This window comes from Dasypus novemcinctus, chromosome 9 (assembly GCF_030445035.2).
Source record: "Dasypus novemcinctus isolate mDasNov1 chromosome 9, mDasNov1.1.hap2, whole genome shotgun sequence".
NCBI classification, from domain to species: Eukaryota; Metazoa; Chordata; class Mammalia; order Cingulata; family Dasypodidae; genus Dasypus; species Dasypus novemcinctus.
In genome coordinates this window covers 102557228-102629316 of record NC_080681.1, presented here as the reverse complement: position 1 = coordinate 102629316, position 72089 = coordinate 102557228, and the positions used below count along the sequence as shown (strand labels likewise).

The 72089-nt window shown below is 42.6% G+C and overlaps 1 protein-coding gene and 1 pseudogene across 1 annotated transcript; both read left to right on the top strand.

Annotated features, from left to right (window-relative positions):
* Positions 1–28084: 28084 nt before the first annotated feature.
* On the top strand, positions 28085–52976 carry ZBTB8B (zinc finger and BTB domain containing 8B). The gene is made up of 4 exons (XM_004471357.4): positions 28085–28191; positions 36188–37209; positions 43654–43832; positions 46784–52976. The coding sequence occupies exons 2-4, from the start codon at positions 36228–36230 to the stop codon at positions 47096–47098; spliced, it is 1476 nt and encodes a 491-aa protein (XP_004471414.2). The 5' UTR covers positions 28085–28191; positions 36188–36227; the 3' UTR covers positions 47099–52976.
* LOC111767327 (U6 spliceosomal RNA) lies at positions 48133–48193 on the top strand (annotated as a pseudogene).
* Positions 52977–72089: the final 19113 nt, after the last annotated feature.

The window sequence follows — 72089 nt, the reverse complement described above, 5'->3', positions numbered from 1 at the left end:
TATAGATTATGAGATAATATCCTCAGATTATTAACAGGTCCACAGTGTATATTTGGCACACTTTTTCCATATTCCCCCATTATCAACATAGTTCATCTTTGACATAGATGCATGAATATTACATTATTACTGTTAACCACAGTCCATAGGTCACTCCAGTTGTATTTTTCCCATGCTTCTCCACATTCCCACCACCCTGCAATAGTGATGTACATCTGCTCTAGTTCACAAAGGACACTCTTGTATCTGTGTCATCAACCACAATTCTCATTCACCTCTGGGTTTACCATGCTATCCAGTCCCTAGATTATTCTCTAGCTTTCTGTCAATTGGTATTTACATCACTAGACTACCATTTTCAGTCACATTTCCATTTATAAGCCAGCTGTTACTCACTATAACGTGTTATCATCAACTCTGTACATTTTCATACTTTTAGAGTAGTTAAAACTTCTACATACATTAAAAACCAGTAGTCCATCTCAGTCTTCCTCTTATCTTCTTTAAGAATCCACCACCTAACACCAGGTCTTTTTTTTTTAAAGATTTATTGATTTATTTATTTCTCTCCCCTTCCCCCCTCCACCCCAGTTGTCTGTTCTCTATGTCTATTTGCTGTGTGTTCTTCTTTGTCCGCTTCTGTTGTTGTCAGTGGCACAGGAATCTGTGTTTCTTTTTGTTGCGTCATCTTGTTGTGTCAGCTCTCCATGTGGGCGGTGCCATTTTTAGGCAGGCTGCACTTTCTTTCGCACTGGGCGGTTATTCCTTATGGGGTGCACTCCTTGCACATGGGGCTCCCCAATGCGGGGACACCCCTGCGTGGCGTGGCACTCCTTGTGTGCATCAACACTGCACATGGGCCAGCTCCACACAGGTCAAAGAGGCCCGGGGTTTGAACCGCGGACCTCCCATGTGGTAGACGGGCGCCCTAACCACTGGGCCAAGTCCGCTTCCCAACACCAGGTCTTGAAGATATTTTCCTACATTTTCTTCTAGAAACTTTATGATGCTTGCTTTTATATTTAGGTTTTGGATACATTTTTAGTTAATTTTTTTATACGGTATGAGATAGGGGTACTTTTTCCTTCTTTTGACTATGGATATCCAGTTCTCAGCAACTTTTGTTGAATGAACTGTTCTGCCCAAGCTGGTTGGGTTTGACAGGCTAGTCAAAAATCACTTGACAAGGGAAGTGAATTTGGCCCACCTGATAGGGCATCCACCTACCACATGGGAGGTCCAAAGTTCAAACCCAGGGCTTGCTGACCCATGTGATGAGCTGGCCCAAGCGCAGTGCTGATGCACTCAAGGAGTGCCATGCCATGCAGGGGTGTCCCCTGCATAGGGGAGCCCCATGTGCAAGGAGAGCACCCTGAAAGGACAGCCACCCTGTGCGAGAAAAGTGCAGCCTGCCCAGGAATGGCATAGCACACATGGAGAGCTGATGCAGCAAGATGACGCAACAAAACGAGACACAGATTCCAGGTGCTGCTGACAAGAATACAAGTGGACACAGAAGAACACACAACTAATGGATACAGAGAGCAGACAACCAGGGGGGTGGCGGGGAAGGGGATAGAAATTTAAAAAAAAAATCACTTGACCATAGATGTGAGAGTCTGTTTCTGAACCATCATTTCAATTCCATTGGCCTATATGTCTGTCTTTATGCCAGTACCCTGCTGTTTTTACCACTGTAGCTAGGTAATATGATTTAAAGCCTGGAAATGAAAGTCCTCCAACTTTGCTTTTCCTTTTTAAGATGTTTCTGGCTATTCAGGACCCCTTATCCTTCCAATAAGTTTAATAATCATGTTTTCCATTTATTTAAAAAATACTGGTAGAATTTTTATTGGAATTGTATTGAATCTATATATCAATATGAATAGAATTGACATCTTATCAATGATATTTAGTCTTCCAACCCATGGGCATGAAATGTTCTTCCAATTATTTAGGGCATTTTAAAATTTCTTTTAACAATGAGCTGTAGTTTTCTGAATACAAGTGCTTTACATTGTTGGTTAAGTTTATTCCTTCAAGTGATTTTTTTTTATATGCCCTTCTGGTCTCAAGATTATGGCCACAGGGATATCAAAGTCACCAAGAATAATTTGGAGGATGCCAAGGACTTGTTTTAAAATGTTTTCAAGTCTGACTGAGAACTCTGACATTTAGAAATTAAAAAAAAAAAGTTTATTCCTGAACATTTGGGTTTTATCTGTCATATTTTCTTTTCATCACTCTTCTGACACTTTTAGTTACTTTTATTGATATAATCTTCATTTCTAGACTCTCTTCCAGGCCTCTTTCTCTTATCTTTCTTTCCCCCTACACGGGGGACACCCCTGTGTGGCACGACACTCCTTGTGCGCATCCGGCAAAGCCAGTCTCTTGATTACAAACTCTCTCAGTTTCTGCTTATCTGTGAATATTCGAAACTTGCCCTCATTTTTTAAAAAAGATTTATTTTTAAAAAAAATTTCTCTTCCCCGGCCCCCAGTTGTTTGCTCTCTGTGTCCATTTGCTGCGTGTTCCTCTGTGACTGCTTCTATCCTTATCAGTGGCACTGGGAATCTGTGTCTCTTTTTGTTGTGTCATCTTGTTGTGTCAGCTCTCCGCATGTGCGGCACCATTCTTGGGCAGGCTGCACTTTCTTTTGCGCTGGGTGGCTCTCCTCACAGGGTGCACTCCTTGCACTTGGGGCTCCCCTATGTGGGGGACAGCCCTGTGTGGCGCGGCACTCCTTGAGCGCATCAGCACTGTGCATGGGCCAGCTCCACATGGGTCAAGGAGGCCCGGGGTTTGAACCGCAGACCTCCCATGTGGTAGGTGGACGCCCTATCCATTGGGCCAAGCCCACTTCACTACCCTCATTTTTGAAAGACGATCTTGCTGGATATAAGATTCTTGGCTGGAAGTTTTTCTCTTGCAGTATCTTAAATATATCATACCACTGTCTTCTTACCTCCATGGTTTCTGATGAGAAGTTGGCACTTGATCTTATTGGGTATCCCTTTTATCTATTGCTTGTCTCTTGCTGCTCTCAGAATTCTCTCTTTGTCTTTGGCATTTGATATTCTGATTAGTGTGTGTCTCAGACTTGGTCTATTTGGATTTATTTGGGTGGGAGTACATTGTGCTCCTTGGACATGGATATCTGTGTCCTTCAATAGGGTTAGGAAATTTTCTACCATTATTTCTTCAAATATTCCTTCTGTCCCTTTTCCCTTCTCTTCTCCTTCTGGGACACCCATGACATGTATGTGTGCATATTTCTTGCTGTGGTTTGGTTCCCTGAGGTCCGGTTCAATTTTTTGCTTTCTTTTCTGAATCTGTTCTTTTGTTTGTCCACTTTCAGAGGCCATTTCTTTAAGTTCACCAATCCTTTCTTCTGCCTCCTCAAATCTGCTATTATATGATTCCAGTGTATTTTTAATTTATTTATTGTGCCTTTCATTCCCATAAGATCTGCTATTTTTCTATGTATGCTTTTAAATTCTTCTTTGTGCTCATCCAATGTCTTCTTTTGTTTTAAAAGATTTATTTTTTTATTTACCACCTCCTCCCCCATTGTCTGCTCTCTGTGTCCATTATGTATCTGCTTATATTATTATTAGGTGGCTCCGGAAACCAATCCTGGGACCTTCCAGAGTGGGAGAGAGGTGATCATTCTCTTGCACCACCTCAGCTCCCTGATCTGTTGCATTTCTTATGATCTCTTTCTTATTTCTCTTTTTGTTGTGTCATCTTGCTGCACCAGCTCTCTGCGTGGGGCAGCACTCCTGTGCAGGCCAGCACCCCGCATAGGCCAGCACTCCACGTGGGCCATCTTGACACGTGGGCCAGCTTGCCTTCACCAGTAGTCCCTGGGCATCAAACAATGGACCTCATATATGGCAGACGGGAGCCCAATTGCTTAAGCTACATCCACTTCCCTTGATGTCTTTTTATTTTAAGATTTATATTTTATTTATTTCGCTCCTCTTCCCCCACCCCTGTTGTCTGCTCTCTGTGTCCATTTGCTGTGTGTTCGCTGTGTGTTCTTCTGTGTCCGCTTGTATTTTTGTCAGCAGCACCTGGAATCTGTGTCCTTTTTTGTTGTGTCATCTTGCTGTGTCAGCTGTCCTTGTATGCGGTGTCACTCCTGGGCAGGCTGCACTTTTCTTGTGCAGGGTGGCTCTCCTTTCAGGGTGCTCTCCTTGTGCGTGGGGTCCCCCTATGTGGGGTACACCCCTGTGTGGCACGGCACTTCTTTTACGCATCAGCACTGAGCACTCACCAGCTCACCACACAGGCCAGGAGGCCCTGGGTTTGAACCCTGGACCTCCCATGTGGTAGGTGGATGCTCTATAAATTGAGACAAATCCGCTTTCCCAATGTCTTCTTAATATCCTTAATCTCTTTAGCCATCTCATTGAATTTATTAAGGAGATTTGTTTGAACATCTATGATTAGTTGTCTCAACTTCTTATGTAATCTAGAGACTTACTGGGCCATATCTTCCTATTTCTTGGTGTGGATTGTAATTTTTTGTTGGTGTCTTGGCATCACCTTACGAGATTATTTATTCTGGGTGCAGTTTCTTTAGTTTAGGGATTTCTTGCCCTTTCTCCCTTGCTATTTGTTTAGTAGGAGTCAAAGATGTAGTTGTAAGTTGTAAGCTGTGGAGGCTCAAGATGCCCTCATTGCCCCAGGGACTGATTAAGCTTCTCCCAACTTTCTCCTTTGCCAGGGGTTGGGACAGAGTCACAGCTGTGTGTAATATTCCAAGTCATGTAGGCCTAGACCGTAGTTGCCCAGAGAGACTGATGAAGCTTCATGCCCCTTTCTCCCCTGCCTGGGCCAGGGATGGAGCTGCAGGTGTGACCAGCAATCTACGCCATGTGGGCCCAAAATGACCACAGTTGCCCCTGTAGACTTCCGATTATTCACTCTGTGCCAGTTGAATGTATCTGCAATTATCCAGAGAGGCTGGTGCAGAGCCTGCCATTGTCCTTCCTGTTAGAGGTGGGGCTGGAGCCTAGGCTAGGGCTGCAGGCTGATCTGGGTGAAAGAAACCAGTGTCTACCGTCACTGTGATTTTCAGTCAACTTGGCTTCCCTTCATGCTGGGGGCAGAGTCAAAATGGTGGCTACCGGCCTCTTTCTGACTTGGACAGGTTCAAACTTCATCTGTTCTTAGGATTATGTTTTAGCTAGCCGAATTTGCTAATCAGTAGCTCAAATCTGTGGCCAACCGTCTCTTCCTTCCCTGTTTTTGGGAGATGGAGCTTTCAACTCCAGCCACAAAATAGCTCGAGGTGGCTTGTGTTGCCAGAATAAGATGATCACCAGTCTCCACAGTGTGGCCTGTATTTTCCCAGAGAGGCTAGTGCAGGTCTCCCCAGCTTCCTCCCTGCCAGAGGTGGGGCTTGGGTTTAGGCTAAAGGTGCAATCTGATCTGGATGGAAAGAAGCTGGTCCCTACCAGCACTGTGATTTTCAGCCACCCTGCTTCCCCTCGTGCCAGGGGCAGTGTTAAAATGGCGGCTACCTGACTCTTTTTGACTAAGAACTTTAGCTGTTCTTAGGATTATACTTTAGCCTGCTAAATTTACTAATCAGTAGCTAAAGTTGATGCTCAACCGTCTCTTCCTCCCCGTTTTTGGGAAGTGCCACTTCCAATTCCAGCTGCGGAATAGCTCTTGAGGTGGCTCATGTCTCTAGTGGAGATGTGGAGAAGTAGGAGCCTGTGACCACCCCCACCAGAGAGGAAAATTCCACAGCCCCCTAACCGCATATATCTCGCTCCTGTTACAAACTTGCTCGACTGTAAAACCTTATCTCAAAGCCTCCTCCTGTAGAAAGTCTCATCAGGCCCTGCCGAGAGACCAACCTGACCCAGACCCTTGTAAATAACAAGAACTCCCCAGTCGCTTGTCTCCCCTGATAGAATCCCCAGCACTTAATTAACGGCAAACATCTGCTTCTGTACGTGCTTGCTTGCTGAGCTATTGCTCCCCCCCAACCTAAAGGCCTATATAAGCAAACTCCGCCCCGCCCCCCTCCCCCAACGACCAGGGCTGCTCTCTCCTCTGCGTAGGATGGGGCAGTCCCAGTGCAGCTAATAAAGCTCCCAATTGGAACTCTATTCAAAGTCTGAGTCTGGTCGATACATATCCTTGATCAATAACAGAGAATGGGCACCAGCCTCCGGGGGGTGGAGTGCTCTACTTATGAATATTCTATGCAGATGGGCAGTCTCCTCCTTCCATTCTTCCAAGGATGTTTCGGGTTGCTCTTCTGGTCTCCTGGAGCCCCCAAACAGGTGCTGTAGTTAGCTCTGGGTGATTACTAACCGCCCTGTATCAGGAGCTGACTCTAGGGGATCCTTACTCAGCAGCCATCTTGCTGGTTGTCCCCACCTAGTTTATTTTACATTTTAATTATTGTACTTTGCAACTCCCACATGTCTGTCTGGTTCTTTTTTAAAAATTAATTTTATCTATTTATTTTGTTCAGTAACAATTTCCTAATTTCCTTTAGTTCTTTGTATATGGATTCCTTTAGCTCATTGAATATTTTTAAGATAGTTGATCTTTGACTAATAATTCCAATGTAGGCGGTGGACTTGGCCCAGTGGTTAGGGCATCCACGGTTCAAACCCCGGGCCTCCTTGACCCATGTGGAGCTGGCCCATGCGCAGTGCTGATGCGCGCAAGGAGTACCCTGCCACACAGGGGTGTCCCCCGTGTAGGGGAACCCCATGCACAAGGAGTGTGCCCTGTAAGGAGAGCCGCCCAGCACAAAAGAAAATGTAGCCTGCCCAGGAATGGCACTGCACACACGGAGAGCTGACACAAAAAGATGACGCAATAAGAAACACAGATTCCTGTGCCGCTGACAACAACAGAAGTGGACAAAGAATATGCAGCAAATAGACACAGAACACAGACAACCAGGGTGGGGAAGGAGAGAGAAATAAATAAATAAAATCTTAAAAAAAATTCCAATGTATGCGCTTCCTCAGGGATGTTTTCTGGAAAATTCTTTTCTATAAATAGTCCATACTTTACTGTTTCCTTGTGTGTCTTGTGATTTTTTTTGAGAACTGGACATTCTAAGTATTATGTTGTTACAACTCTGGAAATCCAGCTTTTCCACTCCTCTGTGATAGTTAGGTTTTCTTGTTTTTTGGCTGGAGTCATCAATATGTGACTTTTCCAATCCATTTCTTGTTCCCAAATGGGTAATGGAAAGAGAATAGAGACAAAAATAGTCACTTCCTCTTAAGATTTCTCTCCCATTTTTTGCCTGAGGGGTTTTGGAACAATGGCCCTCCTCAGAGCTGGCTCCAGAGTGATCTGAAGTAGCTAATGAAAAGTAGTGATCTATCTCTCTCTTTCTTTCTCTGTTTCTGCCTGGACCAGCCCACAAGTATACCTGGGACTCATAACCTGTTATTTTTTCCCATTTTATTCTCTTCTCTCATTTCCTTAATAAACTACTGGCCTAACTGAAAAAAAAAAAAAAAAAAAAAAAAAGCTGTGATCAGCAGTCTGACCACACTTCCCAGGATTTTGGAGGCCCAGGTCCTCATAGCCCATTCTGGCACCAGGGATCCTCTCTCCCCATCAGGGATCTGCACCCGGAGCATGGGCTGCTGTCCCTTCTGTTTGCTTTCATACGATTGGGGATTGGGGAATGGCAGTGTCAACTCAGAGGCTGAAATTCCACCAGTATTTACCATAATTTACCAGACTTTTCATCCAGCTCTTCTCTGGAACTGCACAGTTTTCCACTAGACTCCAGAGTTGCAAAATTGTTGATTCAGACAGTTCATGCCAGTTCAATAGTTATTTTTGTGGAGGAAATGATTCCTGGAGCTTCCTGCTCCACCATCTTCCCACAATCCTCCCCCAGAGTTAAAAGTTCTTGGTCAACCAGCCAATCTGCCAGCCTCTGGATTTCTTCTCTGGAAGGCTCTTCCTAGCCCTTTGTTCTCTGTGTCTGCATTTGAAGTGGCATTGAGGGAATGTTCTTTTTGGCAGCTGCCCAGCTCTGCTGGCTATTGGGCCACTGTCTCTCAGTCTCAAACCCACTGTTTTAATTTGCTAAGGTGCTCAAAGCAGGTACCATAAAATGGGTTGGCTTTTTAAAAAATCAATTTTACGGAAACATTTTCACATACCATACAATCCACCTAAAATGTACATTCATGTGGGAGGGGAAGGGAGAGGGGCATATGGTAATCCCCTATATTTTTTGTGTAACATTTATGTAATCTAAAGTTTCTTTAAAATAAAAAAAGACAAAAAAATAAATAAAATGTACATACAGTGACTTTTGGTATAATCAAAGAGTTGTGCATTTATCACTGCAGTCAATAGTAGAGAATTTCCATTACTCAAAAGAAAACAAAAACCTACCCCTTAGCAATTACCTTTCAATTCCTTTTTCCTTCCCTTGCAATACATATTTGCCAATCTAATTCTGACTCCATAAGTGTATTTATATTTACAATTTATATAAATGGAGTCAAACAATATGCAGACACCATATACTTTGTGTCTGGTTTCTTTTTCTTAGCTGAATTCTTTTTTTACAAATGATGAAAAATATTGATATACTACTGAAGATGGGTAAGTGTTGGATTCCTTTAGGTTCTTGTCTATGTTGCATTAAAGAATTTAAGGGGAAGTGGACTTGGCCCAATGGATAGGGCGTCCACTGCCCACATGCGAGGACCAAGGTTCAAATCCCGGGCCTCCTTGATCCGTGTGGAGCTGGCCCATGTGCAGTGCTGATGTGCGCAAGGAGTGCCCTGCCATGCAGGGGTGTCCCCCACATAGGGGAGCCCCACGTGCAAGCAGTGCGCCCCATAAGGAGAGCCGCCCAGCGCAAAAGAACATGCAGCCTGCCCAGGAATGGCGCCATACACACGGAGAGCAGACACAACGACACAACAGAAAGAAACACAGATTCCCAGTGCCACTGATAAGGATAGAAGCGGTCACAGGAAAGCACGCAGCAAATGGACACAGAGATCAGACAACTGGCGGGGGGGGGGGGTGTGGGGGGAAGGGAGAGATATAAATAAAACATAAATATTTTAAAAAAATAAAAATAAACAAAATAAAAGAATTTAAGAACACTTCAGTTTAGTTAGGCCAGTAAAAAGAATTTATTGGGAAATAGGGGAAAAGAACAGAGCTTACTGAGAAATGGGATAAAAGTCTGGAAATACACACCAAGATTTGGTGTTGGACTCCTTCAGGCAGAGAAAGTGAGCTCTGCCTTGTGTGGTTACCTTTCAAGTGTTAATTATTCCTCCCTCTTGCTAATGCTAAGTGGATGGGCCTCAACTGTTACTGGTTACCCCACCAATGGTGGGGGTCAATGGTGAGGCCTGTTTGGAATATCTGGGGAGAGAGAACCTGGGACCTCAAGGTTAAATTCAAGGTCTTAGTGAGGTCTTGCAGCCATGTTGTCTGTTGGCCATGTGGTGGTGTGGCTCATCTCCTTGTTTCCCTGGCTAAACTGACTCCCTACTATTCACTACAGTCAATAGTTTTCTTTAGGTGTATTTTTGCCCCAATACCACCCTATTAATAATATCTTGTAATATTAACATATATTTATTTTTACCATGGAAGAACATTCTTATATTCTTACTATTCATCACAGCCATTGTCCATAACAAGGTTCATTATGCTATACAGTCACATGTTTCATCCTTCTGGTGACATACATGACCTTAAATTTTCCCTTTCAACCATAATCATACTCATACATATTGGCAGGCTAGCTACATTCACTCTAATGCACTATTTTTTTTTTTAAAGATTTATTTATTTACACCTACCCCCCTCCTTCCTCTGTGGGCACTTGCGCAGGCACTGGCTTGTGCACGGTCATGCTTTCTTTTCTTTTTCACCAGGAAGCCCCAGGTATCGAACCCAGGTCCTCCCATGCAGTAGGCGGAAGCCTACTACGGGATTTTGTCTCGGTTCTTGACCATGCTGCAGAAATGAATTTGAAGAGCATGTTGGGTTAGTTAGGCCAGTAATTTGTTAAGGTAGGGAGGGAAGAGAAATGGGAGAAAATAACAGATCACGGGTCCCAGATAGAGAGGAAGGGGCTGAAGATTGATAAAGCTGGCTGATCTACAGAGTACAGTTCCCCATTATAGATTACAAATGCCCAGGTTTTACTTGTGTGGTGACCACGGCAGGGTAAAAACGGTGAGAGCAGGGTGCAGAAGGCAAGAACAGGCTCATGAACTGGCACTGGGACAGGTAGCGGGACAGGGCGAAGACAAGAGAACAAGAGAGCAAGAAGTCTTCGTGCTTGCTTTTTAAACCATTAATTATTCTGCCCCTTTCCTAGTGGCAGGGGAAGAGCTCCAGCTGTTTGCTGTTTTGATTGATTACCCCACCCATCACTCCCCCAGGAGGCCCAATAATAAGGCCCCTGGAGAATATCCAGAGCTTCTCCCCATTTCTGGAGGAAATCTTGTTCTGAATTGGATTTTTCACCGGTGTCTTCCAGCAGCCATCTTGGGTGGTTACCAAATGACACATGGACTTCTTGCCAGGTTCCAGATCCATCTATTGATTCCCTACCTTACTAGATGGCTTCACTATCATCACCACTATCCAATTCCAATCACATACAATTAACCTTATTACAAATTCTGCACAAATTTACCCTCAGCTCCTCATTCTCTATTCTCATTCTATATTCTGGTGACAAATCTTCCAGCTATTAACTCCATGAGTTTGCTCATTAAATTGTTCAAATTAGTGAGATCATTTGTCCTCTTGTGTCTGACTTGTGTCACTCAACATAATATCCTCAAGGCTTGTCCATGTTGTTATGCATCATTTTATTTTATTTCTTCTTACAGCTGAATAATATTCCACTGTATGTGTATACAACATTTTGTTTATTCCCTCATCAATTGATGGACACATGGGTTGTTTCCATCTTTCAGCAATTGCAAATAATGCAGAATACACTATGTGTATGTATGTATACTATGAACATCAGTGTACAAATGCCTGTTCGTATCCCTGTTTTCAGTTCTTCTGTGTATATACTTAGTATTGATATTGCTGGATCATATGGCATACCTATATTTAAATTCCTGAGGAACTGCCAGTCTTCCACAGGGTCTGCACCATTCTACCTTCCCACCAACAGTGAACAGGCATTCCTATTTCTTTACATTCTTTCCAACACTTGCAGTTTTTTTTTTTTAAAGATTTATTTTATTTTTATTTAATTCCCCCCCTCCCCCGGTTGTCTGTTCTCTGTGTCTATTTGCTGCGTCTTATTTCTTTGTCTGCTTCTGTTTTCAGCTGCACGGAAAGTGTGGGCGGCGCCATTCCTGGGCAGGCTGCACTCTCTTTTGCGCTGGGCGGCTCTCCTTATGGGGCGCACTCCTTGCGCGTGGGGCTCCCCTACAGGCGGACACCCCTGTGTGGCAGGGCACTCCCTGCGCACATCAGCACTGCGCATGGGCCAGCTCCACACGGGTCAAGGAGGCCTGGGGTTTGAACCGCGGACCTCCCATGTGGTAGACGGACGCCCTAACCACTGGGTCAAGTCCGTTTCCCCCACTTGCAGTTTTTAATGGTGGCCATTCTAGTAGGTATAAAATGAAATCTCGTTGCCTAACATCTTTTCATGTGCTTTTTTTTGTTGTTGCTGTTTGTATTTCCTCTTTGGAAAAATGTTTATTCAAGTCTTTTGACCATTTTTTAATTGGGTTGTTTGTCTTTTTATCATTGAGTTGTAGGATCTTGTTATCTATCATGTATATTAAACCCTTATTAGTTATGTGGTTTCCAAATATTTTCTCATATTAAGTAGGCTGCCTTTTCACCTTCTTGACAAATCCTTTGAAACACACATTATTTAATTGCGAGAAGACTCCGTTTATCTATTTTTCTCTTGTTGCTTGTACTTTGGGTATAAGGTCTAAGAAACCAACTCCTATCACAAGATGTTGAAGATGCTTTCCTACATTTTCATCTAGGAGTTTTATGGTCCTGCCTTTTATATTTAGTTCTTTGTTCCGTTTTCAGTTAATGTTTGTGTAAGGTGTGAGATAGGGGTCCTTTTCCATTCTTTTTTGGGGGGGAGGTTGTTTACTGGGGACCAGGGATTGAATCTGAGACCTCATAGGTGGGAAGGTGATGCTCAACCAGTGAGCCACATTGGCTCCCCTGAGTAGGTTTTTTGTTTGCCTTGCTTGTTGTTTGTTTTTGTTGGGAGGCATCAGGAACCAAACCGGGTACCTCCCATGTGGGAAACAGGCACTTAACCACTTGAGCCACATCCGCTCTGATATTGTTATTTTATTTTATTTTTTATTTTTTATGAGGAATCAGGGATTGAAACCTGGGACCTTGTATATGGGAGGCAGGTTTTGACCACTGAGCCACATCCACTTCCCCATTCATTGTTTTACGTTTGCTGTCTATTCTCTGTGTCTGTTCATCTTTTTTATGAGGCAGTGAGAATTGAACTTGGGCCCTCCCATGTGGGAGGGAGGCACCCAATCACTTGAGCCACCTCTGCTCCCTGTGGTTGTGTCTCTCATTGTTTCCTCGCTATGTCTCTTCATTGCATCATCTTGTTGTGTCATGTTGTGTCTAGTCACTGCGCCAGCCTGTCATGTAAGCATGTCTTCTTTAGGAGGCACCAGGAACTGAACCTGGGAGCTCCCATGTGGTAGGTGGCCGCCCAGCTGCTTGGGCCACATCAACTTTCCTTCCCCATTCTTTCTTATATGGATATCAAGTTCTCCCAGCACTATTTGTTGAAGAGACTGTTCTGTCCCAGCTGAGTGGGCTTGGTAGTCTTGTCAAAAATCAATTGAGGAAATGGATGTGGCTCAAGGGATAGGGCTTCTGCCTACCATATATATATATATATGTATTTTTTAAGATTTATTTTTTATTTATTTCTCTCCCCTTCCCCCCAACCCCCAGTTGTCTGTTCTCTGTGTCCATTCGCTGTGTGTTCTTCCGTGACCGCTTCTATCCTTATCAGCAGCACTGGGAATCTGTGTTTCTTTTGTTTGTGTCATTTTGTTGTGTCAGCTCTCCGTGTGTGCGGCGCCATTCTTGGGCAGGTTGCACTTTTTTTCACACTGGGCGACTCTCCTTATGGGGCGCACTCCTTGTGTGTGAGGCTCCCCTATGCGGGGGGCACTCCTTGTGTGCATCAGCACTGCACATGGGCCAGCTCCACACAGGTAAAGGAGGCCCAGGTTTTGAACCGCGGACCTCCCATGTGGTAGGCAGATGCCCTATCCATTGGGCCAAGTCCGCTTCTCCCGCCTACCATATTGGGAGGACCTGAGTTCAAGCCCTGGGGCCTCCCGGTGAAAAATAAGAGAAAGCATGCCTGCACTGTGAGCCAGTGCCCGCATGGTGAGCCAGTGCCCATGTGGCAATCCAGTGCCCACATGGTGAGCCAAGTGCCCACGCAGTGAGAGTGGCCGTGTGGTGAGCCAGTGCCTATGCAAGTGAGTCACGCAGCAAGATGATGACACAACAAAAGAGAGATGAAGGGGAGAGTCAAGATGAAGCACAGGGAAGCAGTTGTGGTTCACCTGATAGAGCGTCCGCCTACCATATAGGAGGTCCAGGGTTCGAACCCAGGGCCTCCTGGTCACTTGTGGTAAGCTGACCCTTGCACAGTGCTGCCACGCGCAAGGAGTGCCATGTCATGCAGGGGTCCCCGCATAGGGGTGCCCCATGCACAAGGAGTGTGCCTTACAAGGAGAGTGAAAAAAGCACAGCCTGCCCAGGAGTGGTGCTGCACACACAGAGAGCTGATGCAGCAAGATGATGCAACAAAAAAAGTGACACAGTTTCCCAGTGCCACATGACAAGTATGCAAGTGGACACAGAGAATGGACACAGAGAGCAGACAACGGGGGAAAGGGGAGAGAAATAAATAAAATAAATCTTTTAAAAAAGAAAAAAAAAAGATGAAGCACAGCAGAAACCAGGAACCGAGGTGGCACAGCTAACAGGAAACCTCTCTCCACATCAGAGGTCCCCAGGATAGAATTCCAGTGAATCCTAGAGGAGAAAAAAATGAGAAGAGAAGAACAAAAAGAGAAATAGATACAGAAGATTACACAGTGAATGGATATAGACAGCAGAAAACAGCAGGGCGGGGGGAGGGAGATGGGAAGGGGGAAATTAAATAAATAAATCTTTTTAAAAAATGGTTAAAAAAAATCAGTTGACCATGGGTGTGTGTGTCTATTTTTGATCTCTTAGTTTTATTCCATTGATCAATATGTCTGTCTTCATGCCAATACCATGCTGTTTTGAACACTTTAGCTTTGTAATATGCTTTAAAGTCAGGAAGTGTGAGTCCACCAACTTCACTTTTCTTGTTAAATATATTTTTGGCTAACTTGGGTCCCTTTCTCTTCCAAGTAAATTTGGTAATTGACTAGGAATTTTGATTGGAATTGAGTTGATTCTGTAAATCACTTTGGGTAGAATTGACATATTAATGGAAGTTAGTTTTCCAATCTATGAACATGAAAAGTCCTTCCATTGTTTAGGTCTTCTTTAATCTCTTTTAAGAAGCAATGTTTTGTAGTTTTCTGAGTACAGGTCCTTTACATCCTTGGTTAAATTTATTCCTCGATATTTGATTCTTTTAGTTGCTATCATAAATGCAATTTGTTTCCTGACTTCCTCCTTAGGTTGCTGATTACTGGTATATGAAACACTACCAATGTTTTTGTGTTGATCTTGCATATTGTCACTTTGCTGAATTTGTTTTTTAGCTCTAGTACCTTCATTGTAGATTTTTTTTGGATTTTCTAAATATAGGATCATGTCACCTACACATCATCTTGCTTTCTGATTTGGATTCCTTTTATTTCTTTTTCTTGTGTAATTGCTCTACTAGAATTTTCAGTACAATGTTGAATAACAGTGGTGTCAGTGGGCATCCTTGTCTTGTTCCCAATCTTAGATGGAAAGCTTTCAGCACTTACCTTTGAGTTTGATGTTGTCTGATGTTTTTCATGTATGACCTGTATCTTGTTGAGGAATTTTCCTTCTATTTCTGTCTTTCAAAATGTTTTTATCAAGAAAAGATAATGGGGTTTTTCAAATACCTTTTCTGTATCAATAGGGACTATCATGTGATTTTTCTCCTTTGATTTGTTAATTTGATGCATTACCTTAATTGATTTTTCTTATGTTTAACCACCCTTGCATACCTGGGATAAAATCCACTTGATCATGGTGTTTAACTCTTTTAATGTGCTATTGGATTTGATTTGCAGGTATTTTGTTGAGGATTTTAGTATCTGTGTTCTTTAGAGAGAGTGATCTGTAATTTTCTTTTCTTGTAGTATCTTTATCTGACTTTAGTATTAAGGTGATGTTGGCTTCACAGAATGTGTTAGGTAGTATTTCCTTCCATTCAATTTTTTTGGAAGAGTTTGAACAGGATTTGTTTAACTCTTCTTGAAATGAAATTCACCTGTGAAGTTATCTGGTTCTAAGCTTTTCTTTCTTGGGAGGTTTTTAAAAAGATTTATTTATTTACTTTATTTTTCTTTCTTTATCTCCTCCACACCCCACATGGTTCTGTCGTCTCTCTGCTCATTGTTTGCTTGCTTTCTTCAGGAGGCACTGGGAACTGAACCTGGGACCTTCTGCAGGAGAGGTGAGTGCCCAACGGCCTGAGCTGCATCCGCTCCCCATGGGCTGCAGTGTCTACTGGCTTGTGGCATCTGGTCATTGTGGCAGGGGTGGTGTCTAGCTTGTTGTGGTAGGGGCAGTGTCTGCTCTTCTTCTTTTAGGAGGCACCAGGACCCAAACCTGGGACCTCCCACGTGGTACGTAGGCACCCAACTGGTTGAGCCACATTGCCTTCCCTTAGGAGGTTTTTAATGACTGATTCAATTTCCTTACTTATAATTCATTTGCTGAGTTCTTCTATTTCTTCTAGAGTCACTGTAGCTAGTTTGTTTCTAGGAAGTTGTTCATTTCATCTAAGTTGTCTAATTTGTTAGCATACAATTGTTCATAGTATCTCTTTTTTTTTTTAAGATTTATTTATTTATTTATTTATTTTTACTTCTCTCAACCCCCCCCCCCCCCCAATTTGTCTGCTCTCTGTGCCCATTTGCTGTGAGTTCTTCTATGTCCACTTGTATTCTTTTCAGCGGCACTGGAACTTCATCTCTTTTTGTTGCGTCCTCTTGCTGCGTCAACTCTCTGTGTGTACTGTGCCACCCCTGGGCAGGCTGCACTTTTTCCACATGGGGTGGCTCTCCTTACGAGGCACACTCCTTGCACGTTGGGCTCCCCTGCACGGGGGACACCCCTGTGTGTCACAGCACTCCTTGAGCGCATCAGCACTGCATGTGGGTCAGCTCACCACATGGATCAGGAGGCCCTGGGAGTAAACCCTGGATCTCCCATGTGGTAGGCAGATGCTCTATAAATTGAGCCAAATCCGCTTCCCCATAGCATCTCTTATAATCGCTATTATTTCTGTGGGACCAGTATACTGTTTCTCTCTCATTTTTTATTTTTTTTATTTGCATCTTCTCTCATTTTTTCTTTGTCAGTCCAGCTAAGGGTTTCTTGATTTTGTTGATCTTTTTAAAAAAAGATTTATTCTATTTATTTATTTATCCCCACCCCCTTGTTCTTTTTCATTTGCTGTGTCTGTTCATCTTCCTTGTTTCTTTAGGAGGCACTGGGAGCCGAACCTGGGACCTCTGATGTGGGAAGGAGGTGCCTAATTGCTTGAGCCACCTCTGCTCCACTTCTTGATCTTCTTGAAGAACCAACCTTTGGTTTTGTTGATTCTCTTTTTTTTCCCCTCAATTTTATTTATTTCTGCTCTATGTTACTTCTTTCCTTCTGCTTGCTTAGGAATTCGTTTGCTGTTCCTTTTCTAGTTCCTCCGGGTCTTTGATTTTAGTTCTTTCTTCTTTTAAATGTAAGCATTTAATGCTATAATTCCTCCCTCAGCACTGCTTTCACTACATTCCATAAGTTTTGATATATTGTGTTCTCATTTTCATTTAACTAAAGATTTGTACTGATTTCCCTTGCTTGCTTTTGACCTGCTGATTTTATAAGAGTGTCCGGCTTAACTTTCATATATTTGTAAATTTTCTTCTTCCCTAAGTGTTATTGATTTCTAGCTTTATTCTGTTATTATCAAAGAAAGTGCTTTATATAAATTTAATCTTTTAAAACTTACTGAGACCTGCCTTTTGACCCAATATATGGTCTATTCTGGGGAAGGATCCATGTGCTCTTGAGAAGAATGTATATCCTGCTGATTTGGGGTACAGTGTTCTGTATATATCTGTTAGGTCTAGTTCATTGATCATATTATCCAGGTTCTCCATTTCCTTTTTTTTTTTTTTAAAGATTTATTTATTTATTTATTTATTTATTTATTTATTTATTTATTTATTTATTTATTTCTCTCCCCTCCCCCCCAACCCGGTTGTCTGTTCTCTGTGTCCATTTGCTGTGTCCTCCTCCCCGTCCACTTCTGTTGTTGTCAGCGGCACTGGAACCTGCATCTCCCTTTGTTGCATCATCTTGTGTCACTCTCTGTGTGTGCAGCGCCACTCCTGGGCAGGCTGCACTTTCTTTTGCACTGGGCGGCTCTCCTTACGGGGCACACTCCCTGCACGTGGGGCTCCCCCACGTGGGGGGCACCCCTGTGTGGCACGGCACCAACGGCGTGCATCAGCACTGTGCATGGGCCAGCTGCATACTGGTCAAGGAGGCCCGGGACTTGAACTGTGGACTTCCCATGTGGTAGACGGATGCCCCAACCACCGGGCCAAGTCCACCACCCTCCATTTCCTATTGACCTTCATTCTAGGATGTTCTATTCATTGATTAGAGTGATGTATTGAAGTCTCCAAGTGTTATTGTAGAGATGTCTATTTCTCCCTTCAGTCCCCACCCCTCCCCCCCGCGGCTTTTTGCATGCTGTCTGCTCTGTGTCCATTCACCGTGTATTCTTCTGTGTTCGTATTTATTTATTTTTTTATTTCCCCCCTGCCCTAGTGACTGGTTTTGCTGTCTGTTCTCTGTGTCTGTTCGCTATGCGCTCCTCTGTGTTTTTTGCTTGTCTCCCTTTTTGTTGTGTCACATTGCTGAGTCAGCTCTCCGCAGCACTTATGGGGCGGGCTGCACTCCCTGGTGCCTGTGGGCCGGGTAGCTCTCCGTGGCGTGCAGGTGAGCCTGTCTTCACAAGGAGGCCCTGGGACCCGAGATCAGGGCCTCCCATATGGTAGACGGGAGCCCAACTGATTGAGCCACAGCTGCTTCCCTCTCCCTTCAGTTTTGACAGTGTTTGCCTCATGTATTTTGGGGTACCCTGGTTAGGTGCATAAATATTTATGATTGTTATTTCTTAATTGCCCCTTTTATTAATATATTGTCGTTCTTTTTCTTATAACAGTTTTGCATTTAAAATCTATTTTGTCTGATATTAGTATAGCTACCTCAGCTCTTTTTGGTTACTGTTTGTGTAGAATATCTTTTCAAATTTTTCACTTTCAGCCTATTTGTATCCTTGCATCTAAGGTGAGTATCTTGTAGACAACAATAGATGGCTCTTTGAAAAAAATCTATTCTGCCAAACTGTGTCTTTTGATTGGGAGTTCAATCTATTAATATTCAATGTTATTACTGTAAAGGCATTACTTACTTTGACCATTTTATACTTTAGCTTTCATATGTCATATCTTACTTTTGTCTTTCCTTTTAGTCATCCTTGCTAATAATTTTCATTTCTATACTCTCCTCCAAGCCTCTCTCCCTTGTCGTTTTCTTTCAGGCTGTAGCATTCTTCTTCTTTTTAAAATCTATTTTATTTAACTCAATATATCCAGGATAATAGCATTTCAACATGTAATAATATAAAATATTAATGAGATGTTTACTTTTTTGTGTAAGTCTTGTAGTTTTTTATTGAAGTATATCATTCATACACGAACATACATAAACAATAAGTGTATAGTAGAAGTTGTGAACTTACAAAAAAAACATGCCTATCATCCTACAGGGCTCCTATAGATAACCTCACCATCAACACCTTGCATTGTTGTTAAACATTTGTTATAAACTATGAAAGAGGCGGTGGACTTGGCCCAGTGGTTAGGGCGTCCATCTACCATATGGGAGGTCCGCGGTTCAAACCCCAGGCCTCCTTGAACCGTGTGGAGCTGGCTCATGCGCAGTGCTGATGCGCGCAAGGAGTGCTGTGCCACGCAGGGGTGTCTGTCGTGTAGGGGAGCCCCACGCACAAGGAGTGCGCCCCGAAAGGAGAGCAGCCCAGCACGAAAGAAAGTGCAGCCTGCCCAGGAATGTGCCGCACACACGGAGAGCTGACACCGCAAGATGACGCAACAAAAAGAGACACAGATTCCCATGCCACTGACAACAACAGAAGCGGACAAAGAAGATGCAGCAAATAGACACAGAGAACAGACAACCGGGGTGGGGGGGAAGGGGAGATATATAAATAAATAAATAAATAAATAAATAAATAAATCTTAAAAAAAAAACTATGAAAGAGCATTGTCAAAATATTACTGCAACTATAGCCCATATCTTACATTTGGTATATTTTCCCCCAAACCCACCCAATTATTAACACCATGTATTAGTGTTATGTGTTTGTTACGTTCTTGAGAGAATGTTCTCATATTTGTTCTGTTCATCAAGTTCATCTTCCACCATAGGCTTCACTGCATTGTACAGTCCCATGCCTTGTACATTCCATTCAAAGTGCAGCACTCTTTTTAGTATTTCTTGAGGGGTTGTTCTCTTGGTGACAAACTCTCTCAGTTTCCATTTATCTGTGAATACTTTAAACTCACCCTCATTTTTGAGGGACCGTTTTTCCAGTTAAAGAATTTTGGGCTGGCAGTTTTTCTCTTTCAGTATCTTAAATATATCATGCCACTGCCTTGCCTTCATGGTTTTTCTGAGGAGATATCTGCACTAAGTGTTGTTGAGGATCCTTGTACATGATGGATCATTTTTCTCTTGCTGCTTTTAGAATTCTCTCTTTGTCTTTGGCATTTTACATTCTTAATAGTATGTGTCTTGGAGTAAGTCTATTAAGATTTATTCTGGGGGAAGCGGAGTTGGCCCAGTGGTTAGGGCATCTGTCTACCACATGGGAGGTCCACGGTTCAAACCCTGGGCCTCCTTGACCTGTGTAGAGCTGGCCCATGTGCAGTGCTGATGTGTGCAAGGGCCCTGACACGCAGGGGTGTCCCCGCATAAGGGAGCCCCACGCACAAGAAGTGTGCCCTGTAAGGAGAGCTGCCCAGTGCGAAAGAAAATGCAGCCTGCCCAGGAATGGCGCTGCACATATGGAGAGCTGACACAACAAGATGATGCAACAAAAAGAAACACAGATTCCCATGCTGCTGACAACAACAGAAGCGGACAAAGAAAGAACATGCAGCAAAATGGACACAGAGAACAGACAACTGGGGGTGGGAGAAGGGGAGAGAAATAAATAAATAAAATCTTTAAAAAAAAAGATTTATTCTGTTTGGAGCATGTTGACATTCTTGTATATAGATATTTACGTCTTTCTTAAGAGTTAGGAAATTTGGGGTCATTATTTCCTCAAATGAGTTTTCTGCCCCTTTCCATTCTCTTCTCCTTCTAGGATACTCATGATGCATATATTTGTGTGCTTCATGCTGTCATTAAATTCCCTGAAACCCTGTTCAGTTTTTTCTATTTTTTCTCTCTCTCTGTTCTGTGTTTTAAAGTTCAGATGCCCTGTTTTCTAATTTTCTGATCCTTTCTTCTGCCAGTTCAAATCTGTTTTTGTTTGCCTCTAATGTATTTTTAAAAATCTCATCCATTGTGTCATTCATTCTCATAAATTCTACTACTTTTCTTTATAAGTTTTCAAATTCTTCTTTATGATCATCCAGTGACTTCTTAATATCCTTTATCTCTTTAGCCATATTTTCCTTGAATTGATTTAGATTTGTTTGAGAATCATTGATTAGTTGTTTCAAATTCTGTGTCTTGTCTGGATTTTTAATTTATTCCTTTAACTGGGCCATATCTTCCTGTTTCTTGGTATTGCTTGTAATTTTTTGTTGATGTCTAGGCATTTGATTATGTTGTGAGTTTACTCTGATGGTCAATTTCTCTCTCTTGCCTAGGGTATTATTGTTGATTGGCTCTGTGTCTTGGCTCTTCTTTGATTCTTGGTTCAACTTATTCTAGATCTTTGAAATTGTCCTTTTTTAAGTGATCACAACAAGCCTTAAAAGGATCCACAAATAGGGCACAGACCAGGTCCAAAGTGTCTTGGGGATAGGGACAGGAAAGATGCCAAAGACCTTTTTTTTTTTCCTTTTTCTCTTCACTTTGCTGTGACTGTGCTTCCAGAAGATGGCTTTCTTCAGCAAACCTTTGCCTGCAGTTCTAGGTGATGGGGAGTGTTATCTCTTCCAGCCTCCACAGATGGTATTGAGACAATGGGATCTTTTCTGGGCCAGCTAGAGCTATGATTCTGTCGAAACTCACTGAGCAGAAGCCACACTCAGCCCTCTGCCATGCCCTCCCTCTTCCCAGGGAGGAAAACGTCCACTCCTGTCTCGGTTGGCAGCAGTCAGCCATGGGTTGTACCGAGGCTGCTTGCCTTGAGGGTATGCGCTAGATGGCATTCCCTTCCATGGGGGCAATTAACTCACAGTTTTTGCTTCAGCTTCTTCATCTCCCCATCCTGTTCCCTCCTGGATGATGTGTAACACTCCTCTGGTCTACAGATCCCCCAAACAGTTGTTTTGGACAGTCTCTGCTGTTCCTCTTGCTGTTTTTATAAGAGAAGTGTGATGATTTCAAATTATTTTATGAATCTCCAAAAGAGAAAGATTATGTTCTTAAACTAATCAATTCCTGTGGGTGTGGGGTCCTTTGATTGCATTAAATTTAGTGAAGAAGCTATTGATTAGATTACTTAATAAGATCACTTTAAGGCTTTTGATTGGATAAGGTCAGTGAGGTGTGAACCAGTTTGGGTCTCCACCCTCTTCCTGGGACTGATATAAATGGATATAGAGAGAGAAAGGAAGCTGCCATTTTGACCCTGCTATGTGAGAGAGGACTTGAAGATTGCTATTAGCCAAAGCCTAAGCATGAAGCCCTAAGAGGCTGGGCCCACAGAGCAGCTCAAGAGCAGATGAGCCCATAGGCATATGTCTAATTGCCATGTGGCAGGACACCAAGATTACCAGCAGACAGCTTTTGGTGAGAAGGCATCTTTGCTGATTCCTTGATTTGGACATTTCACAGCCCCAGAACTGTAAGTTTTTACCCCTAATAAATTTCCCATTATAAAATCCAACCCATTTCTAGTACTTTGAACTGGCAGCCCTTTGGCAAACTAAGATAAGAGGTGAGCCCTGCTGATCCTTATTCTGCCACCATCTTCCCAGAACTCCCCCTGGCTTGACTTTTAACAATGAAATTTATGAGGTTACAAGTTACAGTTTTGTGGCTGAGTAAAAGATCCAAATCAAGGTATCCTCAAGGCAGTGCTTTCTTCCCAAAGACTGGCTGCCAGTGACCCTGGCCTCCTCTGCCACATGGCAAGGCACATGGTGGTGTCTACTGGTCTCTCCCTTCTTTCTGTGTTCTGTTGCTTTCAGCTTCTTGCTTCCATGGCTTTCTCTTTTTGTCTGAATTTCATTCTCTTATAAAGGACTCTAGTAAGTGGATTAAGACCCACCCTGGGCCATACCTTAACTGAAATAACCTCAGCAAAAAGTCTTACTAACAGAAAGCGGTTGTGGTTCAACTGATAGAGCATCTGCCTATCATATAGGAGGTCCAGGGTTTGGTACCCAGGGCCTCTTGACCTGTGTAGTGAGCTGGCCCATGTGTAGTGCTGCCATGTGCAAGGAGTACTGTACCATGCTGGGGTGTAGCCTGCATAGGGGTGTCCCACGTGCAAGGAGTGCACCCCGCAAGGAGAGCCGCCCCACGCTAAAAAGCACAGCCTGTTCAGGAGTGGCGCCATACACATGGAGAGCTGATACAGCATGATGGAACAAAAAAAGCGACACAGTATCCTGGTGCTGCATAACAAGTATGCAAGTGGGCACAGAAGAATACACAGTGAATGGACACAGAGAGCAGACAACGGGGGGGGGGGAGAAAGGAAAAATAATAAATCTTAAAAAAAAAGTCTTACTAACAATAGGTTTACACCCACAGAAATGGATTAGCTTTAGGAGAATGATTTTACAGTTTCAAACCCCCCCCCCCCCACCTTTTGTGTTCTTTGTAATACCAGAGCTGAGACTCTGAAAACCGCAACTCTTTTTTTTTTTGGCCATTTGCCAGTAGTGGACACCTGTGACAGTCTGAGATTACTTTTATGAATCCCAAAATGAGAAAGATTACATTTGTAAACTAATCTATTCCTCTGGGAGTGATACACTTTGATTACATTAAATTCAAAGGCAGGGGTCAGACAGATCAGCTTTATGAACATACAACCAATGAGTAGCCCAGGGTTTCATGCTCAGAGGGCCTTATGCTTAGTTTAAGGCTCTTCTATCCCCTCCTGAAATTCATAATCATTTTTTAAAAATAGAAGACTATACATTGTCATTTTACACTGGGTCCTGAAAATTAAGCAGCCATTTCTGGTGACAGGAAATGTGAATGGATAGAGAGGCAGTGGCCAGCTCATGTAAAGATTTGTAGGCCCGTGGGGGCGGTGGGGGTGAATGGGGACCTCATATTTTTTGAATGTAATATTTTTAAAAAAATGAATAAATTGAGTAGAATTTGGAAAAAAAAGAAGATTTGTAGGCCCTATTAAGGAGTTTGGATTTTTTAAAATAAGATTGATGGGAAGCCTTTGAAGGATCTTAAACAGGGAGAGATATGATATAATACTGGTCTAATTGAAAGATGTTGATAGCTGAGGGTAAGGTAGAGGTGGTAGAGATAGAGAGGGCTGGTTTAAGATCTATTTTAGAGCTTGTCAGAGACTAAACTGCAGCTTACTCTAAATGTAACTTAATAATTTTAGGTGGTGAAATGTCAGCTAAATACAACTCTATTATCCATTAAAGAAAAGCAGTTTACTTATTTCTTTAAAAATTAGATACACAGAAAGGGTAGGCGGCAGTTACATCTTTCCTCTTTGTGCTTTCCTTGCCACCCAGCTCCCAGTGGTGGTCAGCTCAGGTCCCAGGGGGCTTTTAATCATCATGGCAGCAGGGAAGTCATCAGAGATGAGGAGCCCTAAACTTCTCCAAGTTCAGCCTGGAGTATCAAAAGTATCTTCTAAACTGGGCAGCCATGTCATCAGTGCTTAACTTTAATTAAAACCATACATGGAACTAACACTGCAGATTATTTCCATATCTTCTGCATCCAGAATCCAACTATAAGGTTAAAATTTATGGCTGTGGCACATGTGCCTTGTGCAGGATGTCCCAGTAACATTTCAGAATGCTAAAGTAAAGGGGGGGAAGCGGCTGTGGCCCAATCAGTTGGGCTCCCGTCTACCATATGGGAGGCCCTGGGTTCAAGTCCCAGGGTCTCCTTTTGAAAGTAAAAGCTGGCCCATGTGCCACGGAGAGCTAACAGCCTATGCGCCACAGAGAGCTGACTGCCCGTGGGAAATGGAAAGATGATGGCCCATGGGATGCGGAGAGCTGGTGCAGCAAGATGACACAACAAAGGGAGACAAGCAGATACAGAAAAAAACGTGCAGCGAATAGACACAGAGAAGAGACAGCAAAGAATGGAACAAGCTGCAAGGGGGGGGGGGGCAGAGATAAATAAATAAATCTTTAAAAAAATAAAGTAAAGGGGCTTTTTAGGGTGTCTTGAGTAGGGGATGTTCCTGGTAACTGGACATAGGGGATATCTCAGTGTCTTATGTCAGAGACCTGACCCACCCTTTGGTCAGTGTGGGGCTCATTATCTCCAACCAATAAAACCTTTAGTATTAGATGCACTGGATCTCAGTGTTATCGGTCGGCGTTCAATTGTAGGAAGCAGGGACCTCGCTGGCCAGTTTAAACAGAAAGATACTCATGCAAAGATAAAGTGATAAAAATTATTAGGAAGTCTAGAGAAATGGACCCTCCAGGAATGACTCCAAACTGTTGCACAAAGGGAGCTGCTATTTTTGCTGCAATCAGGAAGGTGAGGAATTAGGAGGCTACCACTGTAACCATGAGTTCGATGACACACTGCTGGAGTTGCCATCCAGGGACCAGGAAACCAACGCCACCATTACTGCCTTCCAATCCCCACAAGAAGCTAGTGACCAACTTTGCAATGCTGCTGCAGAACCTCCTCGGGGCTCTGCTGCTGCGCTTGTCTGCAGCAAGGAACAGCGAGAAGACGGACTCCACCTCACTTCTGCCTTCAAATCTTGGCTCTGTCATTTTAGTTTTCCAAATTCTGCAGTACAGGAAGGGGGTGGGAATGAATGCTGAGTGCCAAATGAATATATCCAGCACACCTGGCATCATGAATGGTACGGCTTGGTGAATCTAAAATTTAGGAGCTCCAAAGCAAAAACAGAGAATCAAAAATTCCCAAGCGATTATTTCCTGGAAAACAAATAATCCTATCTTCCCAAAGGGACATGAGAAACTGTTGCAGCAGGCACCATTGGTTTTCCTTGCCATTTCCTTAATCATTTTCATTTAAAATACCATAGGATATTTTTGAACTGATTGTTATTAGCATCAACCATACCAGGACAATTGTTTTAAATATCAGGGTATACTTCCCTCTCTGTTCACTGACAAGTTATTGAGTACTGTCTGAGTTGAGAGACAGCTTTTGTCAAGAAGTTGACCTCTTTCTGGAGAGTTACAAGGGGTACATTCATGAAAAACAAATTGGAGTAGGAACAAATTGTGAATAGCTGCAGGGTGACTTTTGCCAACCCATGAACACGGGATGTCTTGTCATTTATTTAGGCCTTCTTTAATTTCTGTCAGCAATGTTTTGTAGTTTTCAGTGTCTTTCACCTCCTTGGCTGATTTTATTTATAGATATTTTATTCTTTTAGATGCTATTGTAAATGGAATTGTTTTCTTAATTTTCTCTGTGGATTGTTCATTTCTGGTATACAGAAACACAACTGATTTTTGCGTGTGGGTCTTGTAACCTGCAACTTTGCTGAATTAGTTTATTAGCTCTAGTGCGGGGGAAAGTCACCAACAAGCAGTCATCTTCCAGTCCTCGCCTACCTGCTCCCACCCCATCTCCTTTTCTATTTGTGTACAGATATTTCAGTCTGTTTCTACTCCACAGCCCAGGGAAGATACTAGGTCCAATGAAAAGGCCCGAAGTACCTTAAGCCTGGAAACTGGGAACAAGCAGTCCAGATGCTAATCAGGGTGGGAACTCTTAATGGCCAGACCCTTTTCCCTGGATTATATAAATAATCAACACTCAAACAGCACAGATTTGGTCTTTCCTCTCCCACAGGAAGTGGGGCGCGCGGATCTGCCACATACCAACCCAGAGCCGAGCAGTTGGCCTCCCTGGGAGACTGGCCACGATGGGATCTCTTCCCCTGCTCTTTTGGATCCTATGTGCTATGTAAATAATAAAGCAGGCATTTGCTGAAAGTTTTGGTTGTGCCTGAGACTGTGTTCCTGTGATGCACCAAGTACCCTTGTGTGGATTTTTCAAGATTTTCTATATATGGGATGTCACCTACAAAAGGAGGTAGTTTCATTACCAATTCGTTTTTTGTTTTTTTTAAAAGATTTATTTATTTACCTCTCCCCCTGCACCCCTCCCCTTGTCTGTTCTGTGTGTCTATTTGCTGCGTCTTCTTCGTCCGTTTCTGTTGTTGTCAGCGGCACAGGAATCTGTGTTTCTCTTTTGTTGTTGCATCTTGTTGTGTCAGGTCTCCGTGTTCGCCGCGCCATTCCTGGGCAGGCTGCACTTTCTTTCGTGCTGGGCGGCTCTCCTTACTGGGTGCACTCCTTGCGTTTGGGGCTCCCCTACACGGGGGACACCCTACATGGGGGACACCCCTGCGTGGCACGGCACTTCTTGTGCACATCAGCACTGCGCATGGGTCAGCTCCACACGGGTCAAGGAGGCCCGGGGTTTGAACCGCGGACCTCCCATGTGGTAGACAGACAGACGCTCTAACCACTGGGCCATGTCCGCCGCCACCAATTCGTTTTAATGCCTTTGTACTAGCTCTCCCTCTGCAATTATCTCCCATTTAATCTTATTCTGGTCATTCCTGCTCATTAGGGCCTCAGGAAATGTCACGAACCGGGGAGAGGTTGCTCCTAATCCCCAGTCTAAAGTGGCCACGAAATCACTGTTTCAATTCTCTGCATACACTTCATCTATGTCCTTCTTTTAGCTGTTTATTTATTGGCTGTCATCCTTCATTAGAACTAAGCTCCCTTAGAAGGGTACCCTGGTCTGTCGTGTTCGTATCTGTCCCAGAATGTCCCTGCATTGTTAGTCAGCACCTTGCACTCTTATTTAACGGTTTCATTTGAACGTATGAACCTGAAAGTCTTTCAAGGGAAGAGAGTTGTATCTTACACCTTTTTAAACTACTTCCCAGTGAAGGTGTGTTGCGGGAGATCAATAAATATCTGAGTGGATTAAATCACTTCATTCATTTACAGGTATTTGTGGAGAGGGCCGGTAGGTAAAAGTGTGCGGGCTGGTAAGTTAAAACTCCTAGTCTCTAGGCCATGTTAATATCCACGGCGTGGTTTTAGCTCCCGGGACAAAGAGATTAGATACTTTGCAGGTCCCTGAAGCAGGACTGAAAAGCCCGGAGTGCCAGCCTTTCACAATCACCGGTCTTTGCCCCTTTTGGCATCTTGGTACTTGTAGTTTTGTCCACTGTACTTTTGCCCGTAAAACGAACCCTGAGACCACAATTCCCATCTCCCCGCGAGCGCCAGCGCCGTCAGCGCGCGTTCTCCGGAGGGGGCGCGGCGCCGTCGACTTCCCTGCCGGCCGAAGGGCCCGCCTACCTGAGCCCACGCGCCTTCCTGATTGGTCAGCTGCCTCGCCTCTCACCGGAGGGGGCGACAGGTGAATGAAAGGGGGGCGTGTCGGTGCGCGAGGCTCGGTGGCCGCGTGGCTGGGGCCGGCTGGAAGGTGAGAGCCGAGATCCGCGTTCGCGCGGCCGCTTTTGTGGACGTGGGGAGATTCGGGGTTCTGGGGGGAGCGGGCAGGCTGTCCCCTCTCGGTTGGCCTCTTTCGGATCTCTCGGCCTTGACGACTGCCGGGATCCCCGCCTCTCCAGCCCGCGCGTAGAGAAGACCCTTTCCCTCCCCTCCAGCGTGAGGAGATACCCCGCGCCCTCCGCACCCCAGTCTCCCGTCACTGGCCGCCCCCCGAGTCATCCATCCGGGTGGTCGGGGACGCCGGCTCGTTCGGATGGTGCCGCGGCCGCGAAGGCTGGGCCCGGCTGGGCAGTGCCCGTCGCAGCGATGGTCACTGTGTCCGCGGGAGGTCCCCGGAGGGGCAAGGCCTCAGGGCCCCAATCCCGGGGGCTGCGAGCAGTGCCCAGAAGCTGGTTTCGGTAGCCTCTGCGGGGCCGCCTGCCTTCCCCTTATCTTGCGAGCAATTTAGCGGGTGAACCGAAGATGCAATTGGCACTGCATTTCTCTCTGTGGAAATGGAAACTTCTCCCGTGACGGTTCTCCTCCACGCCGTGCGTTGGGGAACCGAGTGACTTCCCCAGTCCAGCGCACGGTTTCCTGGAGGGTTCGGGGAGTTTAGTGGTTAAAAATTATCAACTCTGGAATCAGACTGAACTCGGTTCCAGTCCTACCTTGCACTGTTCTTTTGGACCTTTGAATCTCAATATTCTCCTCTGCAAAGGAGGATGATATGATAGAACCTACTTCACGGGTTATCATGAGGTTAAACTTAATTAATGCTTGTAAAGTCCTTAGTACAGTGGTGCTCAACAAATGAGTGGTATTCAACAAATCCTAACAGTCGAGGAGCAGGTTTGCAGTATTCTCAGGTAGGAGGGACAGAAGGAGTCTTGTAAAAATCACTGGCTGGAGTTCAAGGCTGCTTTTTAAAAAATAATTAATTAATTAATTAATGTAAAAGAAGCTTTAGATTACATAAATGCTACATAAAAAATATAGGGGATTCTTATATGCCTCACCTCTCCCCCCCTCCCACACTTTCTCACATTAACAATATCCTTCTTTAGTGTGGTACATTTGTTACAATTAAACACATATTGAAGCATTGCCACTAACCACAGATTATAGTTTACATTATAGTTTACACTCTATCCCATGCAATTTTGTAATTTATGACAGAATATATAATGGCCTGTATCTGTCATTGCAATGTCATGCAGGACAATTCCAATATCCCCGAAAATGCCTCCATGTCACACCTATTTCTCCCACTCCCTCCTCTCAGACGCTCCAGTGGCCACAGCCTCCACATTAATGATAAAAGTTCTTCCAGGGAAGCAGATGTGGCTCAAGTGATAGGGCATCTGCCTACCGTATGGGAGGACCCAGATTCGATCCCTGGGGCCTCCTGGTGAAAAAAGAAGAGGAAGTGTGCCTGTGTGGTGATCTAGTGCCCGTGCGGTGAGCCGAGTGCTCATGTGAGTGCCTGTGTGGTGAGCTGAATGCCCTTGTGGTGAGCCAATGCTTGAGCAAGCCAGTCATGCAGCAAGATGATGACGCGACAAAAGAGAGGAAGGGGAGAGTCAAGGTGAAGCACAGCAGAAACCAGGAACTGAGGTGGCGCAGCTGACGGGAACCTCTCTCCATATCAGAGGTCCCCAGGATCGAATCCCCGTGAATCCTACAGGAGAAAAAATGAGAGGAGAAGACCAAAAAGAGAAATAGGTACAGAAGATCACACAGTGAATGGACACAGCAAAAACAGGAGGGTGAGGGGAGGAGGAGAAAGGGGAAAATAAATAAGTCTTTCAAAAAAAGTTCTTTCATTGCTAGAATAACAATAAATCTATACTAGAAAAATAGTAAGTCTACTCTAGTCCATTGTTCATTCCTCAGTCCTAAGATTTTGGGATGGTGATACCCATGCCACCTCTAATTGAGAGGGGGTTTAGATCTCATGGGGCAGGTGGATGGAACTGTCTTGCTTGCAGTTGCAGACTCTGTGTTCTTGGGATGGTTGTTGTCCATCATCATTTCCTTGTTAATTGTCCTGGTTGAATCCCATGAACTGGAGAATAGGTGTTGCAGCTCTTCTGAGACTCAAGGCCCAAATGGCACATGGACGGACCAAAGATTTAAGTCTTTGGGACTTATTTGTGGTTTCCCTACACATGGCTTTTCTGCCCTTTCAAAGCTGCTTTTGGCACCTGAATGAAGACAGTGGAGTGTCTAGGATTTCCTCAGGAGAATGGGGTAGTTTGTATTACAGATGGTGATGTTGGCATCTGCCCTCTTCTGGAAAACAGGCAGTATACTTGGTTCATTTTTCTATTTCTGGCATCTTCCTTGTTTCTAGAATTGCATGTGGCCAGTTACTAGTTGAACTGAATTGGAACCATGGTGAGATTGGGAGGATTCCTGCCAGGGTGTGGATAAATGTGCTTCTGAGAGCAGTAGATGCCAAGAGCTTCTCTTCTGGAAGAGGTGCTGATCTTCAGGATGTGCCATGGATGTGGCCCTCTGAAGGCAGTTGGGGTTGATATGAATAAATATGTATATCCACAATATATGCCAAATGTGGGGCCAGGAAAAGGTTTGAAGATAGTATGTGGACTGATTTTTCACAAGGGGGTATTTACATGACCCAACAGAATCTAGGATATTTGCTGCAAGCAAGCCACAGGGAATGAGTTTTGGGTACTGTTGCTGATAGCAACATCTTCCAGCAAAAGATGGGAATGCCCTGTTGCTGTAGAAGTTGAGAGGTTCAATTATTTGCGTATAGTAAGGCCAGGACTCAGGAATAATTTTTGGGAAGGAAAAATGATTTATTTATGACCAGCTGGGCTCGGAGCTTCTCATTCCAAAATCCGAGCCCCGAACAAGATTTTTGAGTTCCTTTTATACAGAGGAAGGGCCAAATCGTTCTTTGTTTCAGAGCTCAATAGGCTCGAATTAGCATATATCTTCCACATCTTAGCTAAGCTTTTAGCATGGACTTCATACATTCTAGATAAGCTTTTAGCATGTTTGGTTTGCATTCTCCCTGAATATTTAAGTTTATAGAGTTTGCATTGCTAAACTGTGTCTCCAGGACTGGAGTCGTTGCCATGGTCACCAAGGGCAGGGCTGCAGCCTCTCACTGTCCCACACCCACAGGTCAGGACACAGACAGCTTAGGTTATCTACGAAGAGACAACAGCCTCCCACCCATAGGCACATCACTGTGAGGGGGTCCTTTAGACCATTCTAGAAGTTGGGAAGTGTTGTGTGTACTTGCATATTTATTTCCCTGGTTTATCACCTTCTTGTCCCCCTGTCCCCCATTTCTTAGTTAAAAAAGAAAAAAAAAAGGCAGTACATGCACATGGTAAAACATTCTAACAGTACAGGAAGATTTAAAATGAAAAGTGAAGGTCCCTCTACATACCTTTTACCCCTAGTCCTTCTTCTCAGTAGTATATGCTAATTTTTTTTGGTATAATCTTCTAGAAAAATACGTATGCCTATAGGAGCAAAAACATACACAGGCGGGACCAATCTGTATATTTTGTTTTCCGTTTTCCCTTTTTTTCCTAATATACCTTCCCATGTGAACATATAAAATTCTTGCTCGTTAAAAACATGATTACAAACATGTATAACTGGTATTATACAGTGTAATTGTACCATCACTGATTTTTTTTTTTAAAGATTTAAAAAAAAATTTATTTCTCTCTCCTTCCCCGTCCCCTTGCCATTGTCTGCTCTCTGTGTCCATTTGCTGTGCTTCTATATCCACTTGCATTCTTGTCAGCGGCACTGGGAATCTGTGTCTCTTTTTGTTGTGTCATCTTGGCCACTCTGGGGCAGGCTGCATTTTTTTCGTGTGGGATGGCTCTCCTTGCAGGGTGCACTCCTTGCACGTGGGGCTCCCCTACACAGGGGACACCCCTGCGTGGCACGGCACTCCCTGTGCTCATCAGCACTGCACATGGGCCAGCTCACCACACAGGTCAGGAGGCCCTGGGTTTGAACCCTGGGCCTTCCATATGATAGGCAGACGCTCTATCAGCTGAGCCAAATCTTCTTCCCCCCATCACTGATTTAACAAGACCTCTACTGATGGACATTCAGATTGTTTCTACTTTTGTGCTAGAGGTGCAATGGACCTCTTTGACCTTATATTTTGATGTATTTTTGTGAATATATACAAAAGGGTAAAATTTTAGCTGAGGTAAAAAGTATGTACATTTTAAGTATTGATAAATATTGCCCAGTTCTCCTTCAAAATGATATTCCAAATTATACTCCCACCAACACTGGGTATTAATACTTTGGACAATCTTTACCAATCTCTTGGGTTTCCTTTTAGTTCTGAGGAAGAAGAAAATGTAGTATTTAACTGTACTAGTTTTCTATATCTTATTTTTCCATTAATATATTGATTGTCAAAGATAGTATCAGAACCTGCTGGGAAGGTTTTGTTGGAGCAGTGAGTGGGAAGAGGTGTGAATGACAGTGAAACCTTAGCCCTGTGAAAAATTTCAGGGTTGATTTGCTTGGGGATAGTTGAATTTTTCAGATGACAGTTCTCTTTCTTTTTGATCCAAAATGTTAATTTAAAGTATTTGGGATGAAGAAAATTTCTCAGAATTATGACATGACTTCCTTGGGTTTAAAACAAATATAGAGGGAAACGGGCTTGGCCCAGTGGTTAGGGCATCCGTCTACCACATGGGAGGTGTCTGGTTCACCGGTTCAAACCCCGGGCCTCCTTGACCCGTGTGGAGCTGGCCCATGCGCAGTGCTGATGCACGCAAGGAGTGCCCTGCCATGCAGGGGTGTCCCCCACATAGGGGAGCCCCACGCACAAGGAGTGTGACCCGTAAGGAGAGCCGCCCAGCGAGAAAGAAAGTGCAGCTTGCCCAGGAATGGCGCCGCCCACACTTCCCGTGCTGACGACAACAGAAGCGGACAAAGAAACAAGACGCAGCAAATAGACACAGAGAACAGACAACCGGGGGAGGGGGGGAAATAAATAAATAAATAAATCTTTAAAAACAAAAAGCAAATATAGAAACATAAGAGTCTTTCTGATGCCTTAGGCTCATCAGTCATTGGGCTGGGCTGTAATTTAGTGGATGCACTTAGGTCATTTAGAATATATAGGAGTTACATACTGACAGCTCATAGCCTTAGCTAAATGGCCTCAGGCTAGTATTTTGAAAAAATTCTTAGGTTTACTTTTGATAACTTTTTGTTGTCTTCCTGGCTGCCAGTTCTCACTTTCAACTGTCAGATTATTTGCTTATAGAGGTTCATTTCCACTTCTCTCTCTAATTGGTTCTCTAGTTGCATTGCTTGTTATCATTGCTTGTTATAAAGGTATGGAAAGTTGGTATGAATTGCCATTTAAGCGGAGAGGGTATAGCTCAGTGGTTGAACACCAGGTTGGAATGCACGAGGTCCTGGGTTCAATCCCCAGTACTTCCCTTTTTTTTAAAAAAAAGATTTATTTATTTATTTATTTATTTATTTATTTATTTCTCTCCCCTTCCCCCCGCTCACACCCCAGTTGTCTGTTCTCTGTGTCTATTTGCTGTGTCTTCTTCTTTGTCCGCTTCTGTTGTTGTCAGCGGCACGGGAATCTGTGTTTCTTTTTGTTGCGTCATTTTGTTGTGTCAGTTCTCCGTGTGTGTGGCACCATTCCTGGGCAGGCTGCACTTTCTTTCGCGCTGGGCAGCTCTCCTTACGGGGCACACTCCTTGCGTGTGGGGCTCCCCTACGTGGGGGACACCCCTGTGTGGCACAGCACTCCTTGCGCGCATCAGCACTGCGCATGGGTCAGCTCCACACGGGTAAAGGAGGCCCCGGGTTTGAACCACAGACCTCTCACGTGGTAGACGGACGCCCTAACCACTGGGCCAAGTCCACTGCCCCCCAGTACTTCCTTAACAAAAAAAAAGCCATTTAATAAGACTGTTGACTTTTTTAGGACTAAAGCCTCTGCTTAGGGCATAGACTGTGGGAAATCTATATTGCCAGTAGAGGAGTCTTTTTTTATTTTCCCATAGGTTTTACCTGATTTCTGGTTGGCCGAGGTATTACTCTGTCCCCTTTGTGCAAAAAGAGAGTGGTTAAAGAGTTATTAGTGAAGGTTGGCAGCTCTCACTAGGCCTTTTGTGATTCCAAAAGAGGAAATTGACTTGGTTGCAGGAACTTCTCTGAGCTCAGTGGGTTGGCAGGTAAAAGTGGTAGTTGGTGGATGGTTACGTGGTTTGTGTGAAGAGAAAAGATGGAGGGGAGACCTTGAAAAGAAGGTCAGCTTCTCTACCTTCCTCACTATCAGAAGGATTTTAAACTTTATTTCCACTTGCTATACTTAGCAGCTAAGAAAGGTGTATTGTTTTTTACTTAGCAAATCTTCTTTGTCCGAAGTACTCTGCCAGCTGCTGTGGGGGATATCAAATTGAATAAGACATGATCCGTGTCTTCAAAGGGCTTGTAGTCCACTGACAGAGAAGGGCCAGTGCATAAATAACACGGAGGATTGAATCAAGGGGAGTGGAGCCGATCAGGAGTCCCTTGGTTGCAAATGATTTGGACGAGCTAACTCAAAAAGGGACTTAACTGACTTCTGACAGCTTGAGTTGGGACTCAGGTGGTGTTCCTGGCAGCTATCTGTTGGTCCTGCCTCTGCTGAGCCAACATCTTCGTGAGGCTGGCTCCCCTGGTGGTATGGCAGCACCATTCCTCCTCACATCCCACCTGCACAAGGAGCTGAGAAACCCTGGCAAACATTTCATTGCTTTTCATTGGCTCTGACCAAGCCACGTGACCATTTCTGAGCCAATCACTGTGGTCAGAAGGAAGGATATGCTTATTGTGTCAGCCTACATTATATCTTACACACCTGGAGTCTGGGGATGGAACCAGCTTTATGCAAAGCACATTGGCTAAAGTTGGCAGAGGTGGTTCCACCAAAGCCAAAAAGGGCAGTAGAACCATGAGAATGTGGAACAGATGCTGGCTGGCACAAAAATCCATCAATTTTTGCAACAAAGTGATGGTTATAGGTGTGAGCTGAGGGTGGTATTTGCTGGTTTCTAAGTTCTATATTAGGACATTGGAAGCTGATCTGTCATTTTTAGATTTTGACATTAGCTACAGTTTGTGTCTTGAAGAAAGTAAAATATAGTGCATGAGACCATGGCCTCTGGAGGCCAATAGATCTGGTTTAGAGTCTTGACTCTTACCAGTTGGGTCGTCTCCTAATCTCAATGAGTCTCAATATCCTTATCAGAAAAATGGGAACAGGGAAGCGAACTTGGGTCAATGGATAGGGTGTCTGCCTACCACATGGGAGGCCTGCAGTTCAAACCTGGGGCCTCCTTGACCCATGTGGAGCTGGCCCATGTGCAGTGCTGATGCGCGCAAGGAGTGCCATGACATGCAGGGGTGTCCCCTGCATAGGGGAGCCCCACGTGCAAGGAGTGCACCCCGTAAGGAGAGCCACCCAGTGCGAAAGAAAGTGCAGCCTGCCCAAGAATGGTGCCGCACACACGGAGAGCTGACACAAGAAAAAGAAACACAGATTCCTGGTGCCACTGATAAGGATAGAAGTGGTCACAGAAGAACATGCAGTGAATGGACACAGAGAGCAGACAACTGGGGGGTGGGGGAGGAAAGAGAAAGAAATTTAAAAAAAAAATCCTATGCATTTATATATATAAAAGAAAAATGGGAACAATGTTAGTTCTTACTCAGAGAGTTTTTTAATAAGAATTCATTGAAATTTATCCATGTAAAACACTACGTACCCACATGCAGTTATCCAAAGTTATTTTTGTTGCTTTTCCATAAATTAACCAAGTTGAATCTGTCATTTGTCCTATATCAAAGGACAACATGAACCAGTGTTTTATGGAAGAATTTTTTAAAAAAATTAAAGCCCAACATATTTATAAGGTGGGGATTTGTGCATTAATTTAAAAAAATCTTGGCAGAGATACCGGCTATTCCAGAGCAACAGCAGCTTGAAGAGAAATGGAGATGCAATCCTATTATGCCAAGCTCTTGGGAGAGTTGAATGAACAGCGCAAGAGGGACTTTTTCTGTGACTGCAGCATCATTGTGGAGGGTCGGATCTTCAAGGCCCACAGGAACATTTTGTTTGCCAACAGTGGCTACTTCCGAGCCCTGCTCATTCACTATATCCAGGACAGTGGGAGGCACAGCACTGCCTCCTTGGACATTGTCACCTCCGATGCCTTTTCTACCATCTTAGATTTCCTCTATTCTGGGAAGTTGGATCTGCGTGGGGAGAATGTGATTGAAGTTATGTCAGCTGCCAGCTACTTGCAGATGAATGATGTGGTGAACTTCTGCAAGGCATACATCAGGTCATCCCTTGATATTTGTCGAAAGATGGAGAAGGAAGCAGCTGTGGCTGCAGCGGTGGCGGCAGCAGCGGCAGCAGCGGCTGCTGCTGCAGCTCATCAAGTTGACAGTGGAAACCCCAATTCAGGCAGAGAAGGGACCTCTTGTGGTACCAAGAGCTTCGTCTCCTTTCCAGCCAAGGGAGAAGAGAGTGTAGATTGTCCAAAAAAGTCTCCTTGCAGTGGATGTGGGGGCTGCCACCCCTTGGAACTGGTGGTGAAAGACAGCCAGGGTTGTGGCTCAGCTGAGAGTGACCTCCTTACTCCTCCCAAACGGATAGAGCCCAAGGTGGAGTTTGATGCTGATGAAGTGGAGGTGGAGGTTGGTGAACAGCTGCAGCAGTATGCCACCCCACTGAGCCTGGCCCACATGGAGGAAGGCTTGCCCAGTGGCCAGGCTGTTGACTTGGCATATAGTAACTACCATGTCAAGCAATTCCTGGAGGCACTCTTGCACAGCAGTGTTGTCCAGAGCAAAGATGACGCAGATCATCACTTTTCTCGGACTTTGGAGGGAAGACCAGATGGTTCAGGAGTAGCCATGAGTTCCATGATGGATGTCCAGACTGACTGGTATGGAGAGGACTCAGGTAAGCTCAGCCAGCTCCATTAGCATTCATCTCTGCTGGTCATTTAGCATATACCATCTGTGCTTTGTATTCTCCCATCATCATAAGCATCATTGTCATCACTATCATCATCATCACCATCATCACATCACCACTGATAGGTATTAATAGAACATCTGCTATGTGTAGGACATTTTCTCTTCATGTATGTTTGTGTTTTACCTCCACAACTAGAGTGTAGGCATTTGGGGTATGTTCTTGTTTCCCAGCTGCTATGACAAATACCACACAATGGGTTGGCTTAAACAATATGAATTTATTGTCTCATAGTTTCAGAAGCTGGAAGACTTGTTTCCTCCTACAGTCATTAGTATTCTGGAAGACTGGCAATCCTTGGGGTTCCTTGACTTTCCTGTTAAATGACAATGTCCTTTCCTTTCTCTTCCTGACTCCATTTATTTCTGGCTTCCAGCCCCTGGCTGTGACTTTCTCTATTTATGTTTGAATTTCTTCTGCTTATAAATGACTCCAGTCATTTGCATTAAAGTCCAAATTCAGTCAGTTTGGCCACACCTTAACTAAAATAACATCTTCAAGGGATGTTATTTACAATGGGTTCACACCCATAGGAATGTGGATCAAGACCAAAAACATATCTATTGGAGTACATAATTCAGTTCACCATAGTCCACCCTCTGTTGGGACTCCAAAATGTTCTTCCCACATGCAAAACACACTCACCTAGTCCTAATATCTCAAAAGCTTTAAATCATTTCAATGACAATGCTAAGTCCAAAGTCCCATCAAAATCAGTTCTGGTAATGGGTGTGATCTTTCCTGGGGCAAAATTCCTCTTAGTTCAGGTCTCATGAAAAAGAGAAAATACAATGGTGGGTCAGGCATAGGACAGACTTTCCCATTCCAGGAGGGAGAATTTGGAAGGAAAGCAGAGGTCATGGGTCCCAAGCAAGTCTAACTCCATTAGATCTCAAGGTCTAAGAGTCACCTCTGGCTTGACGCATTGTCCTCCTGTCCTGCTGGAGTGGCAGCCCCACCCTTTCCAACCACTTGTATAGTGAGTATGCTCTCCCTGAACAATGGGGCCGAGGTCCCACTTTCTCTGAGCACTGGAGTGGCAGCCTACCCCTACCCTTAAAATGGAATATAGGTCCTACCATCTCCAAGCGCAGGGGTGGTGGCTGGACTCTTCCTGAACATCTGGGCATAGATCCCATTCTCTCTGAGCTTTGGAGTAGTGGCTAAACTCTCCGTGCTGAGGGCAAAAACCCCACAACCTCCAAGCTCAGGGGTGGACCCACCCTTTTCACACATGTAGGTGGGCCCACTCTCTTGGTCCAATGAGATCTTTTTGGTCCAGACCTCTGCTTCCATTGTTCTGCCCTTGGAGTCATTCTTACTTTACTTCATCTCTTCTCTGTCCCTTTCAGTTCAGGATGATAGTGCTTCTGTTCATAAAATTTTTGCAAAACCGTTGTTAGCTTTGCATTCTGTTCAAGGGGGTCCAAACCATCAGATAAAAGAACTTTCCAGAGATCCTTCCTGAATAGTTACATTTCCAATCTTGATTTCCTCTTAAATGGCTGACTGAATCCATGTTCAGCCACATCCTCTTTCCCAAAGGGTTGTTTAGGTACATCTTCACCAGGAGCCCTGTTCTCTGGGAATTCACCTCCTGAGAGATGGAGGGCTGGGGCGGGGGAGGGGGGAGCCAATAGAGCAGCTTCTGGCCCTAGATTCAAAGCAGGCTGAGACAGGTTGAGAATTTTCCAAATCATCAGTTGCTGGTTATCAGTTTGATCTTCAGTTTATCTCTTTAAGACCTTCAACAGTTTGGATGAGGAGACTTCTCTGACTGTGGAAGGCAATCTCCTTTGTTGATTGTAGATGTAATTAGCCATAGATTTAATAAACTGACTAATGCTTTAGACCCACCTACTAAATACCCTCACACTAACAATCAGGACAGTGTTTGTTTGACCAAACAACTGGACACCATAACCTAGCCAAGCTGACACATAAAATTAACTATCATAGGGAAGTTTGAAGACACAAAAAGATCTCTCACTCTCTTCCACCCCAGCAGTGGGACCTTTGTTTAGTCATTGAATCTCTGAGCCTGTTTCATTATCTGTAAAATGGGAATAACCATCTCTGTTCTGACATTTTCACAGGACAAGTGAGAAGGTTTTCAGAATTTTTTCTCACATACAATAATGTGTTCTATACACATGGGAGATGTACTCCTCTGTGTCTGTAGGCTCTCAGCAAACATCATGGTCAATGGTGCTGTCTATTTGAGAATATTTTAGTTACATGGTATTTGGTTTCATGTAAGTAAATTTCTTAGCTCCTTTGGTTCGTTTTCATGTTTTGAGAGAACTTGGTTGTTTTCCTGAAAGTTCTGAAAGATGAGTTAACAGTGTTGATTCTTCTTAACAAATGAGATCATTGTGTTTTGAGGTATCTTGGAGGAGACAGAAATAAATGTTACTGCCATTTCACTGATGAAAATACCCTAGTGGCTTCCCAGCTTCAAGCAAAGAAATTAATGAATCATATCTCTAGTTTACCCATCAATATTGGTCAGTGAAAGTCTTTAAATAAGGAAGAGCAGTTGCTTGTATTTATTACTAAATGGCTGTTTTGAGGCTTTTTAATTTCAATTTTTCTTCAAGCAAGGACACTGTCTGTATGATTAAAATTAGAATTGAAAATACTGTTTCTTGTCCTCAGAGATACTGCTTAAACAGCGTTTGGAAGGTAATGGGTATTTTAAAGAATACGCTATAGGAACTGTTGGAATTCTCTTTTCCATTCATATACTAGAACTTCACAGACTGTGTTTGCCCTTTCACATCCATTAGATTGTCATCACATGCGTTTGGCAGAGTTGTGGAGAAACTGAAACCCAGAAAGGTTAAGTAAATTTTCCAAGAATCCAGAACTCTGGTAAGTAAGTGGCACAGCCAGAACTAGAACCCAGGGTTGGCTTTATTTTACTCTTAAACAAACTGTGAAGACAGCACAAATGGATATAGGTTGTCATTGCAATGATTTTATCTTTCAACCCTTCTGCTTGTAAGCACGAGTATCAAGAAATAGTAATTTAGCTTTATGTCATCTCCCATTCAAATCCAGTCTATACCTGCACTCTGCCAGGTTTTGATTCCATTCACGTGGCTACAGGATAAATTTATTCCAAGTGCCAAGGTGCAGAGTGGGATTGATTTGATTGGTCATTCATTTCTTGACAAATATTTGAGCACCTTCCTTGTGCAGATAGATAAGTGAGACATAAATCCAGCCCTCAATGAACTGATGGTATCTGAGAGGAGATAAGACATGCATATAAGTAACATTACATGGTGGAAAAGTACTAGGGCTGAAATCCAGCAGAGATAATGGGTTTTCACAGTAGTCCAACAGAAGGAGAAATGGCTTCCCACTGGGAGATCAGGGAGGGCTTTTTGGAAGAAGTATCTGAGGGTAAGAAAAGAAAATAGAGGGAGAAATTAGATTGGAGTCAGATCATGGAAAATCTTAAATGCTAAAAGCTTAAGTTTTTATCTGGGGCCATAGAAGAGTTTTTGGTAGTTTCTGAGCTTGGGAGTGTACTGGAACTGTGCTTCAGTGAGAAGAATTTAACCTTAGCACAAGATGGCACAGAGATGGGAGACCCAGGTAGGGAGACCCATCAGGAGGCTGCTGCAATGGTTATATATCTGCATTGCTCATCCCTGACATCAACAGACACTGCCAAGAACATAAGGTCCTCCTGTTATCTCTCCTCCCCCACCCTCCTCCCAGCCCCAGCTCCATCACCTCCCACCTCTTCTTGCAAGTGTTGTCTACATTAACTGCCTCCACTGTTTTACTTTCCACTCTTTACTTAGCCCACTATGGTCTAGCTTCTACCCCCCCCACCCCCCCACCCCCCACTGAAACTGCTGCCATGAGGCCACTTAGCAATTCTAAAACTGATCCAATGGGTAACTTCCAGGTGTTATATTACATGACCTCTCTTGGTAGTTGACTCTGACCTCTCTGTGAATTTCTTTCCTTTCCTGGCTTCTGCTACAATGGAAACCCATTGCTCCTACCTCTGTCCCTTCAGTTTCAGCCTCATCATGGGGTCATTTAATGTCAGTGTATCCAGCATGCCATCCCTGGTTTGCTTCTTTGAAATCTCATCACTCCTTTTTGCTCATTTGTTCATTCACTCATTCCTCCATTCATTTAATAGATATTTATTGAGCACTTACTACGTGTCATGCACTGTTAATGACAGTAAAGAAAAGACAGTCCTTGTCCTCATGGAGCTGACATTCTAGTATAAGTAAATGTATAGTATGCCAGATAATGATGAGTCTTAAGGAGGAAAAACAAAAGCAGAGAAAAGGGGATAGGGAATGAAAGGGATGCTATTTTATTTAGTGGTGACAGGGAAGGGCTTTCTAACATGTTGCATTTGGGTAGACCTCTCAAAAGAGTGAGAGAACAAACTGCAGATATCAGGGAGAATAACACCGCAGGCAGAGGGAAGAACAAAGCACAAAGCCCCGGGTGCAGGAGGGTGCTTGGTGAGGGAACAAAAGGAGCAGCTAGGATGCTGGGGTGGCCAGAGTGGAGTGAGCAGAGAGGGTGAGGGCTGAGGCAGAAGCTGGGTGAGGGCCGATCAGGTGGGGCCTCATTAGCCAGGGGAAGGCCTTGGGATACTATTGTGAGATGGGAACCCACTGGAAGTGCTCAGCACAATGATGGAAATGACATATATTCAAAGGATCCTTCTCTGGAGACGGTGTAGAGAATAGACTACCGGGGGACAAAGACCATGTAGGACGCTCCTGCACAAATCTGGATGAGAGACGATGACACGAGCTAAAGAAGTGGCTGTGGAGGTAAAGAAGAGGAGACACATTTGAGAAGTGAAATTAACAGTGCTTGATGCTCACATACAGGGAAGAAGGGAAAGAGAAGATTCTCAATGAGGCAGATTTTGGGTTGGCTGACTTGGATGGTGGTGGGATCAAATGAGACAGAGAATGCAGGAGAAAAACAGGTACAGGAGGAAAAAGGAATTCAGTGAGAGTTTACTGTGTTTGAGGCACCTGTAGAACATCCACATGGGAATTTCCAGGTTAGGTAGATAAATCTGAATGTAGGGAAAGGGAGGAAGAGTATAGTTTTGAGAACCAGTAGATTAGAGTGGTTGCTTCAACTGAGACCTGGCTGTCCTCTGAGCACCCGGCTTCCCTGTAGGCCCCTTCCGTAGTCTTGATACCCTCTAGTCAGAGGTGGGTGGGGTCCTCCTTGTGTTTTATTGCCATTTCCAGACCATTGTCCCTGCTCCCTTTCTTAAAAACCCTCCGCTCTTTTAAAGCTCATACGATCAGTAGATCCTACTGCCTAATCCATAAAGAAATGCTGAAGAGATGATATGATGATGATGATAAAAATGGCTGGCATCGATGAGCCCTTACCATGTGCCGTATCCTGTGCTAACAGGGTTTTAGGTGCTATTTCATTTAATGCTTATCACAAATCCTATGAGGTAGGAACTATTATCATCCCTATTTTACAGATCAGGAAAGTAAGGCACAGAGAAGTTAAGTAAGATGTTCAAGGTCACAGAGCTGGGAAGCAGGAGAACCTGGAAAGCTTTAATCACAAATCCCTTCATTTTTAATATGATCAAAGTCTGTAACACCCTGAAGGGCATGGGTTGAGGGAACAAATTTCAGAATATCACAATAAAGTACAACTCAGTAAACATGAAAGGAGTAGTTTCCATACATGTGGATGATATAGGTGTTGTAACAAGAGTTGTATAAGCAAGATGAAAAAAGAATTGGAACAAGATTTCATTTAATTTTTGAATATTTGATGATTCTACATACATAGAATTAATATGTATCCCAATTTAGGGTGTTCATCATAGCATACCTCTTCTACACGTACCTGGCAGATATCCTTAGGAAATACTGTCAAAGAAAGCATGAAGTTTGACTGTAATAACAGAGGTTTTCAAACAATTGAGAGTCATGAGATCATTTCAGGAGGTCTTAATTGGCATTCTCTTAAAATGAAATCAAAGAGAATAGAAACTATCAGGGTGAGTATTGTTTTGTGAAGACTTTTCCAGTTATCCACATGAAGATATATGTATTCTAAGGTTGTAATGTAAGCTGTATAGGCCATGGTCAAAAAAATTTGAAAGTATGACATTCCTTGCAACCTTTTATCAAAAGCACACTTTACTCTCTGGGTCCTTGGGAGCATTCAGAGTTGGGATTTGCAGGCAACTCTTGCTGTTAGCTTTGGTGGAGTTGTATCCTCTTACTCTGAGCTGGTGGAATTCCACAGCTCTGGATCCCCATCCCTTGGAGGGTAGCCACTGTTATCACTGCTTACAGAATAGCTAAAGCAATCCATTTGGTTTCCCAGGTGATGTGTTGGTGGTCCCCATCAAGCTCCACAAGTGTCCTTTCTGCCCTTACACTGCCAAACAGAAGGGCATCCTTAAGCGGCACATCCGCTCACACACGGGTGAGCGGCCCTACCCCTGTGAGACCTGTGGCAAGAGGTTCACCCGACAGGAGCACCTACGGAGTCATGCCCTGAGTGTAAGTGTCTGAGCTGGCAATCTTCTCATGGCAGGGGCAGTTCATGACATTGTCTAAGGTAAGGGTAAAGCCAGACTGTCTTCCACTTCTCTCTCCACTGGGGTAGGTTCAGAGACTTTTCAACATGTGCTTCTGCTACTAAACTAAAGCAAGTTTTTAGAAAAAGTTAAAACTTACACAGTAACAGACTAGTTTTCAAAGGGGAAGAATCAAGAAAGTTCAGATCCTGGTCAGGGGTGGTTGTTATAAAGCAGAGAACAACAGGGCTTGGACAGGGAATTGTGGGACTGTTCCCAATGGTGTGATGCCAAAGGTAAGCTGCATTCTCAGTTTCCCACCCAACTCCAGCATCCAGCAGGGAAGAAGGGTATATTGCCATTGATAGGGCTACCTGTGGGCAGCAGACAAAGAAGGCTCTAGCTCAAGGGGACCCCCCCTCTTATTAACTCACCCCCTAGACTTCTATCTCCCTTGTGAGCTGATGATTCCCACCTCCTAATAAGCATTCAGGCCATTCAGAAAAGCATTGCATTTAAGATGATTTCTGACCAAAGCAGTCAGTCTTTGGAAGATCCAGTATAAAAATGGTTTGAATTTCAAAGGACGCTCTCAAGAATGTGAAAAGATGGCCCAAAGATTGGGAGAAAATAATTGCAAATCATATAGCTGAGAAAGGTCTAGTATCTAGACTACATAAAGACCTCCTACAACTCAACAACAAAAAGACAAACAACCCAGTTTAAAAATGGGCAAAGGATGTGAGTGGACATTTTTCCAAAGAAGATGTAAGCACATGAAAAGATGTTCAACATCATAATCACTAGGGAGAGGGAAATCAAAACCACAAGAGATACCATTCATACCCACTAGGATGACTATAATAGAAAAATTGAACAAAGTGTTCAAGGAGAAATTAGAACATCACACATTGCTGGTAGGGATGTAAAATGGTACAGCTGCTATGGAAAACAATTTGGCATTTCCTCAAGAAATTAAACATAGAGTACCATATGACCCAGCAATTCTACTCCTAGGTACATGCTGAAGAAAACTTTTTTATGTAGAACACATGTCTACATAAAAACTTGCATATGAATGCTCATTATGCCTAATGGTCCCAAAGTGGAAATAACCCAAGTGTCCATTGATAGATGAATGGATAAACAAAATGTGGTATATCCGTACAATGGAATATTTTTTTGTCTTTATTTATTTTTTTAATGTTACATTAAAAAAAATGAGGTCCCCATAGATCCCCGACCCCTCACCCCACTCCTCCCCCCATAACAACAACCTCCTCCATCATCATGAGACATTCATTGCATTTGGTGAATACATCTCTGAGCACTGCTGCACCTCATGGTCAATGGTCCACACCACAGCCCACAGTCCACCCAGGGGGCCATGGGAGGACATACAATGTCTGGTAACTGTCCCTGCAGCACCACCCAGGACAACTCCAAGTCCCGACAATGTCCCCACATCACATCTTCCTCCCACTCCCTACCCCCAGCAGCCACCATGGCCACTTTCTCCATACCAAAGCCACATTTTCTTTGATTACTAATCACAATAGTTCATGAATAGAATATCAGTAAGTCCACTCTAATCCATACTCTATTCCTCCACATAGAATGGAATATTATAGTATACCATAAAAAGGAATGGGTTGATTCATGCTACAACATGGATGAACCTTGAAAACATTATGCTAAGTGAAAGAAGCCAGATACATTATAGATTTCATTTATAGGAAATGCCCAGAATGGGCAGATGCATAGATATAGGGAGTGGATTAGTGGTTGCCAGGGACTGGGTTGATGTAGGAATGGGACGTGTGTGTATGTGTGTGTGTTTGTGTGTGTGTGTGTGCGACAGCTAATGGGTACAGGGATTCTTTCTGGGAATTAGATGGTGATGATGATTGCATAACCTTGTGAATAGACTAAAACCACTGAGTTGTAGAGTCTAAAAGGGGTGAATTTTATTGTATGTGAATTATATCTCAATGTAAAACATGAGGACATTGGTCAGGGTTTAATGGCAGCCCCAGTGACCTGAGTGTCATGCTTCAGCCTTCTCCTGCTTCAGCCTCCTCCTGTCTGTCTCTTGTGTGTATCTGCATCCAGAACTCTCTAACAAGCTTGGATAGGTCCCGAGTCACTGTGCACAATGGAGCCCCTATGCACAATGGAGCCCCTATTGGCTAGAGTTCCTGCAGAGCGCACACATGAGGAAGAAAACTTCTTATGCAAAGGGCACCCCTGGGGCTGCTTCCCTTAGGAAGGGTTGTGTGGGATAGGAGATGAGGTTCTCTCTTCCAGTATGCCATGCTCTCTCCTCCAAAGGACTGTATTTATCAACAAGGAAGTCGAGGGTGAAACATCTGCTAGCATGTCTGGAGAAAACCCTCTCTTCTCTAGCAAATCTACCTTCTGGAAAAAAGATTCCTAAACAATTCAAGGCATATTAAAAAGTCATGCCTAAAAAAATTAAAAAACTTTAAAAAAGCCTAAAGTCCTAATTAGGCCACTGAATGCTTATTATATGCCATGAACTAGGGATACGGTAATGAACCAGACATGGTCCCTGCCCTCTTAGGTCTCACAGGGTAGTGGATTTTACAAATGATTTGTGGGAAGTACAACCAAGGAAGAAGTACAAGGGAGTATATGTAGCTGGGGGACCTAACCTGGCCAGGGGCATCAGGGAAAACTTGTCCTTGAAAGGCACTGGGGAGAGGAGGGAAGGGAAGGGCATGTTCCTGGCATGGTCAAAGGCCCAGGTGGAAAGGACCTCGGTGAGGGTGAGGCTGTGGCAGTGAGAGCAAGGGAGAGGGAGAGTGTTGAGAAATGGGTTGAAGGGCTGGGCAGGGACTGATCACAGGGGGCCTGGTGGCCGTGGCTCAATCCGTTTTCTGTGAAACGTACTGTAGCTGCTTGTGATTTTAGGTCCACAGGTCCAACCGTCCAATCATCTGCAAGGGCTGTCGAAGAACCTTCACGAGTCACCTGTCACAGGGGCTGCGGCGCTTCGGGCTGTGTGACAGCTGCACCTGTGTTACAGACACGCAGGATGAAGACGACGATTTGATGCCTGTCAACCTTAGCCTGGCAGAAGCCTCATCCGAAAGTCAAGAAAAGAGCGACACAGACAACGACTGGCCAATCTACGTGGGGTCCGGAGAGGAAGATGACACTGCCAGAGACTCTGAAGACAAATCGCGAATGTGGCCCAGCTTAGCAGACCAAGAGACACTTACATAGCAATAGGTTGGTGGGGAAGAAGTTTTAGAAATTGTAATTGCCTGTTCCGTGGTTGAAAGCTCCACATTTGTTCAATTTTGTGAAACCCTGAGAGGAACGCTCTTTCACTGTATTTGCACTTTTGTTAGACTACATGGTGGAGGTTGGATTTGGTGACTCAAAGGACTACTAATATTTTTAGTGTGGGGTCCTTGGTTTCCGAGGGCTTTGCTGGCCACTCCTTAATTCTGAGTGAATCAGGGCCGGCACTGAGGCTTCTTGTTTTTCCTGCTGTGTGTCCAAACCCTGGTTAGGAGAGAAATGAGGAATTCACTACACTTGTTTTCATATTGTCTTCATTCCTTTGCATTGCTTTGTCATCATCCTCTTTCTCTGAAGAGGTAGGCAAGAATATATTAAGTTTTGGGATCAATCTTTTCTTTGCCTAATGAATTGCACATTTTAACTTTCTAACAAATTATCAGAAAGAAAGCTTTGTTGAAATGAGGCAGGCAAGGTTGTCTGACTACACGATCGTAAAAGGTACTTTGTAATTCTGAGACTTCAATTTTAACGACTGGGGCTATTTATGTGCAGAGAAGCATGGAAAGGAGCCTCAAGGCTCATTATGCCCCCGTGACTTCCATTGTTGAGTTAAAGTTTGCTCTGGTAAGGAAGCCTGTGAGGCAAGGTCCAGGTGGTCTCCATGTCTGGTTCAGTATCTGACACGTCTACAAACATAAATAAATTGTTGTATGACCATTAAACAAGTCATTTTGGCAAAACTCAAAATGCCCCCCTACTTTTTCCAGCCATTTCCAAGAGCCATTGCTGTATAACCTGGAAATGTAACCACTACTGACATTTCTTGTATCTAGTTAGGAAGAGAACTTTAATTGGAGTGAAAGTGCAAGGCCATATAAACAAGTTGTATTTCTAAATCTTTTAAAAGGTCCTCTGGAGGGAAAAGAAGGGTTAGTAGAACAGGTTTTAAAAGGCAGTCTGCTTTTTACCTGATTTGCAGCCATTGAATTATTCTAACAAAAGGGTCTGGTGCTCGCTTCGGCAGACATATACTAAAATTGGAATGATACAGAGAAGATTAGCATGGCCCCTAATAAAAGAGTCTGAACTTCCTTGAAACTTAACGGGCAGGAAGTATTAGGAGTTAAGGATGTAATTTAAGGCACTTTAATAAACAAAAGCAATGCAAAGCAATGCAAAGGAATGAAGACAATATCTAAATATGGATCCTAAATGAAATCTTTTTCTCCTTTTAATTTTTAATATAGTTTTATTTCAAAAAGCAGTATTCTTTTCCTTTCTGCCTCTTGAACAAAAAAAATTAATCAAAAACATTATAAATTGCCTTTAAATGATTGTTGCTGAAGAGTTAGAAAGGGGTTTAAGCTGTGCTTCTCAACAGAAGTTCGAACTCTAGAACAATGCTACCCAAACTGTGGCTCAAAGACAAGTGCTGATCTGAGAATTAATTGCTACCTGTCTGCAAAGAGGAACGTCAGAAATTGAGTAAGCATACAGAAACTTTTATAACAATTGGACATTGCTGCGGCACCCAAGCGTGTGAGCAGTGGTGCCGTCTTCTTGAACAGGGCATGGATCAGCTCAGGTGTGGTGAGCTGCATACCTGTCCACATACTAGGTCCACATAGTGGTTGGCAATGGACTGGAAATTTTAAAACTGGTCTTCTACCACAGATAGTTTATAAATCATTGTTCTAGATCAAGAGTTACAAATTGAAAATTATCAGGGACCAGAAATGTTTTTCTTGCTCGAAATAAAAATATTAACTGTCCTTTTAAATGAGGGAACTTAGCAAAAGGGGAAGCTAAATGGATGCATAGAAGATTTACTCTGCCAGTAGTTAACGTTTGGTATTTTTGCTCTCTCAGCTTAAAGTATTTCTGATATTTTAATATGACTTTTCTACCTCACAGTTCAGCTTGCTGTCTACTCTGTCTGGTAAAGCAACGATCCTCTTCAGTGACACCTTCACCTTTTCATAGAGTTAGTGAAAATCCTAACATTGGAGATTAGAACATTAGAGTCAAAGATTCTCAACTGGAGTGGCTTTGCTCCGGGGTGGACGTTTGGCAATGCCTGGAGACGTTCTTGATTGCTAGGATCTACTGGCATCTAGTGGGTAGGCCAGGGATACTGCTAAAGAGTTATGCTGCACAGGACAACTCTACCCGCCCCCCCCCCCCCCCCAGCAAGGAATGATCCATTCCATAATGTCAATAGTACTAAGGCTGAGAAACCTTGATATAAGATAAAGTAGGATTTTAAAAAATGACTGTTACTGAGTGAACTTAATTTTGTGTTATACTTCAGGCTAACATAATATTTCATAGGCCCTGATGCTGTCACACGTTTTAGAAAGTAGTGGATCAGTAAAATGGGGAAGCTGAGGCTAGGATGGGTCCCACCTTGCTCAAGATCTGATTAGGTTTGTGATGTGGAAACTTAGAAATTCTGATGCTGATTCATATATCCAGAACCATTACTAGGCTCTGATCATTTTATTAAACTTTAAAGTAGCAGAGTCATTGGGAGAAAAGCCGCATGGGAAGCTTAATATTTGAGTGAGTCCCTTTCTTCCATAATGTCTCAAATTGTTGCATTATGATTGGCTGCTTTGGGTTTGTTCATTGGCATTGGTAGTAACTGGTTCAGATCACTGAATTCTATAACTTTTAGAGGAAATCATTTTTCTTGACTACTGGATTATAAATTGGTTCTTGGTTTAAAATTTTTGTATGTATTTGGTGGTATTTATAATGTGCACAGTGTCTCTGAGGGTTAATTCATGGAGTTGGTGTTATTTTTATAATAAGTAAATTCACAGTTGGGCCCAACACAGACTTTTAGTGATTCTGGCAACTTTTTGGCAACAGCTAAACTTACCAAGGGATATTTTAAATCTTATTTTAGATACATTGCATGGGAGAGAACAGGATTCTTACCTGTAATGGAATTAAAAATGGCATCCTTGTGAAGCTGTTTCTTTTGAGGGAAGGGAATAAGCTTTCATTGCAGTGGTTGGGAAAGAATGTGAATAAGGCCTGTAAATAATGAATTAAGAAATGATATAAAGCATCACTATTTCTGGTCATTTAGTAGAAAGATGCCATTCGGATGTAAATATTTTGGTGGCCACTAGACTTCGAATATTCCTTGAGAAAGCTGCTGACTTAGTGGTCTGCAACATGTTGTGGAATTGTGTATTCTGATGTTCAGAATGCTGTGATGGGTTTTTGGTTTTTGTTATTTGATGTTATGACAAACCCCATAGAGAGAAAGCAACAGATAGGTCTGCATGCACCGATTCTGGGAGCAGTGGGGAAGCCTGGAGTTGCCTTGGTCAACTGAATTCAGATGACTTCATTTGGACTTCTAGGTTTTTCTCATGTGTCTCTTGTGCATAGAGAATAGAATTATCTCTGTGAAGTCTAGTGTAATGGGGTAAGGGGGGCAACGTTTGGAGGTGGTGGTGAGAGGTTCCTATTACACTCTGTTTTGAGCGCTGGCGTTGTACTGTTAGTGGTGGTCTCTTGTTGCTTGCCTTATGCTTTCATGTGATCACACTATCTTCTAAGTCAGAAAAAGGGGCACTTTGTTCACTTGCTTATGATGGGAAATTGATTTTTGTTGCTTTTGTGGTTCAGTCGTTCCACCAAATATTACTATGTTCCTTAAACATTTCATTAGGTTTGAATTATTTTCTTCAAATGATGCTTATTTAGAAAGAAATGAAAAGTTTTTTTGAACAGGAGTAGTTTTTAAAAATTTAATTTATTTTTATTTTTTAAAGAGTTATTGAGATAAATTCACGTGGTTGTTTTTTGGTTTTGTTTTTTCTTTTTTTCTCTCTTTTGGTTTTCTATATGGTTGTTGTCGTTGTTGTTGGACATATCCTTGTTTTAACGCATGCCATTATGTGATGGGATAAGGAACTTTTATAACTGAAAGAGGACATTTAGCATCTGTTTTGACCATCCAGGTAGATAATTTTACTACTACTAATTTTCCATTGGTAACTATGGTTTAGGGGACCAATTTTTTTTATATCCATCATTTGATTTTAGGACCCTGTCAGTAGCATATTTAAAATCAGTGGGTGTGAAGTTTAGCGGTAACATGCTTGAGGATTTTGGGGAAAAGCATCAACTTGAGATACATGGCTTGGTGACATGTAATGGATATAGATTGTCACACAGACTTAAGGATCCAATCAAGACTTTTTTAGAAGCAGAAAAACGTATCAAACAGTTTCACTTCTTCCAGCTCTCCATGCTTCCTGTGGTGCATCTACTACTACCATAAAAGCAAGCAAATAGTACTGTGTTGCCATCCAGGGGTTTACTTAGGCTCAACTGAAAGTTTAGAAACATTCAGACTCCTCAACTGCCACATTCGTTCAGCATCAGAATCACTTAGAAGGATATACAATGGGAAGCCAGCAGGACAGATCCATATATTTCCTCTTCTGTGGAAATCCCTACAGCCATCCATGTGGAATAGCTTAGGTGCGAAGAGTGGAACTACATCAGGAAGCCACCCTGGCTTGAAAGCCTTTTATCCCATAGGGACAAGTATCCCTTGTGACAACCTCATAGACATAGCTTCCAGGGTCCTGCAAAAGACATGCCTGTTAAAGACTCCCTGCACTCAGGGATGCCCAAAGCCTGGCTTCTATCAGGTATTTATAGTTCTCAGGGTCCACACGTAGTTTAACAATTAGGAGTCATTTCTACCATAAGTAATGTTGCCTAGCAACACAGTTGACATGCTGCCCTTATCAGATTGCTAGGGGAACAGAGCTAAAAAGTTAACCAAAGGTCAAATTCTCATGTAGAAGGAAAAAGGTTTTATTAATCCTTTTCCAAGCTACATACTAGGAAATTGTATGGTAGATGCTCCACCTAATTCCTATGCCATATAGCCAGAAGAATTTCCTCTTAAAATATAGCCACTGTCAGCTCATTTTTCCTTTCTTGAATACTATTCATTCTTTGTGTTTAGGTGCTTGTTATTAATACACTGTTTGCAGTTTTGCTGAGGTATGTGTAAGAGTTGGAAAACCAGTGAAAAGGGTCCCATCAAAATGTCATGGGGAGCAGATATGGCTCAAGCAGTTGAGCACCTGCTTCCCACATGGGCGGTCCTGGGTTCAGTTCCTGGTGTCTACTAAAACAAACAACAAACAAACAAATGAAAAAAACAACTCAAAGTTGCCCATGTGGCTTAGTGGGTTGAGCACTGGCTTCCACATATGAGGTCCTGGGTTCAATCCCCAGACCTAGAACCTCAAAAAAAAAAAAAGTCATGTATCCTTCATGTACCCATTGTATACAGGTATAATATGACATATTGTAGGAATGTTACTGAATGGAAATATCTGAAGATTCCATCAGTCACACTTTGCTGGGAATCTGTGTCCATCTGGCAACCACCAAACACTAGGCTCTTAGGAACAGTGTCTAAATTATTGCCTCTTATTGCTATGTAATGTGGTGCTAATCTTGCCGCCTTCTGTTGCTCCTGGCAGATCAAGAGCTGAGGATAGTTGGTTACTTATTCAATAGTTATCCAATAAATATTTATGGAGTGCTTATTATATGCCAGGCATTAGGGGTACATCAGTGAACAAGCACAACCCCTGCCCTCAAGGGACTTGCCATGTAATCAGGGAGACCAGCAATTAGGCAATTACAACGCAGTGTGTTGGGTGTGACAATAGGGGCAAGTGCAGGGTTCTCTGAGAGCCCTTTGGCTGAGCACCAAATTCAGACTTAGCGCCTCAGGGAAGGCTTTCTTGTCTAAGCTACTGTTATTGTGGTACTTTCCATCCAATAAACTTCTCACTTCAGGATACTGTTTGTAAGCGTTTAGTCAGTTTCTGAAATTTTCTGCTTTTTCCCAGACATGGTTAGTTGTTTTATTCAGGTATGTAAAAATCCTAAAAGAATTTTTAGAAGATCTTAGCCTTTAGAAAATATACATCAAATGCTCTCGTTTATTTCTTAAACACACACACACATACAACTTAACCATCCTTTATCTTGCCGCAGTGAAATAACAGAGAAAAGGAGTATTGTTACTGTGATGAATGCAGAGGCATTCCATTGCTTCCAGATTTGTCATCTTGGCTGGCCACACAATCTACATAATACCCCAGAAAATGAGGATGGATGTGGGCAAGACCATTAAATCAACGGGTTTGAGAACTAGAGGGACCTTATTTATAATCCAGTCCAACTCCATTTTACTGAGAGATGATATGAGTAGTTCCTAGTTACCAAACAGCTAGTTAGAGTCGAAGTCAAGACCAGAAACCAGTCTTGCAGGCCAGGCTAGAGTTCTTTGTCCTCTACAATGCTGATATGCTTAGGCAGGCAGAAAAGACTACCCATAGAAAGCATTTTGTTTTCTAGGGGATCCATCCAACCAAAACCACACAGAAGGAAGATGCCGTTTGTGGGAGAGAATACTTTGTGTTATAATTGCCTGCATTCTTGTAAAGCTTAGACAGGGAAGGGGACAAAATCACATGTTGAGCACCTGGGAGTTAATTTAATCTCTTTGTCCTGTAATACCCACACTTATCTGAAACATAAACCACTGTCAACACACACACACACATACACAGCAAATTAAATCTTTATTGTTCACTTTAAGATATATCACATTATTTTATTTTAATTTATTCATTTTGTTTGTAAAAACGTTAAAAAATAAAAAATATACAATACTATCTTGAAATTACTTTTGCTAACCTCACTAACTGATTTTTGAAATATAAATTGGGCATGATTCAGGGAATTTAACAAGGATATTCTTATTTGAAACAGAAAATCACATATTTTTTAAGTCAACAGCCCATATAATATTATGGTACCTGAGTGAAAATATATTTCAAGGTATTTCTTGACTCAGTGGATTTTAATAAATCTGCTGCAAAAATTAATTTTATTTAAATGTCTGCAATAGTATATAACACTTAGTAAAACAAATTAGCCACTTTATAATCTAAAATACCCAAAAGCAGCATTCCTGGTTGTTAACGAAATATTTATCATGTTTGGAAGATTAAAAGTAACCTGGCACCATTAAAGATGCAAATCATCTTTAGTTTGGTTAAATCAACCTGGGGGTAAACAGGAAATATTCTCAAACTACATTAAAAAAAATTATATAAAGTCAGATTGAGATACCCAAATAACAAATTTAGAATAGGAAAATCCTCAGCCAGTCTCAAGGAAAAGTCTTCTATTCCTTTATTGCTCATTTTGTCCTTAGAAACAAATGTAATTTAACTATTTTCTGTACATTCCAGATTTTTAAATTGCCCTAAATTGGATAACTGCAAATTAAGAATGGCTAAGGTCAAAATGGTTAAAATAGTTTCTTTAGAATGAATGAATAGGGAGTTGAGTGATCCTTGCACATGAATTAGTTAACAATCCTTCCTAATTTAAGTTTAGTTAACTTTTTTCTCAATGTTGTTATATTACACAAAATTCTAATGAGGAATTTTATAAACAATATTTCAGTTAAGGAAAAACCTCAAAGGGATTAAATAGAGCTTGCTCAGGAAGACGTGTGCTCAGAGGCCATCTGGTAGCTCTTGCCTCCCCTTACCCTTTAGTCCCCACCCTATCTCCTTTTCTATTTGTGTGCAGTCTGGTTTCATTCTGTTTCCATTCCACAGCCCAGGGGAGATGTTAGGACTAATGAAAAGGCTGGACCATACCTTAAACCTGGAAACTTGGAACAAGCAGCCCCAGGAGCTTATCAGCGCAGGGACTCTTAGTGGCCCCCACCCCCACCCCCAGGGTGTGTAAATAGTAACAAACAGCACAGGGTCTCCCCTCTCTGGTGCACAATGGGGGGGTGCAGAGCTGCCATGTACTGACCTGACCTGAGCAGTTGGCCTCCCAGGGAGACTAACCATGATGGGATCCCTTTCCCTGCTCTTTTGGACTCTTTGTGCAATGTAGGTAATAAAGCAGGCATTTGAGAGAGTTTCTGTTGTGCCTGAGCCTGTGTTCTTACAAAGTATCTTCTAGCAGCTTGCTCCACAATGCTCTAAATAGAAGCAGCTTCCAGCAAACATCTTTTTGCATCTCTCTGTCCTATGGTGTTAGCTGTATGAGTTTCTGGGCAGTATACTTTAGATTCTGGTTAAAGAGGACTGATAACTCCTTGATTAATGGATAATATAGAATGCAATATAAGAAAAAAGCAATGTCAGACAACACAAAAATCAGAAGACATACAAGCATTCTAAGCTCTGAACTCTACAGCCACACACTTTCCAACAACCCTTGGAAGAAAAATAGATATTGACTTTATCTTCCAGCTGTCAAATTCCAAGTGGATTAGTTCTTCTTACAAATACATTTGTCAAAACTGCTATTAAAAGGGAGACACAGAGAGAGAGGTTGGGAAGCAGGTCTAACTCAGTGGCTGACTACCTGCTTTGCATGTAGGAGGTGCTGGGGTTCAATTCCCAGTACATCCCAAATGTTGGAAACAATCTTGACCATTAAAACAGTAGCAATTAACACCTTTTTAAAGGAGTGGAAAGCTTCCCCTTTTTGGAACTGAGTTGGTGTTTGTATTAAAGTGAATATATGCCAGGTCTGTTTATGTGGTTCAGTGTTGTTCAAGTTTTGTGTTGTTTTGCTATTTTTACTCTTTTTAAAAAACATATAAAGAACTAAAAACAACAGAGAATAAAGTAATAAATTAGTGGATATAATCTGGATCTGACTTATTTCTTTTATCTTGGCATTCCACTTTTCAGAAAAATCTTCTAAACATGCATATTTTTATTTTAAAAATTATTTTAGGTTAAACAACAGGTTTTTTTTTTCAAAGTTAACATTTTTATTGAACTGAAATTGATGTAGAACAACAGGGGCCACCACAGCTGCTGAACTCAGTAGCAACTGATAAACGCCTGTGACATTTTACCTTCAAGAGTCCTAACGTGATTCGCGTGGAACAACTGAGAAAACAGCACAGATTTTTTTTTCGTTAACACTTCAAAATACTTGGAAATGAGCCTCACAGACTTGTTCAGTTTTCAGTTTACAAAGAATACTGATAACATCTATTGCCTTCCTTTAGTAGTTTCAATTAATAGTCTTCCTCAAAACGTTCCCATCTGGTACACATAAGAAAAAGATTTAGTAACATTTAGGCAAGTAATAAACTGTAAGAACTTTAAAAGTAGTACAGGCATATGCCAAGCATATAAGATTCCACACTTACACTGCCAGAAAGACAATGAACTTGCTAAAGAGTTTCCGTCAAGTTCTGCAAAGCGAAGAATGCACTAATAGGAAGGGTAAGGCAAATCAAGTAGAGTATGAACTGATGGATCATTTGTGTCTAAACCTCATTTCAAACCTTGCTTCCAATTTGTTTTACATAATGAGATGAACACATTAAGGGAAAAGAAAACTCCTATAAAGGTTACAAGATCAGAGATGAAGGAAAATTAATGCTGAATTTGTATAATGAATGCATGTGGCAATGATATAAACTGACCACAATTATTTTTGAGAGAGCAAGCACTGAACATCTATGAATGCTTGAGGAGTTAAATGTTAACCCATCTAAATTATTCTAAGGGAAATACATAACAATATATGAAACGAAATCCCCACTTAAAAAAACCAAAACCACATCTAGTTAATGTTCTTCTAGTTTGTTTCGAACCAGCCGTTCATTCAATCTGGAGTAAATTTATGGATGTTGGTAAAACTCTTCAAGAATTCTTCAAATTTACTTAAATGAAATGTGATGATAAAATAACACAACTCATTCTCTAATCCTGACACTGCAAAACGTCTGTTTCTAATATTTATCTTTTGAAGACAAGACGTTGGTTTACTTTTCATAATGTATTGATAAAATTCTACATTAAAAAAGTTCAGGCTGCGTTTATTTAAGATTGGCTGGGCTTGCTGTCAGCTTTTGATAAAAGCATTATAGTACCTATAGATTTTTTCAAGATTCTTCATAACAATATAGAACTGCAAACACTTCCCATCAGTTTGAGGACTTATTAATTTCATTTAGTAATAGGGAAAAAATATTTACTATCTAGAAGAGGGGTGGGGCCAAATCCCACTTGCTGCCTTTTTTTTCTTTTTTCTTTTTTTGTAAATAACGTTTTATTTAACACAGATATACCTCTTCTTTCCATATAGTATATGGCAGTTTTTACTCTGCAGTTGTAGAACTGAATGGTTGCGACAGAGCCCTATTTACTGTCTGGCCTTTTACAGAAAGTTTGCCAGTATATGGGGGTAGTGATGGGGAGCTCTGCTATTCCTTATTTGGGGACAGTGGGTTGGGAAAGGTCCCTGTTTTGGACCAATCTGTGGCCATCAATATGATTTAAACATGTATGGTACGTATGAGGGTGGGTGGGCAGAGGCAGCCTATCTGTATGAAGGTTTTTTAAAATTACTTTTTACTTTTTATTACAGAAGTTACGAGTTTACAGACAAATCATACAAAAAATACAGGGTTCCCATATATTCCCTCTCACACACAGTTTTTTCTATTACTAACACTTTGCATTAGTGTGGAATCTTTGTTACAATTAATAAAAAACATTATTATAATTATACCATTAACTATAATCCATAGCATACATTAGGGTTCACTCTTTATTTTGTACTGTTCTATGGTTTGTTTTTTTTTAAATGTTTTATCCTGAAAACATATTCAACCTAAAATTTCCCCTTTTAAGCATACACAAATATTTAATTCAGTGGCATGACATAGATATACAATGTGCTACCATCACCACCATCCATTACCAAAACTTTTCCATCACCCCAAACAGAAACTCTGTACCAATTAAGCTATAACTCCTCATTCCCTACCCCAACGCCAGCCATTGGTAACCTGTATTCTAGTTTCTGACTCAATGAATTTGTTTCTTCTAATTAGTGAGATTATACAATATTTGTCCTTTTGTATCACTCAACATGATGTCTTCAAGGTTCATCCATGCTGTCACATGTATCAGAACTTTATTCCTTTTTACCACTGAACAATGTTCCATTGTATGTATATATCACATTTTATTTATCCATTTATCTTCAGATGGCCCCTTGAGTTGTTTCTACATTTTGGTAATTGTGAATAATGCTGCTATGAACATCGGTGTGAAAATATCTGCTTATGAGTCTCTGCTTTCAATTCTTTTAGGTATCTAACTAGAAGTGGGATTGCTGGGTCAAATGGTAATTCTATACTTACCTTTCTGAGGAGCTGCTATGTTTTCCACAGTGGCTGTATGTTCCTAAAAAACAATTAGCAAGTGATATTATTTCTCTACATCTACTCTAACATTTATTTTCCATTTTATAGTAGCCATTCTGGTGGTTGTAAAAAGGTATCTCATTATGATTTTGAGATACCAAAATCATTAATGACTATTGATTTTGAGCATCTTTTCAAATGCTCATTGGCCATTTGTATATCTTCTTTGGATAAATGTCTGGTCAAATATATACCCATTTTTTAAATGTCTGGTTTTTTGTTTTTTTTTTCACTTTTTTATTTTGAAATAACTTCACACTTACAGGGCAGTTGCAAAAATAATACAAACCCCATACAGAGAACTCCAACATACCCTACCCCCCACCAGATACTGAGATCCACCAATTTTAACATTTTGCCACCTTTGCCATATCCTTCCATCTGCCTGCCTGCCTACCTACCTACCTGCCTACCTATCTACCTATCTATCTATCTATCTATCTATCTGGTTGGACATATCATATTCCTTGAATATGTAGTAATTCCATGTATATTTCCTACAAGCAAGGATATTCACTTATATAATCACCTTAAGTGTAGTTATCAAGTTAAAAAAATTTAACACTGGGGAAGTGGATGTGGGTCAAGAAATTGGGCTCCTGTCTACCACATAGGGGGTCCAGGGTTCGATTTCTGGGACCTCTTGGTGAAGGCAAGCTGGCCCCAAGCGACGAGTTGGACCCGAGTGGAGAGCTGGCCTGCGCAGAGTGCTGGCCTGCATGGAGAGCTGGCACAGCAAGATAACACAACAAAAGAGACAGAGGAGAGACAATAGAGACACAGCAGACCAGGGAGCTGAGGTGGTGCAAGAAAATGGGTGCCTCTCTCCCACTCTGTAAAGTCCCAGGAGCAGTTCCCAGTGCCACCTAAAGAAAACACACAGCGAATGGACACAGAGAGCAGACAGCGAGCCCAGACAATGGGTTGGGTGGGTAGGAGAGATAAATAAATAAATCTTTTTTAAAAATTTAAAAATTTAAATTTGATATAAAGCTTACATTCTATATTTCATTTTTTCTTATGTCCTAATGAAGACCTTTTGAGTCTTTTTGCCTATGTTCTTAGATCCCATCCAGTACCGTGTACTGCATTTAACTGTCATTATCTATTTAGTTTATCTTTCTTTTTTTAAATTGTGGAAACATATATACAACATAAATCAGCCCATCCCAACCCCTCCAAAGCATAACATTCAGTGGGATTAATCACATTGACAATGTAGCAGTACTCTTACCACCATCCATTATTTTTTTTTAAAGATTTATTTATTTATTTCTCTCCCCTCCCCCCCCACCCCGGTTGTCTGTGTCTATTTGCTGCGTCTTCTTTGTCCACTTCTGTTGTTGTCAGTGGCACGGGAATCTGTGTTTCTTTTTGTTGCGTCATCTTGTTGTGTCAGTTCTCCGTGTGTGCAGCACCATTCCTGGGCAGGCTGCACTTTCTTTCGTGCTGGGCAGCTCTCCTTATGGGGCACGCTCCTTGCCCGTGGGGCTTCCCTGCAAGGGGACACCCCTGCGCGGGCGACACCCCTGCATGGCAGGGCACTCCTTGTGTGCATCAGCACTGCGCATGGGCCAGCTGCACATGGGTCAAGGAGGCCCGGGGTTTGAACCGCGGATCTTCCATGTGGTAGACGGAAGCCCTAACCACTGGGCCAAGCCTGCTGCCCAACCACCATAATTAAAACTTTCCCATCATCCCCAACAGAAACCTATACTCATTTTGTATCAACTCTTCAGTGCCCCTGCCTGGTCCCCTGGTAACCTATACTCTACTTTCTGTCTCTGTATTTTTGCATATTCTCTGCTATTTTCTTTGTGATTACCACAGGGTTTTCAATTTAACATCGTAAGTCTGTAACTATATGGTTTGCTTTGATACTAACTAAATAACGTAAATATCGTCTTTCTATACCCCTCTGCCCCTCCATCTTTATATAGTTCTTGTCACAAATTACATATTTATATATTGAGTCCCAAACCACTAATTTATCATTGCAATTTATGCATTTTCCTTTTAGATCCTATAGGAAGTAAAAAGGGGAGTTACTGATCACAAATAGTACTGGTATTTTTATTTACCTATGTCATTATTGTTGGAGAAAATATGGCGCTTACTGGGACACATAGACTGAAATGACTATAGACAATGAAAGATTTATTGAGAAGCTCTCCCAATGGAGGGGGTCTGAAGGGCAGACTTCAGCTCCCGGATCAGCGTGGCGGGGGTCTGAAGAGCGACTTCAGCCCACTCCTGGAAGGCGAGGACTTAATTTATACAGAACTTTTCTAGGCGGGGGAGATAGTTGGTGGGAGGGGGTTGAGGGTCCGAGTGAAGGGCAGGGGCCAATAGGAAGCCCTAGAGATGAAAACTTTCCCTGACAGTGACTAGAAGATAGTGGGTTAGGGAGTTATGGTTTCTTGGAATGCTGCAGGAACAGATATTTCTTTGTTCTGTAGGAATTTTATCTCCCTCTGATATGTAGGTAGGGAAGGTTTCCATTTCCCTTTACTGCAGTCTCTATGTGGTTTCTTTATTTAACCTGTGGGGAAGTGTTGTGCCCTTGGACATGTAGGCTTATGGGGGATGGGGTTAGCCTTCCCCCAGTGCATCTCAGGGGAACCTGAGCTACAGCTTGTTAATTATTGCAAACCTCTAACAATTATCGTTATTGAAGATCTTTCTTTCTCCATGTGCTTTTGCCCAATTTTTCATTGGGTTGTTTGTCTTTTTGTTCTTGAATTGCAGGATTTCTTTATATATTCTGGATATTAAACCTTTTCTGGATGTGTGGTTTCCAAATATTTTCTCTCATTCTGTAAGTTGTATTTTTACTTTCATGATGAAGTTCTTTGTATACTTTGGATGGATATATGCTTTATTAATATGTATCAGAAAAGAAAAAAAGACAAAAGACAAAAAAAAATGAAGTCCTTTGATTCGCAAAAGTTTTTAATTTTGATGGAGTCCCATTTATCTATTTTTTTTGTTGCTTGTGCTTTTGGTGTAAAGCCTATGAAACCATTACCTAACACAAAGTCCTGAAGATGCTTCCATTCGTTTTCTTCTAGAAGTTTTATGCTTTTGGTTGTGATATTTAGGTCTTTTATCCATTTTGAGTTAATTTTTGTATATGGTGCTAGGTAAATGTCCACCTTCATTCTTTTGTGAATGGATATCCAGTTTTCCGAACACCATTTGTTTAAGAAACTCTTCTTTCTCCATTTGGAGGACTTGACACCCTTGTCAAAAGCCCACTGGCCATAGATGTGAGGGTTCGTTTCTGAATTCTGTTTGTTCTATCTGTCTATATGTCTGTTCCTGTGCACCTACCAAGCTGTTTTGATTACTGTAGCTTTGTAATGAGTTTTAAAATTAGGAAGAATGAGTCCTCTAACTTCATTCTTCATTTTCAAGATGGTTTTGGCTATTTGGGGCCCTTTACACTTCCATATAAATTTGATGATTGGCTTTTCCGTTTCTGCAAAGAAAGCTGTTGAGTTTTGAGATTACATTGAATCCGTAAATTGCTTTCAGTTGAATTGACAATCTTAATATTTAGTCTACTAATCCCTGAGCAAGGAATGTCCTATTTATTTAGGTTTTCTTTTAGCAATGTTCTCCATGTAAACGTCCTTTACATCCTTGGTTAAAACATTCCTAGATATTTCATTACTTTTGTTGCTATTGTAAATAGAAATTTTTTCTTGATTTCTTCTTCATATTGGTCATTATTAGTGTATAGAAACACTACTGATTTTTGCATGTTGATCTATATTCCACCACTTTGCTGAATTCATTTATTAGCTCTAGTAGCTTTGTGAATTTCTTAGGATTTTCTACATATAGGATCACGACATCTGGAAATAAGGAAAGTTTTATTTCTTCCTTTTCAATTTGGATGGCTTTTAGCTCTTTTTCTTGCTAATTGCTCTGGCTAAGACTTCCAGTACAGTGTTGAGTCACAGTGGTGACAGTCTTTGTTTCAGATCTTAGAGGGAAAACTTTCAGTCTTTCACAATTGAGTATGATGTTAGAAGTAAATTTTTTTCATATATGCCCTATATCATGTTGTGGGAGTCTCCTTCTATTACTAGTTTTCTGAGTGTTTTATCAAGAAGGGTGCTAGATTTGGCAAATACTTTTTTTGCATCACATGAGGTGATCATGTGGTTTTTATTCCTTCATTCTGTTAATGTGGTATATTATATTAATTTTATATTGAACCATGCTTGGAAACCTGAGAAAAATTCACTTGATCATGGTGTATAATTCTTTTAATGTGCTGTTGGATTTGGTGTGCTAGTATTTTGTTGAGGATTTCTGCATCTATATTCATAAGGGATTGGCCTGTGATTTTCTTTTCTTATGGTATCTTTATCTGGGTTCAGTACTGGGTGATTTTGGTCTCATAAAATGAGTCAGAAATTGTTCCCTCCTCTTCAGTTTTTTTCCAGAAGAGTTTTTCAGGATTGGCATTAGTTTTAGTCAGTCAAAGGGGTACTGATGCAAACTACCAGAAATTGGGTGGTTTTTATAAAGGGTATTTATTTGGGGTAGGAGCTTGCAGATACAAGGCCATAAAGTGTAAGTTACTTCCCTCACCAAAGTCTACTTGGAGCAAGATGGCTGCCGATGTCTGTGAGGGTTCAGGCTTCCTGGGTTCCTCCCTTCCAGGGCCTTGCTTCTCTCTGGGTTCAGGGTTCCTCTCTTCCTGGGGCATGCTTCTCTTTCCTCTCTGTGCTCATTTCCCAGGTCTCCAGCTTAAGGCTTCAGCAGCAAACTCCAACATCAAAAACCCTCAACTTTAGGGTGGTATATGGAAGTCCTGTATTTTATGCATGATTGTTCTGTAAACCCACAACTTCTTAAATAACAAAATAAAGAAAAATGCTCACCCTAAAAAAAACACAAAAAACAAAAATCCTCAACTCTGTGCTTCGTCATGCCTCTTATCTGTGAGTCCTCACCTGCCAGGGGTGGAGACTCAACACTCTAATGATGGGCCCAATCAAAGCCCTAATTATAATTTAATTATACCCAGGTACAGACCAGATACAAATGTAATCCAATATCTATTTTTGGAATTCATAACCATATCAAACTGCTACAGCATTAATTCTTCTTGGAATGTTTGGTAAAATTCACCAGTAAAGCCATCTGGTCCTGGGTTTTTTTGTTTTTTGTTTTTGTCTTCTTCTAATCATTGGAGGTTTTGTTTTTTTTTTAAGGTTTATTTTATTTATTTATTTATTTCTCTCCACCCTCTTGTTGTTTTCACTTGCTGAGTCTGTTTGTCTTCCTTGTTTTTTTAGGAGGCACCAGGAGCCAAACCCAGGATGTCTGATGTGGGAGAGAGGTGCCTGATAGTTTGAATTACCTCTGCTCCCTGCTTTGTTTTATCTCTCATTCCGTTTTTCCTCTCCACTTCTCTCATTGTGTCAGCTTGCCATGTCTGCTGGTCACATCAGTTCACTGTCTTCTTTTAGGAGGCACCAGGAACCTCTACTCCCTGCTTTATTATGTCTCTTATTATGTTTTTTTCTTCTTCCGTGTCTCTTATATCAGCTTGCCATGCCTGCCTGTAGTGCCAGCTTGCTGTCTTCTTTAGGAGACGCTGGGTTCCATACCAGCGATGCCCATGTGGTAGACGAGAGCCCAGTCACCTTCACCTGAGCCACATCCACTTACCTGTTGGAGGTTTTTGATTACTGATTTACTCTCTTTATTTGTTATTGGTCTGTTGACATCTTCTGCTCACAATGTTGCAGTAACTTCACCACTTTCCAGTACTAAAACTTTCCCATCTCCCAATACAAAATCCCTCTACCCATGCATTAAGTCCTCATGCCCATTGCCTCCCATTCTTGGCAACCTGTACTCTAAATTGTGTCTCTGTGAGCTTGCATATTCTCCAGTATTTTCTTTGAAGTTATTAATACTATGGGACTTAAATTTAACATCCTAAATCTATAACAATCTTGTTTGCTCTGATACCAACTTACCTTCAATAGTACATACAAACCTTTCCAGCTCCCCACTTTTATATAGTTCTTGTAACAAATTGCATATCTATATAGTATGAGTCCACTGATTATTACACTTTATGCCTTTGCCTTTTAGATCCTGTAGGAAGTAAAAAATGGAGTTACAAAACAAAAATACAACATTATTGGCATTTTTACTTACCTATGTCTTCGTGATCAGTGTTTCTTTCTTCAGCTCTGATCTGTTGAAACTCTCTAGGTAATTTTTCATTTAGTTATTGTGGTCTTCAACTCCAGTATTTCTGTTTGGTTCTTTTAAAAAGTTGCTATCACTTTATTGAGATCCTCATATTATTCATTCATTTCGCCTCCCCCCCACCTCCCGCTAATTTTTAAAAAAGTCTTTGCCTGGTATGTTCAAAGTCTGATAGTTTCTGGATTTTTATCTCATTCCTTTGGAAGGCCCAACATTTCCTATTTCTTTGTTTGTCTTGTGCTTGCTTGTTGCACACCGCACCTTTTAAAGTGTTAACTGTGGGATTAGTCTCTGAGCTGTCTGTTCCTTAAGTTTGTATCCAGCTAATGATATGACAGATTCCCTTGAATGCCAGCAGCTAAGAAAACCAAATGAACCAACAGACAAAAAAACAGCTTTCACATTTTTGCAAATTGGCTCTGCATTGGCTGATACTCTCCTTCAGAGTTTAGCTCTCTTGTGAAGATCAGTCAAAGGCAAATGTGAAGTGCAGGGTCCTCACCATCTTTTTCTGAACTTATATCTTGTCCTGGGCTTGTGCTTGCTCAGGACCTAGGAATTCTCCAATCTGCAGGAATTTAAATGCTTTCTCTACTCCCTATGAAATAGACTTCCCTCTCCTGGGTTCTCTGCTGTATGACTTAAAGCAGGTAATCTTTTGCCCCAGGCCACTTTGACTTAATTGTTTCTTACATTGTTTTAGCTAGCTGCTAGCTGCTTCTGCCTGCAGGGTAAGTTCTGGGAAGTTTCCTGGTTCATGCTTTTGTGCTGCCGCCCAATAGATAGACACCAACATACAGACACTGCAGTATGCTCAGGGGGTTACTCTCCTTCCTCTGGAACAGGCCAGAGATCCACAATGAAAGCACAGGTTTGCTCCATCCCATGCCAGGGAGGGGGCCAGCAAAGTTGCCATGAGCTTTGCCTATCACTTTTCAGAGTTGCATTTTTTGTTTGTTTGGTTTTTTGTTTTATTTTGTTTTGGCACTTTCCCAGTTACTGCAACTCTTTAGTTGTTTTTCAGAGTTCTGAGGAAGATTGCTGTCGGTTTTTGTTAGTTGTTCAAAGATTCTGTGGCATCTTACACCACCATCTTGGTCGAAGGTGGTCTATATGATGTTTTTTTGGGTGAAGTCTCACAGGAAGGATCTGACCAGAAGGAAAGCTGGTCACCTGGCTCAGCCCCACAGAATTGTGCCTGAACCTTCAGTGTAAGAGCCACAAGCCCAAATTTTAGGGGCATGGCCCCAAACCTTTTTGAGAGCTCAAACTGCACTCACTGTTTGATGTTCCCAGATGTTCACTGTTTTGAACATCTGTTGCCAAAGCATAAGACAGAGTGGGAGTTAGAGGCATTGCCCAGCACTTCTGCAACACTGTGTCCTTTGTCCATCCTCTTAGCACAGCTTTGGCTCACAGGCAGTGGCAAAGAGGTTAAACCCAGCTGGACAGGTTCTAATGGTGAGCCCTATAGGCAGCTGGGATTTCAGCTTTTCAGGCACCTACAAATTCAGTAGCAGATCTTAAAGAGCGAACCCAGCACACCTGTCCTGGTTAGAGCCATTTGGCTGCAAGTAACAGATACTCAAGTTCAAGGCAGTGGGTCTCAAAGTATGGTTCCAAGACCAGCAGTGTCAGCATCATGTACAGACATGTTAGAAATACAAATTATCAGGCCCCTCTCTGGAGGAAGGTTACAGGAATACAAGCCCCCAGGGGATTCACATGCAAACTAAAGTTTGAGAACAGTATAGAGGCAGGTTAGTATAGGAAAGGAGGGAAGGCAGCTGGTCAAAACAAAGCCATAACCATCACAGCTGATACCCCACAGAACAAGAGCAGAGATCCCACCCAGAAACCCCCCAGACAGAAGACGGCTGCTCAGAACCAAAGCTGGAATCATTACAGCTGAAAAGCCCACCAAGAACCTGGTCACAAGGTTTGGTTTGAAACTCCTGGGCTCAAAAGAAGGAGGGCATAACTCCACACAGAAAGACCTGCCCATTGGTTCCCTGAAAGCTAACAGATGCAACCAGAGTGGTCCAGTAGAAATCAACAGGAAAGCAGAAAGGCAACCAATCAGGACAGCAAATAGCTCAGATCCCTGCTTAGTATGGAGAAGGGGAGGAGGAAAGACCAGCCTTAAAAGGACCCCAGTCGGGCCTCTCCCTGCAGTACACCCACACCCATGTATCGGATGTGCACTTTCCCTTTCTCTCCTTTATCAATAAACTCTTTACTGGCTTGCCTACCCTATGGCCTGTCCTTAAATTCCTTTATGCCACTTAGCCAAGGACCTAGAGACCCAACGCTGGCAACGGTATTCCGGGAATTTGTCCTAAGGTTTAAAATAAGTGATTCTTTGAAAGTTCAAGGAGAGGAAATCAGCATCCTGGAGTTAGAAAATAAGGACTGAGGCCACTCCAGGTATGTCATGGGCCACGGGGCCTCTTGTCTGCTTCTCTCTGCACTGTGGAGAGTTCTCCAGCTGCAAACTGCCAACCCAACCCCCACCTGACCACTTCCCTGTCCCTCAGTTAAAATCCTTCCAAGGAAAACAATTCAATTTCGAACCAGCGGAAGGATGAGGACCCTTGAGTCACGTGGCAGTCTCGACTTCAGGCAGCAGAGGGCCCTGGCACGTGGTGTTGGAAGCTGGGACTGCTTCTCCTGGCCTGGGCCGTGATGGGAGTTGTGGATGGCAGATCCTCAAAGGGTCCTTGAAGGCGGGAATATCGATCTATTTGTCTCCTATAGCAAGGAAATCAACGCAGACGGGAATTTTCAAGAGCACACATAATACACCTCCAGGAACTCCCAGAATTAATGAGGGAAAACTGCAGGTGGCTGCACGGTTTTCTATTAGATGAGGAGCCAGAGACAATATATTAAGTTATTATTCGGACTCCTACAGGATTATGGAGCGGGATGGGGGGCGGGGGGAGGGCGGGGGGAGGGCAGGGCGGAGGGGCTGCCCAGGACCTCCCCGCAAACTTAGCAGTGGAAAGAGGCACCGCCCGCCCCGCGGGCTCTGACAGCCCAGGAAGGGTAGGATGCGGGCTCCGGACGCGCCGCCCGCAAACGCAACGGCCTGGAGAGAGGAGAGAGGCGCAGAGGCGAGCGGGCGCCATTTGCAGCCCCGGGCGAACGGCCACCGGCTCGGGGGGCTGGTGATGGTCACAAAAGGGACGCGCAGAGCTGGCGGCGGAGGACCCGTCCTCGGGGCGGCGGCCGGGTGGTCGGCGGGGAGAGGCGGGCGGCTCCCGGGCGCCCGCGCCCGCGCCCGCGCCCGCCCGCCCCGCCAGCGCGCCCTGGAGCCTCCTGGCGGCGGCGGCGGAGATCGTGCCCGCGTGTTAGGAGCCCGGCGGCATCGCGGACTTCCGAGGGTGGGGGCTGTCCCGGTACCCGCTGCCAGCCCAGTGGGGAGGCGCGGGGCGCGGGGCGGCTAATTTATAGGATTTTCCTCAATTGTATTTTTTTCCGTTACTTGATTAGATTCAGGTTGTAGTCTTTGGCAGGACTATCAAAAAAGTAGTGGCGACTTCTTCCCAATGTGTCATATCTAGTGACACACACATTTGTCAGTTTGTCTCATTACTGATAATCATTTTGATCACTTGATTGAACTGATGTCTGCCAGATTTCTTCTTTGTAAAGTTAACCTTTTTTTTTTTTTGTAATTAAAGAGTAGTTTGTAGGGAAGTACTTTGAAACTACATAAAGCGTCCTTTCTCATCAAACCTTTAAAAAATTTTTATTCATGTATTTTTTTATATCATTATGGGCTAGTGGTTTCCTATATTATTTATTGGGTTCATTCATCTGTTCCTATCATTTATTTATTTATTTAATTAGTTTTTTAAAGATTGATTTATTTCTCCCACTTCCTTCCATTGCCTGCTCTCTGTGTCCATTCACTGTGTATTCTTCTGTGTCTGCTTGTATTCTCATCCAGAGGCTCAGGAACTATCCTGGGACCGCCCCGGCTAGCATTACTGGGCAGGGCAGCCTTCCGGGTGGGCCAGCCCTCCACATAGGCCAGCTCACCACACTGGCCAGCTCGCCTTCACCAGGAGGCTCTGGTGTGGAACCCTGGACTGCCAGTATGGTAGACAGGAGCCCAATTGCTTGAGCCACATCTACTTACCTATAAATTTTTTTTTTTAATCTTGGAAATTAATCAGAAACAACCAACTCAAGTTTTAAAAAATGAACAAACGATTTGAAAACACTCTTCACCTGGAAAATACATGGATGGTAAATAAGCACATTAAAAGATATACAATAGTATTAATCATTAGGGAAATGTAAATTAAAATCACAATGCGAAGTAAAACCACCACTCACCTACTGAATAGCTAAAAATAAAATAAACAAGAAACAGATGATACTGGCGAAGATGCTGATCATACATTGGTGGTGGGAATGTGAAATGGTTCGGCTACTTTGGAGAGCAGTTTGACAGTTACTTGTTAAGTTAAACATAAACTTAGCATATGACCCAGCAATCCTTCTCCTAGGTATTTACCCAGGAGAAATGAAAAATCCATAGGTGAATGTTTATATCTGCTTTATTCATAATTTATTGCCAATGTGGAAACAGTCTAAATGTTCTTCAGCTGATGAATAGATAAATGGTGGTATGTTCATACAATGGAATATTACTCAACAATGAAAAAAAGAACTACTGTTACAAGCAGCATCATGGATGAATTTCAAGTGCAATTTGCAAAGTGAGGGAAACCAAACTCAAAAGAGTACACACTGTAGGATTCCATTTATATGTCTTTCTAGAAAAGGCAAAACCATAGGGACAGGGAACAGATGAGTGGTTGTGAGGGGAGGGAGGTGCCACCAAGGGTCAGCACAAGGGAGGTTTTTGGGAGGTGGAGGAACTGTTCTGTATCTTTACTGTGGTGCTGGTTACACTACGCTATTGCATTTGTACGGCTATAGAACTGTAACCCAAGATAGTGAATTTTACTGTATGTAATTTTAAAAATTTCAATGTAAATTTTCTCATACAATTCAAAAGGAAGACAGAATAATTAATATTAATATTTAAATTAATATTGATTTAATAATATATTTTATTTAACATATATATAAAATGTTATTTCACCTTGTAATTGATATAATTGAATAATCAGTCATTAAAACCTCCCAACTAAGAAGAGCCCTGGGCCAGACAGCTTCACAGGTGAATTCTACCAAACATTCTGGAAAGAACTAACACCTATCTTGCTTAAAATCTTTCAGAAAATCAAAATAGAAGGAACATTGCCTAATTCATTCTATGATGCCAATATTACCCTAATACCAAAGCCAAACAAAGACACCACAAGAAAGGAAAATTACAGACCAATCTCTCCAATGAACCTAGATGCTAAAATCCTCAACAAATACTTGCTAATTGTGCTCAACAATATATCAAACGAATTACACACCATGACCAAGTGGGCTTCATCCCTGGTATGCAAGGATGGTTCAACATAAGAAAATCAATCAATGTAATACACCACATAAACAGATAGAAGGAAAAAAATCACATCATCATATCTATAAAGGAAGAAAAAGCATTTGACAAAATATAGCACCCTTTCTTGATAAAAACCCATGCAAAAGATAGGAATAGAAGGAAACTTCCCGAACATGATAAAGGGTATATATGAAAAACCCACCGCTAACATCATTTACAATGGTGAAATCCTAAACTCTTTCCCTCTAAGATCAGAAATAAGACAAGAATGCCCACTATCAACCCTTCTGTTTAACATTTTGTTGAAAGTACTTGCTTGATGGGAAGTGGACTTGGCCCAGTGGATAGAGCATTCGTCTACCACATGGGAGGTCCGCGGTTCAAACCCCGGGCCTCCTTGACCTGTGTGGAGCTGGCCCGTGCGCAGTGCTGATGCGCGCAAGGAGTGCCCTGCCAAGCAGGGGTGTCCCCCGCGTAGGGGAGCCCCATGCGCAAGGAGTGCTCCCTGTAAGGAGAGCTGCCCAACGCGAAAGAAAGTGCCGCCTGCCCAGGAATGGCGCTGCACGCACAGAAAGTTGACACGTCAAGATGACGCAACAAAAAGAAATACAGATTCTCATGCTGTTGACAACAACAGAAGTGGACAAAAAGAAGAACATGCAGGAAATGGACACAGAGAACAGACAACTGGGGCAGGGGTTGGGGGGGGAAGGGGAGAGAAATAAATAAAATAAATCTTTAAAAAAAAAAAAGTACTTGCTTGAGCACTGAGGCAAGAACCATACATAACGGGCAGCCAAATTGGAAAGGAAGAAGTCAACATTTCACTATTTGCAGACAACATGATTCTATACATAGAAAACCCTGAGAAATCTACAACAAAGCTTCTAGAACTTATAAATGAGTTCAGTAAAGTTACAGGTTATAAGATCAATTGTGCAAAAATCAGTAGCATTTCTGTACACCAATAATGACCAATCTGAGGAGCAAATTAAGAAACAAATACCATTTACAATAGTAAATTAAAAAAATCAAATACCCAGGAATAAATTTAAAGATGTAAAAAACTTATACACAGAAAACTACACAACACTGCTAAAGGAAATCAAAGAAGACTTAAATAAATTGAAGAATATTCCCTGTTCATGGATAGGAAGACTAAATATCATTAAGATGTCTATCCTACCCAAACTGATCTACAGATTTAATGCAATCCCCCAATAAAAATCAACACAGCATATTTTATTTTTTTTTTTATTTATTTATTTTTTTTAAAGATTTATTTATTTATTTAATTTCCCCCCCTCCCCTGGTTGTCTGTTCTTGGTGTCTATTGGCTGCGTCTTGTTTCTTTGTCCGCTTCTGTTGTCGTCAGCGGCACAGGAAGTGTGGGCGGCGCCATTCCTGGGCAGGCTGCACTTTCTTTTCACGCTGGGCGGCTTTCCTCACAGGCGCACTCCTTGCGCGTGGGGCTCCCCCACGCGGGGGACACCCCGTGTAGCACGGCACTCCTTGCGTGCATCAGCACTGCGCATGGCCAGCTCCACACGGGTCAAGGAGGCCCGGGGTTTGAACCGCGGACCTCCCATATGGTAGACGGACGCCCTAACCACTGGGCCAAAGTCCGTTTCCCTTCACAGCATATTTTAATGAACTGGAAAAACTAACTATGAAATTTATTTGGAAAGGAAAGAGGCCCCAAATAGCCAAAGACATACTGAAAAAGAAAAATGAAATTGGAGGAATCACACTACCTGACTTTAAAACATACTACAAAGCTATAGTGGTCAAAATGGCATGTTATTGGCACAACAATAGACATACCGACCAATGGAACCAAATTAAGAGTTCTGATATAGATCCTCACATATACAGTCATCTGATATTCAACAAGACTACCAAGCCCACTCAACTGG

Bases quoted from the DNA above. Each gene is read 5' to 3' on its own strand.
- ZBTB8B (XM_004471357.4), top strand. From the start codon at position 36,228: ATGGAGATGCAATCCTATTATGCCAAGCTCTTGGGAGAGTTGAATGAA. The intron at 37,210-43,653 runs GTAAGCTCAGCC...TTGGTTTCCCAG, and splicing joins CTGGTATGGAGAGGACTCAG to GTGATGTGTTGGTGGTCCCC. The intron at 43,833-46,783 runs GTAAGTGTCTGA...TTGTGATTTTAG, and splicing joins TACGGAGTCATGCCCTGAGT to GTCCACAGGTCCAACCGTCC.